At 42.9% G+C, this 72089-nt stretch overlaps 1 protein-coding gene and 1 long non-coding RNA gene across 2 annotated transcripts; one reads left to right on the top strand and one right to left on the bottom strand.

Annotated features, from left to right (window-relative positions):
* Window positions 1-16002: 16002 nt before the first annotated feature.
* Window positions 16003-63322, bottom strand: Gna13 (G protein subunit alpha 13). Its single transcript, XM_048365196.1, has 4 exons — window positions 62904-63322; window positions 59891-60117; window positions 26260-26310; window positions 16003-21355 (listed from the first exon to the last, which is right to left on the bottom strand). Exons 1-4 carry the CDS (start codon window positions 63184-63186, stop codon window positions 20783-20785), a joined length of 1134 nt encoding a protein of 377 aa, XP_048221153.1. The 5' UTR covers window positions 63187-63322; the 3' UTR covers window positions 16003-20782.
* Window positions 47508-59657, top strand: LOC125365238. Its single transcript, XR_007213676.1, has 3 exons — window positions 47508-47693; window positions 55114-55117; window positions 59607-59657. It is a non-coding gene; the product is annotated as an uncharacterized LOC125365238 (long non-coding RNA).
* Window positions 63323-72089: the final 8767 nt, after the last annotated feature.

The raw sequence follows: 72089 nt of genomic DNA, 5'->3' as shown, positions 1-72089 counted from the left end.
AGATAAGAGTCTCATCAGATCTCAGGCTTTCTGAGTTGCTAGGGTTATAGGATGAACTATTAGTGTGGGCACTCCTTTACTCCTTTTACAGTATTTACCCCTGGCCAGAGTTCCTATTTTACATACACACCTCTGTTGATTTAGGATCTGGTCTGCAGCCTAGGTAAAATATGTTAAATGGTATCACAAATAACTTCGACCCTCTCATAAAACTCATGCAGAAGCGCATTCTGCATAATGCATAATGCAAGTGGCTGTTAAGTGACTTTGGAAATGCTTAGGATGTTATGAAAGGCCTTGGGTGGGAGAAGGCTTGATGATGTCACTTGATCTCAAGGCTGAATATTTCTTTCTCCTCAATATTTGGATTTTCTTATCTGGAATCTCCTTGAGCTTGTTTTCTGAACTATCAAGCTATTTGTGAACATTGCAAGCTCTTCTAGTGTGTTTAGGAAGCCATGGGCTTGAGTCCCAGCTGTACTCCTTTCTGGCCATGTGAGCCAGGACAGAGGGTTCCAAAACCTTTCTAGGTCTGTTTCTTTACCTCTGAAACTGAACTACAGGGCTGTTATAAGGATTACATAAGATAGAGTAAGCACTCATGAAGTGCTATGTATTCTCATCGTGTACTTAGACTCTGAAGAAATGCATTCTGCATTGCTGTAGTAAAAATCCAGAAAAATCAAGTGCACTGGTTGGACTGAGAAACACAGTTTAAATTCATTTATTTATTTACTCATTCATTCATTTATTTGCCAATCCTGGGGCTTGAACTCAGGGCCTGAGCACTGTCCCTGGCTTCTTTTTGCTCAAGGCCAGCACTCTGCCACTTGAGCCACAGCGCCACTGAGAAACACACTTATTGCCATTGAGCATCACCTGGGATTGACCAACCAGGGAAAGAGTGGACCAGCCTGGCATTAATTACTCAAGATACCAGAGAGAATGATGTAGAGACTCCCCAGTGCTATTTGATGGAGTTGTCACATCACTCCTCTAAGGATACATGCATGCAAAGGCACAAGAAACCAAACCATAGCAAGTGTTGTTGGTAAATACGGGGAAATAGTTGAGAGATCTTCATGTTCCTACCACTCACAGCTTTGCTGGTTCCTCTTTCTCCAAATCACACACAGGTGTAGCAAGAAGTCAGCCATTTGGCATTCAGGAAGAGGGCCCTCAGCAGGACCTGACCACCCTGGTACCCTGATCTTGGACTTCACAGCCTCTTCCCACCAGTCTATGTGATGCTGTTATAGCCACTAGATCAGAATAAGAGCCCTGCTAAGTTCATAACCAGTCCTGGAAACTGGTATTCACTGGCCCATGTTTGTCTGTTTGCCCAATCCCCTTAACTGATGGGCACATTCTTAAGATACGTCACAAGAGAAGACAAGAAGTGTTTTGGTAAATATGCTTTTCTTAGACTCCTGTCACAATCAAGTCTTGCTGAACAGCCTTTCTGACTTAAGGTGACTTTGTATATTTCTTTCTTCTGATCCATGTCTGCTAAAATCTGTCTTTCCAGGTGGGGTTGGCAGACCCTACACAGGGTTCCCAGTTATATATATATTATAGATAAACAATAAGGAATTTGGTTAGCAAAAAAACATGTCCCAAATATTTCATGGGATATACCTATACTAAAACAATTTTTAGCTCATCTGAAATTTTAATAGAACAGACATCCTGAATTACTTTTTTTTATAAAAATTTTTTTGCTTATTTTGGGGGTGCTTGAGATTGGTCTCGGGGCCTTGTACATGCTAAGCAGGTAGTCTGGGCTGGGGATATGGCCTAGCGGCAAGAGTACTTGGCTTGTATACATGAAGCCCTGGGTTCAATTCCCCAGCACCACATATACAGAAAACAGCCAGAAGTGGCGCTGTGGCTCAAGTGGCAAAGTGCTAGCCTTGAGCAAAAAAAGAAGCCAGGGACAGTGCTCAGGCCCTGAGTCCAAGCCCCACGACTGGACAAAAAAAAAAAAAAAAAAAAAAAGCAGGTAGTCTACTACTGAGCTACATCACCAGCCCAGCATCCATAGTTTTCTTAGCATAATCTGGCAGCCTTATCTGTAAAGGAAAACTTACTTCTCTATTTCCAATTTTTTGTGGTGATAATTTCATTATTGCTCACACAACCTATACTCAATTCTGAGACTATAAGGCATATCATTCTATGTGCAAAAAGGCACACGCCACACAAATAACAAATATGTCCCCATGCAAGGCCTAGTGCTGGGTGACTGGGGAACAGTAAAATACAAGCCCTGACTTCATTATGCTTACAGTATAAAACATACAGAACACCAAGGGAAGCACATGCAGTACTCAAGGGCCAGGAGAAAGGTGCTCCATGTGCAAGTCCAAGGAAGTGTACTAGTCAGCTTCACACTGTTATGACAACAAACCTGAGATGATTAAAATGCTCACCTCACCAGCCAGGAAAAAGAAAAAGAGAAAGACTGGGCTGGAGGCATGGCTCAGATAGCGGAGAACCAGCCAGTGAGCAAAAGCAAGTGTCAGCAGGTTTGAGACCCAGTCTCAGACTTAAAAAAAAAAGTAAAAGATATCTGATAATCACAGTTCAAAGCCAGCCTAGGCAGAAAAGACCATGAGACTCTGATGTCCAGTTAATCAGCAAGATGATGGAAGTGGAGCTGTGGCTCAAATGGTAGGACAGTAGCCTTGAGGGAAAAAGCTAAGGGCGAATATTCTGGCAGTGAGTTCAAGCTCCAGTACTCTCTCTAGTGAGAGAGTGAGAAAAAAAAGAGAGGGAGAGAGAGAGATTGCTGAGAAAATCAAGTTCTGAAAAGTAAACTTATTCTCATACTTTTCAGTTAAAAAAAATTAACACCCTGAGCTCTCAAGTCACATCTGCTGATTATCATGTGTCTTGTAGAAGCTAAAAGCTCAGGGTTGGTGATGGAGCTCAGTAGTAGAGGAGGTGCTTACTAAGCACAATGTCTAGAGTTCCATCCCAGCACTATCAATAAAACCAGCAAACTCAAATGTGACTCTGTTTTCTCAAATATAAAATGTAGCCCAGGGCTGGGAATAAAATGTAGCCCAAATTGCTTCATTTCATTCCAACCACATCCCTTTTTGTCTTGAAGACTTAAGGAAGATAAGTACATGTGTACACCCCGTCTCCCTCCCCAGTGAGCTGTGTCTCCAGATATTGATGCCCCTGTAGAATCAGGCTGCTTAACATATGGAGCATGAGAGGAGGCACTGTGCTAGATCTGGATCAAGCCTCAAGAAAGCTTGGTGGGGGCTGGGGATATAGCCTAGTGGCAAGAGTGCCTGCCTCGGATTCACGAGGCCCTAGGTTCGATTCCCCAGCACCACATATACAGAAAACGGCCAGAAGCGGCGCTGTGGCTCAAGTGGCAGAGTGCTAGCCTTGAGGGGGAAGAAGCCAGGGACGTTGCTTGGGCCCTGAGTCCAAGGCCCAGGACTGGGTGGGCAAATAGTGACATGGTTGTTTCTAAGCCAGAGTGTTGGGGGTAACTCATGATGGAGCAAAAGGTAATGCAACCTTACACTCACAGGAAAAGCAAAATACCCATAAAAATGTTAGGAATCTGTGCTGCCCTGCCAGTCAGGTTTCTCAGCCCAAAGAAAGGACGGGCTCAATTTAAACACAGGTGGGAACACTTACTCTGGAGGACTGAGCAGAAGTTCTGTGAGGACCCATTTTCTAGATTCACATGGGAGTGGGTGACGGGCTGGAGCAGCCCTGGGGGAGGAACCTCCCTGGCTTGTTCAGCCTCAGCTGTGCTTCTTCTACCGTGGAGAGCTGTAGTAGAGGGGTTTCAGTGCCATGGAGTTGGGGTGATCTACTGAGTGAAGGCGGTGGCAAAAGGTGTTGGATGGAGGGAGGGAAAGGGTGCAACATTCAGGTGGCAGTGAAGATGACTGCTGAACTTTCTTCAGTCGATCTGGTTACCAAAACAGGGATTGTGACTAGCCATAGAAGACTGAAGGCCACCTACAAAAGTAGGGTCCTGCACAGGAGGCAGGTGAGTGTCACAGAGTGAAACAGACACTGGGCTGTGAAGCCCAAGCAGGCCCACACGGTCAGGAAGGACAGGGCATTCTGCACAACCGCAGAAGCAGGTAGGCAAGTATCTAGCTATGGACAGATGGAGGCAGCTTGAGGCTGGAGATGGCTTGTGGGAGGCACCAAAGAGTCATGTAAGAGTCTCCAGTGCTGGTCAAAGGCAGAATATGGACTGGGCTGTGATCAAAGGCTGGGACTTCATGAATTCCTTGTAGCTCACACACTATAGATGCTCAACTATTGTTTGTCACAGGGTGGACTTGCTTCTCTATCACTGGGAGATGTCGAAGCTGTTTATCAAGGGGAAGACCACATGACAGCCATGAAATGAGCACTGTGAGTTGAGCCAAGGGGAGACTAGAAGGAGAAGCCTGTGTGCCATCCAGTCTTCCATTAGGGGTGGGGGTGGGGGCTAGGGTAGGGCTGAGGAAGGGCAGCAGAGAGAGATGTAAGGCTGGAGAGGGCATCATCCTCAGGTAGAATGTTCCCACATAGACAGCCATAATGGAGTAGGCCTCAGGGACTTAGGCAGTCGTCCGGCCTTGCCTTTAAATTGCCAGTGTCCAGGGCAAATGGCTGCCCTCCCCCTCCCCTCGAGCTTAGCTTCATCCTTGAGAAGCAAGTGAGTGAAATGAGAAGTTTCCTGTCTGCTCAGGGACTGTGATGGCAAGATATGGTGACTCAGGGAAAGTGTGGGTAGAATGGTGTCAGACAAGGGAAGGATCACTCAGCTCTGAGGAGGGCAATGGAGAAAATGATGCAGCTGGCTGTCGGGCACAAATAGGAAGTCACCAGGAGAGCTCAGCTGGAAGGGGAAGGTAACGTGTTTGAAATTAGGGAAGTATGGAGACATGAGGACACATCTCCACAGCATACAGCCAGTAGAGACACAGGCACCGCTGGCTGGAACCTTCTCCCCCTAGCCAGATATGGTAGCCCAGAAATAACCACCCACCCACCAAACATAGCCATGTCACAATCCCAGAACCTGTGAATATTATTTTACATGGGGGAAAAAAAGAGTCTACAGATGTGATAAAGTGAAGGCTTAAGATGCGAAGAGGTGAATTTGACCTGTCTGGTGTACCCTAAGTGCAACAGAGCTATCCTGTATGAGGGAGACTTCACACATAGAGAAGGTGGCACGTGTGTTGAGCTGAGAGAAATGAAAGGTAGACCGAAGTATGTTGGCAGCCCTCAGAACTGGAAGAGAGGAGGAACAGATTCCCCCTGGAACTGTCAGAGAGAGTACCACAGTGCAACTCTTGACTTGGGACTTCTGGCCAGAAGAACTGGGAGAGGAAAGCGTTCTCTTGCAAGCTACCAAGCATTGGTGGTGACAGGATGTAAGTCACCAACCTGAGTCACGGCCAGGTCCTCTCAGCTAGGTACCAGGTGAAGCGCCAGACCTGCGTTCTTGCTTATGCCTGGCACGAGGCATAACCTGCCTCCCAGGCAGGACCTGCCAGTGTCCTCACTTCCCCAGGCATTCCCTCTATAAGCTTCCTGAAATGTCTGAAAAATATGAATGTGTAGACCTTCTCTGACCGAGGATGGTTAGCATCCATCCGAATACAAGGTTGCCTTTAAAGGAGCTCTATTTTCTGATTTCCTGTAGTGAAAACAGCAGAGCCTGAACCCTACAGGTGATAGATTTGATGTGGGCTTAACACTCAAGTGCGTAGCCACCACATGGAAGGAGTTTGCATTTTGCTTACAGAGCCTATCAATAGAAGGTAGAACTTCTCCTTTCACCTGATGAGGGAACCTCATCAGCCACCACCACTAACAACTCCTCTCAGGGACCTTCAGTTCAAGTGTCACCCCAAAATGCTAACCCAAACCCATAGATGATACTATATCCTGAGAATGTCATGTATTAGCTTTCTTTCCCTTCTGCCTTCCCTCCCTCCCTCTCTCCCTCCCTCCTTCCCTTCCTCCCTCCCTCCCTCCCTCCTTTCCTTCCCTCCCTCCATCCTTCCTTCCTTTTCTCTTTTGTTCTTTTTTCTCTTCCCTTCCCTTAAAAACATATGAGGAAAATGAAGCATAGCAATTCTTTAGAAAAGCCATTCCTTACAGGTGAAAAGTTGGGTTTTTAAAAAAATGCAGTGAAGTTGTGTACTGGTGGCTCACACCTATAATCCTCGCTACTCAGGAGGCTGATATCTGAGGATCATAGTTCAAAGCCAGCCCAAGCAGGAAAGTTTGTGAGACTCTTATCTCCAACTAACCACCAGCAAAGCAGAAGTGGTACTGTAACTCAAGTAGTAGAGCAGGAGCCTTGAGCAAAAGAGCTCAGGGACAGTGCTTAGGCCTGGAGTTCAAGTCCCATGATCAACCAAAAATGAGTGCTAAGCTAGATTTCTAAGGTGGAATCAACTGTCTAGATCTCTTGTTATTTTTATTTATTTATTTATTTATTTTGGCCAGTCCTGGGCCTTGGACTCAGGGCCTGAGCACTGTCCCTGGCTTCTTCCCGCTCAAGGCTAGCACTCTGCCACTTGAGCCACAGCGCCGCTTCTGGCCGTTTTCTGTATATGTGGTGCTGGGGAATCGAACCTAGGGCCTCATGTACCCGAGGCAGGCACTCTTGCCACTAGGCCATATCCCCAGCCCCTGATCTCTTGTTATTGAGCAGAGAGGCCATTAAAAAACCGAAGCGCACTCCAGCCTGTGGAGGTTACATCGTGCAGAGCCTATGGCTCCATTGAAAGCATTTCAGACAGGCCAACTGGATTCCTGTGCCTTCTGGGAGGGCCCCCACTCAGGGTGGGGCTTTGAAGCTGTTTTTATACTTATACCATTACCTGAACAACAAGGGCACAATCACATCACGTTTTTTCAACTTTTTTTTAAAATTTATTTTTATTATTAAATGTTTTTATTGTTATTATATAGACGATGTACAGAAGTGTTACTGTTTCATAAGTCAGGAAGTGAGTACATTTCTCCTTGGGCCATGTCACCTCTTCCTTTTCTCTCTCCCAATGTTTCCCTCCCATCTCTGCCCACAAGTTGTATAGTTCATTTTCAACATAGCATCTACTGAGTACCACTGCTACATTTGTTCACCCTTTGTCCCTCCATTTCTGTGCAGTGCTGGTGTTGAACCCAGGGCCTTAAGCATACTAGGCAAGTGCTCTACAACTAAGCAATACCCACAGATCTTCTCTTTGATTCTTTTTTTTTTTTAGACAGAGTCTTACCATGTTGCCTAGGCTTGCTTCAAACTTTCAGGCTGAAATAACCCCACCATCTGAAGTGCCAGAGTAGCTTGGATTGCAGGCATAGGCACCATGCTTTGCTGCTTCTTTAAAGTTTTGTTTATACTTGACATTTTTCACAGTAAAAAGTACAAATCTGGGCGTGGTGGTGCCTATATCTATAATCCTAGGTACTTGAGTAGTGGAGGCAGAAGAATGGAAAGTTTGAGACTGCCTAGGATACACAGTGAGACTATTTCAAAAATTTAAAAAGAGGAAGAAAATAAAAAAAAATAAATTGGGGTGTGGACTAGGTATGTAGCTCAGTAGTAGATTGCTAGCCTGGCATGCATGAGACCTGGGTTCAATCCCCAGTACAAAAAATACTTCTCAAAGAGAAGCATAATAAAAGGCTGGGAATGTGGCTTAGTGGTAGACTGCTTGGCATGCATGAAGCCCTGGGTTCAACTCCTCAGTATCATATAAACAGAAAAAGTCAGAAGTAGTACTGTGGCTCAAGTGGTAGAGTGCTAGCCTTGAGCAAAAAAGAAGCTGAGGGACAGTGCCCAGGCCCAGAGTTCAAGCCCCAGGACTGACAAAAAAAAAGTATAATAAACAACTGGTATTTTATTATGTGTTTTCTCTCTGTCTCTGTCTGCCTCTCCCTCTCCGCCTCCTCCTGTCTCTTTCTCTCTCCCTCCTCCCTCACCTCCTCTCTTGCTCCTATTGAAGTTGAGGATTCTGGCTGTCTGACTCCAGTGAGTCAAGTCCCCAGGCAGCCCCATAATGGCTTTAGCCACTGTGTACATGTGGCTGGAAACCTGTTTTCTCATGGCAGATGTTGCTGCTAAGCCTGAGACACAATACTCAGAGGGACCTCAGACCCAGCAGGGCTCTCTGAGCCCATCTTCCCCACCCGAAGCTCTTCCTCTTCCTGGATATCCTGTTTCACGGATGACCCCACCTAGTTCTTCACCTCCTTCCCACCATCTACTACACCCAACTGTTCAGGGTAGTTTTCCTTCCTAAATATCCTTCTAATCCATCTCCTTCAATTCCATTGTTAACACACGAACTCAGGTTCTTGTTTTTCCTGTCCTGCAATGCCCCACCTTTCATTCTTGCCTCTCTCCAGCCATCTCCCTCATTGGAATTACTAGAACACCACTCAGATCCTATTTCCCCACTTACAATGCCGAGTGGATTTTTATGTCTACAGATATTGCAGTAGGCATGCTCCTTGTTCATGCCTCCGGCTTCCCCCTTGTCCAACTCTCATAGCCTTCCTATCTTCTGATGTGCTGGAGTTCTTGCTGTCTCTCTGGTCAGTGCCCCATGCCTTTGCATGAGCTCTGCCCTCTCTGCCCAGGGCTGCCTTCCCCACCTGTGTCCCACTCATCTCTTATCAAGGCTGCTTACAGTTTTGGTTCCTCTACAAGGAGAACTTCTTGAGTAGGGGTTGAGAACAGCCTGGGTGCTGTCCCTGAGCTTTGCTCAAGACCAATGCTCTACCACTTGAGCCACAGCTCCACTTCTGGCTTGGTGGTTAATTGGAGATAAAAGCCTTGTGGATTTTTTTCTCTCCCCACTGGCTTCAAATCTCAATCCTCAGATATCAGCCTCCTGAGTAGCTATGATTACAGGTATGTCACTGGAACTCAGCATAGTTAGATATTTTCATTTTCAAGCTGTATGTGTGTGTGTGTGTGTGTGTGTGTGTGTGTGTGTGTGTGTGTGTGTCTGGGATTTGAACTCAGGGTATGGTGCTTGCTAGGCAAGTCTCTCCCATTTGAACCACACCTCTTGCCCCTATGTTCAAGCTGTGGAATAACTGAAGTCTCAAATTCTCCTTCATACTAGACAAATGCTCTACTACTAAATCTACATCCCCAACTTTCAAGTTCATTTTTTTTTTTTTTTGTTTTTGGCCAGTCCTGGGCCTTGGACTCAGGGCCTGAGCACTGTCCCTGGCTTCTTCCCGCTCAAGGCTAGCACTCTGCCACTTGAGCCACAGCGCCGCTTCTGGCCGTTTTCTGTATATGTGGTGCTGGGGAATCGAACCTAGGGCCTCGTGTATCCGAGGCAGGCACTCTTGCCACTAGGCTATATCCCCAGCCCTCAAGTTCATTTTTTAAGCAGCCTTATTGACATATAATTTACATTCTGTTCAACTCAGCCATTTTGAAGATGTAGTCGCTAGTTTTAGTATAGTCACAGACTTGTGTAACTATGACCACTGTCTAACTTGTCCACCCTACTCCAATAGAATTCCTTTACCTATTAGTATTCATCCCACTTCCAGCCCCCCAGCCCCAGACAACTACTAGTCAACTTTCTGTGCCTATAGCTTTGCATATTCTGGATACTTCATAGAAACAATCTTATATTATGATGGATTATAAGGTTTAGCACAATGCTTTCGTTCAGGTCGTGGCACACCAAGCAACCTGCATTCCTTTTTCATTACTGAATAATTCGTTGTCTGGATATACCACATTTGTCCATTCCCCAGCCACTGCATATTTAGGTCATTTCTAATTTTTGACTATTAGGAATAATGCTGCCATGAACGTTCACTTACAAGCCTTTATACGGTTATTTTCATTTCTCTTTGGTACACACCAAGGAGTAGAATTGCTAGGCCATAGGATAACTATATTGAACATTTTGAATATTTGCCAAAGAGGCACACCATTTTACAACCTCACCAGCAGTATTCAGGGTTCTAAATTCTCCATCTCCTCACCATCATTCCTTGTTTAAAGTCATCCTGGCAGGTATGATGTGGTATCTCATGGTTGAAATGTGCATTTCCCTGCTGGGTGAGTAATATTGCACTTCTGTGTGCTAATTCAAAGTGCAAGTTTTTATTTGGACCTTACTACAAAACCTTGTTACTTGATGGCTGCACTAAAGTGAGTGTCAATTTTCTAATGAATAAAAGCCCGAGTTTTGGTAGTGTAAGGGCTCTTCTGGGGCCCACATCACGGTTAGGGATTTTTGTGTGTGTGTCAGCCATGGGGATTGAACTCACAGTTAGTTTTGAGCTGGGTTTTGTCAAGAATCATGAGAATATTCTTGGCCATAGGCCCTACACTGCTAGAGAACGTCCCAGGACATGCAGCCCACCTCCCACCCTAATAGGAAGAGTGTTTTCTTGCCTCAAAACACTTCACTCCTCTGGCATGTGAGCCAGGGAATTTACTTACCTTTTAAGGCTCATGCTTCAGAGGCCCTATAGGGTTATGGAAATAGCACTGGGCTCCAATCAGGAGAGCTGGCCAGTGCTGGTCTTGTAACTCAACTGTGGCAGAATACAAAATGGATAGACTCATCGGTGGTAGAATGAAGAACTGGGCTCATTTAGAGCCAGAAATGAAGTTGGGTGTTATGGAATGCACCTGTCATACCAACTGTGGTGGAAGCATAAATAAGAGGTACAGTCAAGGCCAGTTCAGGCAAGAATTGAGAACTTATCCCCCAAATAACCAGAGCACAAAGGGGCTAGAAGCAATAGCTCAAGCAGCAGAGCATCTGCCCATCAAGCATGAACGCCAGAATTCAAACCCAACTACCCCCTGCCCCCCACCACAGTCTGTTGGCCAGCAGCTTGCCTTAGCCAACTGTGTAGGGTAAGACTTTCAAAGTGCTTGTGCACTAAAGCATTATCTCTGCTGTGCTTGGAATCCTGGACCTAACATAGGATTGAGTCAACCCAGCCTTCTGGAGATGAGAACCAAGTCTCCAGCACAGCCCTGTGCGTGAGGCCAACCTCGACCATTAGCTGCCAGCCGAGTCTTCAGTTGGCTAGAAATTCATGGGACTGCCTAGCTGAGATCAGCCCAACTCATCTGAAGCAACCAGTGACTCATAGACCTAGGGACAAACAAGACAAGTCACCAAGTTTGAGGGGATACTTACTACAAATAGAAGCAATCATTTTACTCTTCACTCTTGGCATCATTGTCATCATCTGGAAAAAGAAGGCTTGCAGTCATTCTACATTTATAACCTTTTAGGCTGGACTATCCATCAAATGGTTATTTTTTAAAGACATTAGATAGCCAGCAAACTTTTTAAAACAATATCAAACTAAGAAGACTCCCTATATTTATAGTTGTGTAGTAATATTTATTCAGTGATATTTATAAGATGTGATGTCTGAGGTTTGTCTTAAAATAATCCGGATGGAAGAAAGGACAGGTGGGGGCAAGGTCAGAACAAGAGTGGCCGTGGGTTACTGTTGAAGCCGAGTGGTGTATAGATGAACATACTCTTTCTGCTGTATGTTTGTGACTTCCTATAAGAAAGTTAAAAAAAAAATCCAAACTAAAGAGAAAGTATGAAAGTAATCTCACCCCAAACCAATAGTAAAAACAACAGCAAAAACAAAAAAAAAAAAAACCCCAAACCTCCATCTCTAGGAACACAAGAATAAAACTATTATAAAGTACAACCCCATAACTGCAGAAATAAGATCATTTCAGTTTTTATTACTGAATAGGTACAAATATTTCCTGTTAGATGTCAAACCGCTTTCCCTAAACTGGGAGTTATTCGTGGAACACCAGTGATTCGCGGAACACAGGATTGGTGTTGTATTTTCTGTCCCCCTCTAAGGCACTACGGAGGAAGTACGTTCCAGCTCTCACGAAGCGGGATTCTGAAGCTGGATTCAGTGACATCACTGGAGGACGGCAGAGCCAGAGTTCGTGGGTTATCTGGGGAAAGGTGTGAGGCTTAGGGCATTCCGGTTTCTCAGGATTTGAAAGCAAATCAGCTCATGGCACCACTGGACTGTAAGATAACAGCTCTCATTGTCAGTTTGGAGAAATTCGTGGAGAAAAGATATAAGGAGAGGAGGTGCCAGGAAACGGTGCAACTGTTTAACATAATTACCACTGCAATGAGGTGTGTAGTGACTCACTGAGAGGGAAAACGCAATGTAACTTACCTCGCTGGTGGGAGAACAGGAGTGGAGTGATGATTCTTCCTCCAGTTTTAGTAGTTGGTGGGGGAAAGAGCTATGTCAGAAAGTGTTAGTCAGCTTTCAACAAATACCTGAGCTAATTACTTTAGAAGGAGGAAAGGTTCATTTGGTTCAGCTTTCGAGATTGCAGTCTATGACCAGTTGGCCCCAAGCTGGGCCTTGAAGGATGTGTAGGAGTTGGCCTGTGGCAAAGAGGACGGAAGAGAAGAGCTCAAGGGGGAAGGAACCATCATTTCATTGAATCCTGCCCCTTCTCCATTTATTTGGTTAAATTGACACATAAAAACTGTATTTATATGGCACCCTGTCATAACTTTGTACATGGCTATAAGTCTATCCACCTATTCAAATACTTGTTTGTGACAAAGCATTTAAAAATATTTTCTTCAGATAAAAAATATATATCATAAGCTTTGTCTAACTATACTACTGTGAAATAACACTAGGTTATTTTTGTCGCCTAGGCTGGCCCTGAACTCAGTATCTTCCTGCCTCAGCTTCCCAAGGGCTAAGCTTACAGGATTACAGGCACATGTCTCTACCCATGACAAGAACTTCTAACCACAACTCGTGCTGTGGCTCCTCAGCCTCTAATAACCAATTCTGCTCTTGGTTGGAGAGTGACACGAGGTCTTGGTGCTTTGGATGCCAGGTGGGTAGGAAGTTGGGATGATATGCTCTTCTACCCAGGGTAGAGTTGTCTATTAGGCCCGAAACCGGCATCCAGTCTCCATCAGCAATTTATCTTCTTTTAGTGTCTATTTTTAGCATCTTGTCTCAAAGTATAATCTGCTATGAATGTAAGGATTGCTTTAACCTGTCTTTTTGTTTGTTTTGTGCTGGGAAACGAATCCCAAGGCCTTGGGTGTACTAGGCATGCCCTGGAACTGCTAGAACCTGTGCTGTTTCTTTAAGTTCTCCTCCCCTGCCCCCTCCCTTTTGGTTAACTCACTCTAACGTTAAAATATGTCAACTAGTTAAATCCCCAAAAGTTCTTAAGTACTGAGGTATTTTGTTGTTCTTGACCTCAGGACCCAAGCACTATCCCTTAGCTTTTTCACTCAAGGCTGGCACTCTAGCACTTGAGCCACAGCTCTACTTCAGGCTTTTTGATAGTTAATTGGAGATTTACTCACAGATTTTCCTGTCTAGGCTGGCTTTGAACTGTCATGATCAGATCTCAGCTTCCTGAGTAGCTAGGATTACAGGTGTGAGCCACTAACATCTAACTAAGAACTGAGTTTTTTGAGTTTAGACTAAGGTAAGCAGATGGACCCTGCCAGGCCTCTCTGGGTCTTGCTTCCTTTCCCATGTTATCTTGAGTGCTTGGCCTTGTTTTTCTTCACATGGTACAGACAGAAATCTGAGTCTGTCAAAGCCAGTGTGTTGCTAACTGAAAAAACAACTTTTTTTGTGCTCAGGTTCACATCTGGGGCCTCAGACATGCTAGAAAAGTGATCTACCATTGAGCTACACCCCAAACCCCAAGTCACCAGCTTTTTTTTCTTTATTTCCGTTAGTCCTGGGGCTTGAACTCAGGTCCTGAGCACTGTCCCTGAGCCATAGGGCCACTTCCAGCCTTTAGTTTATGTGGTGGTGAGGAATCAAACCCAGGGCCTCATGCATGCTAGGCAAGCCACATTCCCATTGCTTCTGTTTTCTTACCGCTTATCTTCATGAGGAAAAGAAACATGTGCTCCTCCACTTGGTCTGACTGCTAATTCTGGACAGAACTTGTGTCAGTGTTTTAGTGGGGAACACACAGCTTCACAGCCGCCTCCAATGGCTATTCTGTATTGGAAGCTCCATGGAGCCTGTTTCCTTGGCAGGTTTCAAAGAAAAAGGAACTCTTGCAACATGTAGGTGAATGGCATTTTCACAATTCTGGATTTCAGGTAGCCCGTGAATTTCCAAGGAAAAATTGTGACATGTATTTTAAAACACTGATTGCTTTAGGTCTAGGTTTTTCTTCATGATATACCAAATTTTCTAAGTCACCAACATAAGCTGCTGATGTAAGCTGTGGCCTTAGGACTTTTTCCATCCCACCTTTCTTCCCTTTCGGCAGCCCTCACTGTGGGCCACAGGGCAGGTCAGCAAGAGCATCCCGGGCCAACATGGTGTATCACCCTTTGGTGTCATTTGATCACATTTACCAAACACTTCACTAGATAATAGTTCTGTACTTTAGCATGTTCCTTTTTACAGTAATAAATATTCCCTTTTTCTAGCAGTAGTATAACAAAAGATTTTAAAAGAACCAACTTCTTGCCAGATGCTGGTGGCTTCTACCTGTAATCTTCCTTACTCGGGAGACTGAGATCTGCGGATCATGGTTCGAAGCCAGCCTGGGCAGGAAAATCTATGAGATTTTTATCTCCAGTTAACCACTAAAAAGCTGTGACTGGAGCCATGGCTTAAGGTAGAGCACCAGCACCAGCCTTGAGCAAAAAAAGCAGAGTGACAGTGCAGAGGCCCTGAGTTCAAGCCTCAGAAGGAGCAGCATTAAAAACAAAAACAAACAAAAAACCCCAATTTCATAGTTTTGGGTGAATCCAATGCTCATATTAATTTGGTTTCAATTTCTAAACATCTCAAATCTCTCGTAGAAAGATGTACCTAAAATCATCTATTTTTAGGTATTCAGATGTGAAATCCAAATATTCTGTGGGATCTATGCTTGAATTCCATATGAAAGGAGATCCTAAAACAAGGGTTTTACTTACCAGAGCCTGGGGATAACCATTGCCGCTGAACACTGATTTAGACCTGCTTTGAAATTCCAATCATGAAGGAGAGCCCATGTTTGTCCTTTCCTTCCCCAAGTGCAGTTTTAATGAATGTGGGCATGGTGATACATGCTTGTAATTCCAGCACTCAGGAAGGCGAAGGCTAGCCTGAGTCACACAGCAAGCAAGACCTTGCCCCAAAGAAAAGACACATATATGTACCAAGTTATTTGACAGCTTCTGATTTAGCTAAAGTTATAAAAGGGAAGGAGGCTGGCTCTATACAGTGCAACAACCACAAATGCTGTCTTAACATGAGAAAAATACCAGACAGATCCCAGGAGAGAAACTTTCTGCCATTCCACCCCCACCCCTTTCCAATCAATATTGCTCCAAAATGCTGAGGTTAGTTAGCAACATCAGCCCTAGCCTGCAGCAGCCAGAAGGACTTGAAGGAGACCGGGCTAAATAATGGGTTCTAGAATAGGAAAGGACACTAGGGAAAGACTAAACCCAAATAACAATGAGGCTTTAGTTCATCATCTTGTTAGTGTTGATCCACTGACATGACACAAGGGACCAAACCAACTATTAACTGGGGAGACAACGACCGGGCAGTGGAGTCCAGGGGATCCTTCCCTTGCCACGTTTGTGTAAATCTTATTTCAATAAGGTTGACTGGAACAAAGATGAGAAGTAGTATGCTAGGTAGTTATTTTAAAAACTACAGTTCAGTAACAATCAACACAAAAGCAGACTTGCCACCACTGGATGAGTTAGGAGCCCCCCCACACCTGTAGACAGCTGAGGTAAGGAGCCTGTGCCAGCTCCCCGGAAGAAGGACCCCTCCATGCTCACACGGACAAATTCAGGCTCACTCTATGAAAGCAAAGAAAGCCCTGCTGGGATCCACCGGTGGACTTGTGTGCCTGAGGCTGTAGAGGAAACTGACACTTTCAAGTGTGAACACGCATCAATGGTGCCAGACTTAAGTGTAAATAATCATAGTACTGAATCATTTATAAATGTTTATTAAATGTCAGTAATTTTTACAAAGCAAATATTAAGAGCAAGAGACTTTTTTTTGGCAAAATATGTACAAAAGTAAAAGCCTTAGTGAACAGCAACTCATTTCATAAATCAAACCATTCTTTCTACTCCTATACCTCCTTTAGAAATAATTTATTGCTAAACCTGAACTAAAGCACTGACCAAAAAAAAAAAAATTTACAACAATATCAGATAATGTGCTTAGTTCCTAGAGGTTATAAAAGAATATATGTAAAAAAATCCTAAGCCACAAATACTTTTACACGGAACTAATACAAATCATGTTTTGTTAGGTACAGTATCTAGGAGGTTGTTACAAAAGACTTTTGATAAGGCTTCTTGTGGCAGATGAACTCTCACCCAGGAGAGTGAGGAATAGAGAAAAGCCATTTAGAACATTTTGCGATTCTGCTTTCAAGTAAGAGGCAAAGAAAGGGGAAATGGCATAGTCTGTTGTGCGAGTACACCTGTAACAACCCCTTTTCCCTCCCTCCCCTTTATTCCTGGTACCATCAAACAGGCATGACTGAGGACAAAGTCATCACTTACCATAACAAACTTTGTACATACAAACAAATCACATTCCAAGTAGTTTATTACAACAACCTGGACACTCATTGATTCCAGCAGATTTCAAGCCATCTGTAAATTTGCATCACTATTAACAGTAGATCTGTATAGGACACAAAGACTTCTAACCAAACCAGAAAATGCTGCTATATTATTACTATTAAAAAAACAACAACACAACTTTCCAGCCAGATGTGGTGGGGTATGCCTATAATCCTGGCACTCTGGAGGCTGAGGCTGGAGGATTGTGAATTCAAGACGCTGTGTTAAACAAAACAATGACCCAACAATGTTCCGTATAAGCTCTGGCATTTGAAACCAGTTAGTCTGAAATGCCACAAGGTGGATGTAGTAATGTAAGTGCTGACTCTACATTCGTGTACAGGCATAAGAATGTTAGCAGTACAAACACTGTACTTCAAAGGTGCTAATAATCACCTGCTGCCTGAGGCTAATAACTACTTAACAGCATTTGAGAGAGCCAACAATAATTGGTTTAAAATGCTCAGGTTTAGACTTATACTGCACTCTAGTTTACATTTATTAAGCCCTAACCTCGTACCATAAAATGGGCATGGACTGCATCATTGGCTTGATTTGGAACACACCACTTTGTAATCTGCCCTCCTCCTGTCTACTCAACTGAAAGGTCAATCTGTGTCCAAGCCCTAAAAAACAGAAAATCAGTACTATTAGTCAAGCAGCACAACACAAAGACGCATTGTCTGTGACCCGTGCAGTTGAACAAGGTGCTGGAATAGTGGAAGAGACAGTGACCAGGGCTATCAGTCGATTTTCACTCAGTCAGTGAAAAATACAAGTGCAAAGTTTCTGTTCTTTATCCCTCAGATAAAACTAAAAGAAACAAAAAGGTAACAGAGTGGCTTTCTCTAGATTTATTAGGGAACTTGTTACAAAGGTTGGACTGGTTTTTACAGGCATGATTTCATGGATCCAAACAGAAATTAAGAGTTAACACTGATAGTTGGCCTTCTCATTACATTCTGTCCAATGGCTTGTGTGGGGTTTTGTCTAAATGTATCATTAGATAATGAAAGTACCAATTTGAGGGTTTCTCAAATAGTGATTTCAGTTTAAGGGCATAACAGCCTAACTTGGTAGCTTTATTCTTCATATAAATAAGGCATAACCAGATATTTATACTAATGCTGAAAAACACATTTTAACAAAAACTTAAGACATAAGCATCTGTGAATACACTGAATCTGAAGATGTAATTATAGAGCACATCATTTCTTGCTGAATCTAAACCAGTACTTGTGATCACTGTAGTATTAAGGTAGGCTTTCTTCTTCCTGCTTCAAACCAACCACAGTCACAAACAGAACAAGGATTTCCCTCAACAGTCCCAAGCAAGATGAACTGGAGGGTGTTCTCAGTGTAAAGTACCCATCAGTACTAGGTAAAAGACAGAAAACAGAAATTGTCTTCCTCATTCCACACTGTCTTTGGCTGTGGAGGCACTTGGGCTATAACAAGCACCCATTCCAGATAATAAAAGTGAAATGAAGACTTCAATTGAACATTTGGCAGAAAGCAAAAATTCAGGCTATTAAGGTAATATTTATGTGAAACAAAACAGGTCTTGAATTATTTAGATCTTTGGAGAACATTGACAAAACCTTTTTCCTATAAAAATTAAGGTCTAAATTTGTGTTGTTCTTTGATTTATAAGGCAACTCTGTATACTGTGAATTCCTGGAAGGTCAATGAAGACACTTTGTGTGATATTTCCTCATATAAATAAATGAGGAGGCATTCAGACTTAAGAACAGAAAGTGATACAGAATCAGGCACATTTTATTCCAAATCATAATCAAAGATTTGGAAAACTGAGCACAGCAAAGAATTTCAAATCTGACTTGACTTGGCTTTTAGAGGTTTGGGAGAAGTTAGTTTAGGACTGTTATGAGCACCTGTTCATTGTGTTCACGACATTTCACCTCCCTCTTCACATAGTGGTATTTCAATTCAAAAGGACCTAGTTTTTTATCACATAGGTATCAGGCTCCATTCGAATAGTTTAAATTACAGCCTAGAGAAACATGTGGCCTAAAGCCTCTGTTGAGCCTCACAGTTCTACAGATGTCCACACAAGTTTGCCTAAGTAACACAGAAGCAATTTACTGCCTCAAAATACATTCTGGGTCTTATTTTAAAAGCACACTGATTCTGAGGCATCACATATACATCAGAAGAAAACTGCAAATGCCAACACAATACCTTGTCTTTTTGGTGTTTTAACTAACATTATTTGGTGACAGTAAAACAGGGAAATCTGGTAATTTCTGCTTTGTGGGGTAATGTTTATGGTTCTTATCAAACAGCCTCCATAATACCAAGAATCCCCTCTTCAGCCTTCACTGGTATTCAAGTTTTGGTCATCCAATAAAACTGTTGGCTAAATTACACGGGACAAACCAAATGTTACTGTGCACATATCCTGAAATTCATTAGTTCTAGAGCTAAGTTAACCTGCAATGCAAACAATGTACTCTTTTGGCAAGAAACACAGATGTAGAATTACTGAGACATGCAGGAGTTATACTAGGAAGACCTGCATATGTTGAGAGGCTCAATGTGTGAAGCAGTGACAGTAAAACCTTGATGCAAGAAGAGTCAGCACGTCAAGAACGAGTCCCTGCTCACGCACCGACAGGCTCACCTCCTTAATCTCACAGCTAGACGCAACAAGAGCCACTGATTTGGAAAGCTGGGTGGTCCACAATGTTGACCAATCTTTGAAGGGCCAATAGATACCTGAGAACACAGTCAGCTGTACAGTAAAGTGACAGATATCACAGTCTTTATCAGAATTTTTAAGAAAAGCAAAAGAGTGGCACACTTTGCAAATGGTTCCTAACTTTTTACACATATATCTCCAATGCTAACACTACACTGAACCTACAAGACAGCAGTTTTAGTACTGCAAACTGTATCTGAAATCATAAAGTTATAGGCACAGTTTAATGTGGTAAGTACTGGGTGGGGGAGTGGGGATGTCAAATGTGTGAACAAACCAACAAAAAATGACTATTTATCCTTAGAAGCATTCTCCAAACAGTTACAGTGTACCTCAATAAAGCTGGCATCTCACACACAGTAATTGCACAAACATGTACATACTGTATATCTTTAGAGACACACCAAGAATGAATAAGGATCTCAAACAATGCCTTCTTGAGTCATCTGCCAGGAAAATACTGCCCTTGGCCAGCTCCACATAAACAAAGAATCTGTTCAGTGCCACATTGTGGAGGTCCTGGGAGGGGACGGGAGCACGGAGGAAGGAGGGGCTGCAGCAGGGAGCTCCTCCAGTCAGCTGGAAGAGCTGCGTGGCATTCGGGACAGGGACGTCTACTTCTGCTACCAAGGTGCTTGCGTGTTTTAGGTCGTGCAATGGCCCAAATGTTTTGCTTATGGCACATTAAATTACATGATAAATAAACATGAAGAAAGCAAGTTGCATTTTGCCCATTACTTTTGATCAAGATATTATATATAACATTTGCTCGTCTTTTTTGCTCCTTGGTACCATTTGTGAACTCACTTGCATCAGACCAGAAATCCTTATGTAAACTTTAAAACACTAAGAACATTACCTTCCGGAAGCAAAGAAACTTACAAAAGAGCTGTTGTGTGTATAAGCAATTATAAACACACCAGAGCTAAACCTGTATTATCTAGGCTAGCATTTCTTAGGTCAAACCTTTTCCAATAGCCCTTCCATACACGGTCATTCCAAAGCTAGGCAGCGTGTGTTCCTCTCTGTGTAAGGCAGGTAGAGAACTTTTACTGAACATTCCTAGCCTCATTCCTACACTGTCTACACTTGGCACTACAGGATTCAATTTGAAAAACAGAAGAAACACACCTAGTCTGAGGTTGGCCAGGAAATTAAAACCGGACTTGAGTGGACGCCTGACGAAAACTGGCCAAAACTTGAACTCTGGCAGACACAACAATGCGTTCATTACTCAGCAGCTTTCAGCTACAAACCAAAGGCAGCAGAAGGATGAGGATTTCCAAGAAGTTATTAAACAGAGAATCAAGATTGTTTTCTAATTCCTGTTGTAAACTGCTATTTAGAAAAACGACACAAATGGAAAACCATCGAACACAAAAAGGTACTAGCACAGCAAGTCTTGTGTATGTCACTGTAGCATAAGCTGCTTGAGGTTGTCATGAAGGATGGTATCCTTCACGTCGCGGAAAACCAGGCGGATGTTTTCCGTGTTGATAGCAGTGGTGAAGTGGTGGTACAAGGGCTTCTGCTGCTGGTCCCGGCGTTTGCTTCGGAAACATTCCACCAGGAATTTTTGGACGTCTCTTAAGCAGTGTGGATCCCCTTCAAATTCTAAGAAATAGTCTTTGATGCTCACAATTTGCACTTTCTCCTCAAGCAAGTCTGTCTTGTTTAAGAAGAGGATTATAGAGACATTGCTGAAGACCCGATTATTGACGATTGTTTCAAAAATGTTCAGAGATTCGGTAAGGCGATTGGTCAGTCGATCCTCCATGAGCACCTGATCAAATTCACTTGAGGAAACAAGGAACAGTATGGATGTCACACTGTCGAAGCATTCAAACCAACGTTTCCGTTCTGACCGCTGGCCACCCACATCGACCATTTTGAAAGGGACGTTTTTAATTTCAAAGTCATATTCATGGATGCCTTTGGTGGGCCTTCTGGCAAGCAAAATGTCTTGCTGTGATGGAATGTAATCCTGGAAAAGAAGAGTTTCAAACATAAGTCATCCAGAAGGAATGACTAGAATTCTCAATGGGCTACTAACCAGTTTAATACATGGATATGCAAACCACGTTTCTTTTTTCTTTTCTTTTTTGACTCAGGGTCTCAGTCTGTACCCCAGGTTGGCCTGGAACTCTTGATCCTCCAGTCTCTACCTCCTGAGTGCTAGATGTGCCTTGCAAATCTGCTAGTTTTCAGCTGGGGGCAATCCATAGGTATTCATTCGCTGAGTAACTTTAAGACTAGTGATTTTCCATGTTTTCTTCTAGATTTTGTTCCCAGACCCACCTGTTTTTAGTAGTCGCACTCCGTTTTTAGCCTGCTTTTCCATATTTTGACTGCTCCACATGCTAGTCTGTCACATCTCATGCACATTAACCAGCTATGATTGTGTTACCATTCCCCTACTGGCATTCACTTAGGTTGTTTCTAAATTGGCAATTAAAACTCTTACATATATAATTCTTTTTTTTTCCATTTGGGCTATTTTCTGAGATGAAAATGACCAGAAATAATACTGTAAGTCAACAGTAGAAATGTTTAATGATGCTGGACACCGAAACCCCTTGCTTTCCAGTGTGGTACCAGTTTATAATGTATGTTTATGCAACCTACTTCAACTTTGAGCTTTCTGAAAGTCTCCAAATTCTGTAACTGTAAGAAGTTCTGTATGAACAAACAATCCAGTTAGGAGGCTAGCATGAGCGCAGAACACAGGAGAATGGAGTCAGGTGCTAGGTGCCTGGCAGAACAGAGTATGTGGATTAGGAGTGTGAGCCTGAAGACAGGTGGCCATATACTAGCAGTATGATCAAGAGCCATCATTTAATCTGGGTCTTAATCCTCTCCTGCAGAACAGAGCTAATATTTAGGTTTGGTCTGTGATAGTTGTTATGACCACTATAGCCCCTGCTGAACAGGGATCAAAGGAGGCTGGAACCCCCAGGTATGCCTCCAGACACACCTCCCACTGTAGTCTCTTCAGTTTGAGATGCTCACCAGTCATTTTTACTTCAAATTATATTCACAAACACACGTAAGAGACTCCTTGTATTTTCCTAAGCAAGTCCTCTAAGTTGTACTCGAATATTCTCCTTTCTATTTCTTGCCCCCTTAAGTCTGTCCATCGTTTTGTTCTCTTCCCTACCATCTACTTGGTAAATCCTATCTTTCCTTCCTTTTATCTGTTCTGCTCCCCTGCTCTCTTTCCATGTCCCTTTTCTTTTAACACATTAGCTCAGCTATGGACTGTCATCTCTTCAAGTTTCTTTGCCTGGAAAGTCTCCCATTTCTTGGATCCACCTCTGGACCACGGCAAGCCTCTCTCAGACTGTCCTTCCTGTAGCATGACTTCAGTGCTCAGGAACGGGGTCTCCTGTTCTGCACAGCTCAAGCTCCTCACAGTGCCTAGCATCAAGTCCCACATAAAGCCTCACCTCAGCACCATTGTATGTGCATCTGTTTGCACAACGTGGCAAGTGCAATGCAGTGGATGAGAAGTCAAGCCACTGCCTTTTAGAAATCTGTTTTAATAAGCTAGAGCTGAGTTCACTTATCCTTCAGCAGACAGGTGTGCCTCCTAAAACGAGACACCATTTCTCTCCCACCTGGGTGGGCCCTATCTCCTTACGTAAATAAATCCAACCAACCCTTCAGGCAGTTCAGGCTTATTTACTCTTACACACTAGCTCTAACTATTCTGCCTGCAAATTTTGCTTCATGATTGATATCATTTAATTGTCTACGTTAGTTCTGTCTCTCTGGCTAGACTGAGCTTCTTAAATACAGGGATCAAAGAACAGAACAGCTAACACAGTACTTGCTCCACTACTGCCTCTTTGGGGTTGTTTCATGCACTGCCCTACAATGTTATGAGCGCGTCCTCCTATTATGCCCACATTCTGGATGGAGCAACGGAGATTTAGAGATGCCTGAGGCCACACAGCCTCTCTGATGGACCTGGGATGCAGGCAGTTTGCACAGAGGTCAAGGACATGTCCTTGACCTCTGCATGCTGTTCCAACTCCCAGAATGCTCTAGGCTTAGCACACAGCAGTGTTCTGACAAGTCTGGGACTTCTGTAAGATAGGACATCAAATGCAATCCTACGACTTGTCTAATATGCACAGAATTGGTGACAAAATGCAGCACACTCAGATTCATCCTCTTCTCCTTTACACTGATCACATATCTCTTTTTATTCTAGATGTGGCTTTATGATTGTCCTCAACATAAGGCTGCACCAGAAACTCAACTCCTTCACCATGAGGTCCTAGCCTTTATGGAAAGAGATACATGAAAGTCGAATGTAAGGTAATTATCAATGGAAATGCATGCAGTGAAGGAAAGAAATGAGGGCTCAGCCTGAGAAGCAAGATGTGCTCAACCAAGACTTATCTGAAAAGGGAAACTGAGAAGTGCAGGTCAAGGCAGCATTGTTTAGAAAACAAGAAGGAAATCTTAAAAATATTAGGGGGACATGGTGGCTTATGCCTCTTGGGAAGACTATGGCTCTAGGCTACCCTGGGCAAAAAAAAAAAAAAAAAAAAAATCAATGAGACCTCATCTCAACAATAAAAAATTGGCTGTGCGGGCTGGGAATATGGCCTAGTGGTAGAGCGCTCGCCTTGTATACATGAAGCCCTGGGTTCAATTCCCCAGCACCACATATATAGAAAACGGCCAGAAGTGGCACTGTGGCTCAAGTGGCAGAGGGCTAGCCTTGAGCAAAAAGAAGCCAGGGACAGTGCTCAGGCCCTGAGCCCAAGGCCTAGGACTGGCAAAAAAAAAAAAAAAAAAAAAAAAAAAGGCTGTGGTGGTGTGTAAATGTTATGCAGGAAACATAAATAGAAGGACCACAGTCAAGGAAAAAGTATGGGACTCTATTCGAAAAGTAACTGAGGGAGGAGCTAACAAGTTTGACAAGCAATGTACTCACTACCTTACATATATATGTAACTATAACCCCTCTGTACAGCACCTTGACAATAAAATTAAATTAAAAAAAGAAAAGTAACCAAAGGCTGGGAAGGTGGCTCAGTGGTAAGCATGAAGCCCTGGGTTCGGTTCCTCACCACATAAACAGAAAAAGCCGGAAGTGGTGCTGTGGCTCAAGTGGTAGAGTATTAGGCTTAAGCAAAAGAAGTTCAGGGATAGTCCCCAGGCCCTGAGTTCAAGCCCCAGGAGTGACACCAAAAAAGAATTTTAAAAAAAGAAAAGAAGGAAAAGTAAAGAAAAAGAGACTTAGGAGCATGGCTCAAGTGGTAGAATACCTAACTAGCAAAAACAAGGCCTCGGGCTGGGAATGTGACTTAGTGGTAGAGTGATTGCCTAGCATGCATGAAGCCCTGGGTTCAATTCCTCAACACCATATAAGCAGAAAAGGCTAGAAGTGGTGCTGTGGCTCAAGTGGTAGAGTGCTAGCCTTGACATAAGAAGCTTAGGAACATGGAAGTGGCGCTGTGACTCAAGTGGTAGAGCGCTAGCCTTGAGCAAAAAAGCTCAGGGACCACACTCAGGCACTGAGTTCAAGTCCCAGTATTGGCACAAAGGCGGGGGGAAAAAAAAGATGGCATAAAAAGAAGCTTAGGAACAAGGCCCAGGCCCGGAGTCCAAGCCCCGGGACCGGCAAAAAACAAGGCCCCGAGTTCATAGTCCAGTACCACCAGAAGGAGGGGGAAAAAAAAATTGGTTTACTTAGAAAGGTTTTTCGCCAATTAGCCTATACTTAACTTTTAACCCTAAGACTTATTAACTGACTAGACAAAATCATGGTAATAAAATAGACCTTAATACAAAGTTAACTAATGTGGACTGAATGAGTTAAAACAGAAACTACAGAGAGCTCAAGTTCTGGAGGATGACTGTCTAGAAAATAGCAGGAAAAAAAAAATGCACTGGCTTGAAGGCAAACAGATGCAATTTAGAAAAATACTGGGAAAATGTGCAAGTGAACCTGTTGGGGAAGAAAGAAGGTCCTAAATACATCAGTACAGGACTTTCCAACTCCATTTTGTGCCTTCTTCAATTATGTTTTTAAAGTTAAAAACCTCAAAGAACCCATATGACTATATTAACATTTGTAAGAGAAATTTGTTTAAAGAGGTAACAAATGAAGCCACACCAATTCACTGGGTGAACAGAGCTCTAGGGCAACAGTTTCAAAGCATTTTCTAAGCTGCAGACACCTTGAAATGAACTCTGTCAAATACACACACACACACACACACAGAGCAAGTCAAGCAGTGCTCTCAGCCTGTGTGGGTATGGGAAGCCTGAGCCAGGCCAGCACCAGCTGAGTCACTGGCTCTGAGAAAAACACACAGACCGATAATAGGCTTTCTTCCCAAGGCTGGCTCCTTCTCCTGTCTCACAGAGGCTCTTTTGCAGGAACCCAGAATCAAGGCTCCACTGTAACTCAACAGAGTCCTAAGCTAGAAAATAGCATTTGCTGCAAGGTTTAGAAATAAATCAATCACTCACTGTGTTCTTTCAAATTCTGCTTTTTGAAAGATAACAGAAAATGTACAGCCTTATTTTCACACATAAAGCTTCTTCACAGTATTAATTTCCACAAAACAGTGGGTAAGGAAATTCCTCAATGAAACAGGCAGAAGCTTACAGAAAAAAAAAAGACACCCAGAAATGTCTCAACTGAAAAACATTTTTTTTTTCATTAAAAATCCTTAGCTGTTAATTAACTCTAAGATAAGATAGGATGAGCCAGACTACTATCACTAGGAAAAGAAAGAAGAAATAAATAGCTTAATACATACTTTTTCTAAACTTCTTAACAGGGTACCCCAAAATAAAAAAATCAATGTCCTGACAAGTGCTTTCAAATATCAGTAAGCACAAGCATTTAGTTTTAATACTTACTGATTCTCCAAGTTTATCCAAGTTGTCCAGGAAATATTTTACAGATTCACCCTAAAAATAAGAAAATAAATAAGTATGAGGAGTTAGAAATGGAAGATCCTGTTGGTGTTATACTGTCTTGTGTATACTTAATCTAAGCATATTTGATTTGGCCACCAATTCAAACTCAACAATGAAGCCTTTAAAAAGTGTATTAAAAAAATCTTCCTTGCCAAATCTTCCTTGCCAAGGCTGTTAATAAGACAAATGGTTTGCAACAGCCATACCCCAAGCACGTGATCCATCTATCTTGATGGGATTAAATGAGTTCTTTCTAACAGAGCTATCTATCCAAAGAAAAGATGTGACTGAGAGGTGAAAGTTGCTTGTGTGGACAAACACAACCTACAACTAAAATCTGAGTGAGATCCTTTTTGTGTACAGCCAGGGTGATTATGATCAGGGACAAGAGCACACCAAAGATGAGGTACAAACAACATGTAACATCTCTAGAAAGAAGGATGGGCCTGGGCAAACTGACACCAGAAGATCCCAGGTGGTTTCACAGGCTTATACAGCTCCAGGAGTCTTTTCCTGAGTGACCTCCTTTCCTGAGCCCAGAGTTCTATTCTATATTATATTTCTATTATATTATAAACTATTTCATTCAGCCCTAGTGTCTATGCATACAGTCCTAAAGCCAGAGGACACCAAAGGGGACCTATTCGGAGTCTTCCAGCCTTCACTTTCCAAAGGATCCTGCAGCCCGAAGGACCTGCCTGCCCGACGCTGCTCTGTGGTTCAGGAAGGCCATGCCTGTGAGGCTCACGGAGACCCACTGGAGACCACCAGAGACTGCGGGTTCTCATTGATTTGGCAGATCTGAGCACCAGGTTCTGGACTTGAGGGGATGTCTGGAATTGTGCTACAAATCCCTTAATGAAGCAGTTCTTGACTTTTCAGTCTCACTCTCCCTTTCATGTTTTAAGATGCTTAAGTTACAGCAACTTTAACAAAATTATCAATTCATTAAAAAGCACCAGTAAGCCCCTTCCTTATAGGCTGACCTACTTTTTTGTAAGTTTCACTAAGAGTTTGAAAGCATTTTAAGGACACTTGCTATTTGCTGCCCCAAGAACTCTACTAGCGCTTCCTACCCCACAGGTGAAACACTGATTTTTTTCAACTGTAAATCTAGATGAAGGCAATATAAGCCAAAACCATGTCCAAGTGTTCTGCAGATGCTCCTACAATGAACTAAGGCACAAACTTGAAGGTACTCTACACTACAGTGACTGATGCTTAGCACTTCAGGGATCTTAGAACAAGGGAACTCTGATTAAAAAGAAATGAGCACCACATCTCAAATCCCAACGAATGTTCAACTATACAAAAATGTACTCTGATATGTACAACTCATCTATTTGATGGTCAGAAGAATGAAAGTTAGTATTATCTGAAGCTGCAACCTTTCCCCCTGTTTTAATGTAAATGCATTATTTGTGAGGGTGCAGAAGAACTGGTACATTCATCCTAAGGACCTTCTGGATTCACATAAACCTTTTAGAAAATTAGGATAAGCATGCTCCATAAAACTTTGAATCTTTGGTACCTTCTGGGAAATGTACTTAGCACAAACAAAATGGTACACACAAGCCAGGTGTGGTGGTCCCTGCCTGTGACGCCAGCACTTGGGAGATAGAGGTAGGAGGATCTCAAGTTTGAGGCCAGCCTGGGCTACACAGTGAGACCCTGTGGAGAAATCTAAGGGCTGGGGATGTGGCTCAGTAGTACAGAGCTTCTTAGCATGTACCAGACCTGAGCTTGCTATCCAGGACCACAAAAAAGGTGCACACACAAGCGTATTGTCTCAGTACTTCTGCAAACGTGCACTGTATCACACAGCATAGGGAAATAATTTAATGAACTCAGGTATACTAACATAAAAGTCATTAAGAGTTATATTTGAGGGGCTGGGGATATGGCCTAGTGGCAAGAGTGCCTGCCTCATATACATGAGGCCCTGGGTTCGATTCCCCAGCACCACATATACAGAAAACGGCCAGAAGTGGCGCTGTGGCTCAAGCGGCAGAGTGCTAGCCTTGAGCAAAAAGAAGCCAGGGACAGTGCTCAGGCCCTGAGTCCAAGCCCCAGGACTGGCCAAAAAAAAAAAAAAAAAAAAAAAAGAGTTATATTTGAAATACATGTAAAATACACCATTAAAACCAAAGAAGATTACAAAGTGAAGGATTAGAACCCTCATCCCTCCCTTTGTTTTTCTAAGCTTGGAACAACATTCAAATGGCAGCAAAACCTGACCTGAATTGATCTTAGGTTTCTTAAGTCTTCACTTATCCAACATAGTGATAGTACTCAAATATTTGACTGTACAAGAACTGTGGAATTAGACAGTAAACTATCATATACATCAGTACATGGAAGGAGCTGGGAATGGAACTCGGAACCTTGTAACATGCTAGGTAAGAGTGCTACAGGCCAGGATCTTTCTAATATAACAAAAAACATTAATTCTGTAATATATTTGGGCTCAATGATTTATTAATGTGGGCTGAACTATATACTATATGATTTTGGCTATTTGAAATATGGCTAAGGGTAACTTCATGGCATATTCTCTATGAGACAAGAAAAAAAGAAGAAAATCTTTCTTTTTCTGACATTAAAACTACTTAAGAAATGTATTCAAACAGTTCTTTTCTTTGAAGCCTCCTCATTTATTTGCTTTTCCTAAGAGAGAATCTTCTCTTTGGGGTCCAAATTACAACATAATTTGTATTAGTAATCTCACCCAAATCAAGTGGTAATAATGATAGAAAAATGTATGCGCTCCCATTGCTAAATCTTAACTTCTAGTGAAGTTATATCCATATAATTTAGTCTTTTGTGTACTCCAAGACCACAAAGTTGAAGTTAAAATATTTATAACAGTTCACACTTGAACACAGAGGACTACTTCTAATACCTCAAAGTCCTACAAAAGGTTCCCTCTGCCAGCTGAGTATTTTGCTTTCTCTCCATCACCCAGCCACTGTCTATTCAAGGAGTAACACAGTTTAAATGTTATTCCCATGGAAAGTAGATTTTCATTTAAAATAACTCCAACCAAAAAAGTATGTCAGGGGGCTGGGGATATGGCCTAGTGGCAAGAGTGCCTGCCTCGGATACACGAGGCCCTAGGTTCGATTCCCCAGCACCACATATACAGAAAACCGCCAGAAGCGGTGCTGTGGCTCAAGCGGCAGAGTGCTAGCCTTGAGCGAGAAGAAGCCAGGGACAGTGCTCAGGCCCTGAGTCCAAGGCCCAGGACTGGCAAAAAAAAAAAAGTATGTCAGGCCATGGGTTCTAACCCCTGTACCACCACTCCCCTAAAAGCAAATGTTAATTTGTGGTTTCATTTCATAGGTTCTGCTACAGATCCTTCCAGTAGTAAAAACAGAGTAGGAAATATACAAATGGTTAACAGTGTCAGAGTACACAAGAAGAAATTTCCTGACCTTTTTGAGATAGTTGCTTTATGTCAATGGCAAAGGGGCAACTCTACTTACAGAAGAGAAACAAAAAGTAGAGGTGAACCTTCAGAATTAGATGTAATTGTTAAGTCTATAAAGATGATAATCAAATACAGATGCTTTTCATGCAAAGCCCCCCATATAGATACATGTGTATGTATGCATATCATATACATCTGAGAAAGCAATTTGGCAGGATGTACCAAGATATTTAAAAATGATCTTCACCATAGTACTACTCAGAAAGAATATATAACCTCAACCAGAATAGTGAATTGGTGTTGCTATAGAGCCCTTGGATTCTTTGTTCTGTTTATCTGGATTGTAGACTAGGGATCCATCCATAAACTATAGCCTATAGGCCAAATCCACCCCACTGCCAGGTTTAGTACCATTTTTAAACAGCTGGATTTAAAAAAAGCAAAACTAAACATGTCATTTGATGAGACATGAAATTCATATTCCGGTGGTGTCCCTACCTAAAACTGTACTGGTACCCAGCCACCCTCATTCGCTCGTGGATCACTGAGGGCTGTTTTCTTGCCCCAAAGCCTAGGGCAGCAGCGGTGGCCGAGGCCGTGAATGTGATAGCTCTGCAGCATGGCTTGGGACACTAAGAGCGTAAATGACCAAGTTATAATATGAAGATGTTTCTATTGTCACTGGACAGCCATACATTTAAAAAAACTGCCAGAAGTTCATATCTACCAAAAAAGAACAGCACAAAAGGATTTTGAATGCTCATGCTTTTAAGTTCACTGAACTGGTTAATTCTGAATCAAGCTACATGGTAAAGCATTGTCTATTATACAGTAACACTAGAGTTGTCTTAAAAAAAAAAAAGCACAGAGTAAGCACTCTTTACCGTATTTCTGACCCGTGAGAAAGCAACAGGAGGAAAGTCTTGAAATTTAAAATGCAACAACTCACCACAATGGAATATCTTCACAAAGAATGAAAAGAAGTTTGCTCCTGAAGTTTCCAGCAGCTTACTTGTTAACCAAACAAGGAATGCCATTTGCCATTTGCCATTTGCCATCATGTGAGTTAACTCATGCTTAATTGCAGCCGCCCAAGAACTATGTCCAGGGAAAGAAATAGCACTATGAGCCTACCAGTGAGAACAGTTACTCCGAGATCAGGACATAGAGATCACATCAACTAAACAGCAGAGAAAGCTGGGTGCCAGTGGCTCACGACTGTAATCCTAGCCACTAAGGAGGCTAAGATCTGAGGATTACAGTTTGAAGCCAGTCTGGATAGGCTGATGAGTCTGTGAGACTCTCATCTCCAATTAACAACCAGAAAACCAGAAGTGGAGCTGTGACTCAAAGTGGTAGACCGCTAGCTTTGAGCCAAAAAGCTCAGGGACAGCACCCAGGCTCTGAGTTCAAGTCCCATGACCAACAAAAAACAAAACAAAACAGAAGCACAGCAATAATTCCAGTGGCTGTCTTCCCCTGTTGATGAGTTTATTACCAGTGGCACTCAGTTTCATTCAAGGAACCAATGCCAAGTGTGTAGTTCTTGACACATTTTCTGAACACAGGGATAAAACTATTTTTCAGAAGTAGAACTACCCTTACTATTATTGAACATGGGTTTTAGAAACTAGCTTTGGGGGAGAGGTGATGCTATTTCTGAGGAAATTCAGGCCCAAAGAGTAAGACAAAATCGCCTTTTTGGTGAATCATATAGTCTAAGTGTCACTTCGACAACTTTACCACAGTTCTGCCTACCTACTACAGCTTATACTGTGAGATTTATGATTTAAGTTGGAATTCTAGACATAAAGTCAAGCCCCTAAAAGGCACAAGAGAGGAAGTTATTAAGATAGGACCCCAAGGAACTGCATACTTCCCAAGAGATCACACCACCATTGTCTCTTGCCTTCCTCTTAGAAACAACTCCAATCAAAAGGAATCTCGCAGTGCTCTGGAAAACAATGGCACATTCCGACCACACCTCCCTCTCCAACTTGCCTGAGGAACTCACTGTCACACTGGGAGGGACAAAGACTGACTTGAAGTTGGAAGAGGTACAAGAACCACCAAGGCTTGAAGGCCACAGAAGTTAGGAGACTTAGCCAACAAAAGTATTTTAGTAGCAGACATTGGAACTAATTCTTATTGAAGAAATAAGACTTTAAGTTATGTTGATTCTTGGTCTAGTCTGATTTTCCACCTCCACACTCAGTTGTCATATTTCTTTTTTCTTTTTTTTTTGGCCAGTCCTGGGCCTTGGACTCAGGGCCTGAGCACCGTCTCTGGCTTCTTCTTGCCCAAGGCTAGCATTCTGCCACCTGAGCCACTGCGCCCCTTCTGGCCATTTTCCATATATGTGGTGCTGGGGAATCGAACCGAGAGCTTCATGTGTAGAAGGCAAGCACTCTTGCCACTAGGCCATACTCCCAGCCCAGTTGTCATATTTCTAACTCTCCATCTTTTGCAGTGATGACAGAAGATACCTCTCCTAATACTATTTTTAGACGCAGTACTATATGTAAAAACCCACACTCAAGGTCCCTTTGCTACATCTCTCTATCCCATGGCAATAGGTACACACACGTGGCAATAGGTACACACACATCTGTTGAATTCTTTCTTGTATGGTAACTTCTCCTTTGACATCCCATTTTAATCTTATTTCTGTAAACTTCACAGTTACTACTGTAAGGTCTGCCACCGAGGGCTCCACGCAGATGTCCCTACCTAGTTAAGTCTCCACCCAGTTGCCTGGGTAACCAGCAGACCAGCAGGCAGTTACCTCCCCTTCCCTGAGGTCACAGCCTAATCCACCTGGCCACATCCCCTGCCCCTGCCATAGGTAAGGCAGGGCTGGGTGGGGGTCACCCCTTTTTCTCCCTTCTGGCCATGCATCACTTCGGCCACAGGCCAGCAGTTCTGTAATAAACTTTCTCTCCTGCCTGAATACCACAGTGCTGTTCCCCTTTACTGGCTACCTACTTTAAAAGCCTAGCAATTACAAACATATATATTGAGTCAGTAAGTTTCTAAAATAACTGTCTATTACAAATTTTATTTTTATAAATATGTAAGTACAGTAGGAAATCAAAAGATGAATTTAAGTTCATAATGAATTATTGAATAAGAATTCATTTATTCTTTGGCATGAGCACACTACTATTCCAGTATGTCTATCCATGAAAAGCACCATGGACAGTGGTTATGGGAAGACATTAAGACAAAATGCATTGCTACAAGTCATCATTAAATGTTCTCATCAATCAAAAAGACAAACCAACAGGTCATGGTGACTCACACTTGTAATCCTAGTTATTGAGGCTAAGACATGGAAGGATTATACTTTGAAGTCAGCCCAGGCAGAAAAGTCTGTAAGACTCCATCTCCAATTAACCAGTAAAATGCCAGAATGGAGGTATGGCTCAAGTGGTAAAGAGCCAACCAGGATTAAGCAAGCCCAGAAAGAGTTTCAAGCCTTTGAGTCTGGGCCCCCATACCAGTGCATACCACCCACCTCCAAACCTACATCCACACGAAACACCATAAAAGTGATACAATATGGTGGTCACCCCAAATGGATAATATTTGAACAGAATTTGGGAGGGGCAAAGATGATGGTGAACCTTGAGACTTCAGGATTGCTTTTTCTCTGAGTAGATTCAAAAGATTTACAAATACTTCTAAGGGTTAAGCAGATTCAGATTCCAAGCAATGGGTCAGGCCTGGACTACATCTCCCAAGGTAGTGAAGAGCCACAAACCATGCAGAACTTGACATGCTTTTTCTAATAGGTGGCCTACCCTGATTATTAATACTAGAACTGGACAAATATGAAAAATATTGGTAATGAGAATTTTGAGTGATGTGTGTCATGGATATTTACTAGACTATTTTATAAACTGATAAAAATAAGTGTATGCAAGAATATGGCCTAGTGGTAGGGTGCTTGCTTTGCATACATGAATCACTGGGTTCGATTACTCAGCACCACATATATAGAAAAAGCCACACTTAAGTGCCAGTGTAAGTGGTAGAGTGCTAGCCTTGAGCAAAAAGAGGTCAGGGACAGTGCTCAGGCCCTGAGTTCAAGCTCCAAGACTGACAGAAAAACTCAGTCCTTAAAGCACTGAGTTCACTTACCAGCACAGCCCCCCACCCCAAAAAAGGTTTATTTGCTACTAAAATGAACCACCATTAAAATTTGTGAAGTGGGGGCTGGGGATATGGCCTAGTGGCAAGAGTGCTTGCCTCGTATACATGAGGCCCTGGGTTCAATTCCCCAGCACAACATACACAGAAAATGGCCAGAAGTGGCACTGTGGCTCAAGTGGCAGAGTGCTAGCCTTGAGCAAAAAGAAGCCAGGGACAGTGCTCAGGCCCTGAGTCCAAGCCCAGGACTGGCAAAAAAAAAAAAAAAAAAAATTTTGTGAAGTGTAGTAAGTATGTCTGTATATAGCAGAAAGTTATTGAAAAAAATTAGTGAAATAAGGTATTTTTTTTATGAAACGAGGTCCTTTAGTTATATAACTGGCATCACTTAACACATTTTGCCTAAAACATAATAAAAATTAAAATTCAAAGAATATGGATTTCCAAGATAATTTAAGTAAGAAAGTTTTTCAAGCCTTAAGTGCATATGAATCTGAAAATGGCAGTATAACTTAAAACTAGTAGACATTTGTGCTCTAAAACAATGGAGTTCAATACCTAAAGTAGTTTCCACAGGTTCATGCATTTAAGCCCTTCTACTGCAATCTAGAAGAGTAGGGAAAATAATCAAGACATAGGAGAGAAAACTCAAATTCTATATTCAATCTTAAGCTGATCATAACTGTGATTCCTCTGTTAGCATACATGAAGTTTTTGCGTGCCTATAATACGCCTTTAACTTCCATCAGTTTTGAAGCCACCACACAAATCTAGGTCCAAATGTTTTCTGAATATTAACTAGGCAGGGTTCATTAAGCTCATGCTTGGGGAAAGCTTTTCAACAGAAAACTTGTTAACTTGCTTTAAGAGATCTAGAAGTAGGCTTTTATCAATGACTCACATTTGCATCACTAAGCTACTCATTTTTCCGTAAAATTTTATTTTAAAATAAAATACAAGGAAGGGGTACTTGAGCAGACCTGGCAGGCTGCAGCTAGCTGTAGGACGGGGGAAAGCACAGGCACGCTGCTGGGCGCTCAGGGCAAGCCAGGGACCGGACGGCTTCACTCTGCTCACTCAGGCCCTAACATTCTCATCTTGCCTGGTTTCCACAAAAGCTTTTTTTTTTTTTTTAAATCTTTGAGATAGCTTTTAAAAAGAGGTTTTTTTTAAACTTCATTTTTCTATGGTAAAAAAATCAAAGTATTTGATATGATGCACAGCCCATGAAATAGACTGTTTTCCTTTGCTTTTCAAATGTATCAAAAATTAAGTGGAGGGCTGGGGATATGGCCTAGTGGTAGAGTACTTGCCTCGTATACAGGAAGCCCTAGGTTTGATTCCTCAGCACCACATATATGGAAAAAGCCAGAAGTGGCACTGTGGCTCACGTGGCAGAGTGCTAGCCTTGAGCAAAAAGAAGCCAGGGACAGTGCTCAGGCCCAAGTTTAAGCTCCAAGACTGGCGAAAACAAAACAAAACAAAACAAAAAATTAAGTGGAATGCAAACAAATGTATTTTGATTGTATATTTCAAGGTCAATCTATGTCAGTTTATAAAACCTAAGCAAAATGCTCCCCAAGAGTATTATACGTCTTAGTTTGCCAACCATTTATTTCAGCTTTTACTAGTACTTAACTTGTACAAAATATTAAAAATAAGATTTATTTTTTTATGCCAGTCCTGGGGCTTGAACTCAGGTCCTGGGTGCTTGTTCCCGAGCTTTGTTTTCTTTTTGGGGTTTTGGATTTTTCCTCAGGGCTAGTGTTCTACCACTTGAGCCACAGTTCCACTTTTGGAAATTTTTTTTGATGATTTATTGGAAATAAAGAGTTTCACAGACTTTTCCTGTCTGGTTTGGCTTTGAACCCAAATTCTCAGCTCTCACCCAATCCTAGCAATCTACCTATTTTAGCATCGCTAGGAGCTGGAATGATAGGTTTGAACTGCCATGACTTGGCATACCTCGTCTGTCTATCTCTGTCTTTCTCTCATAAAATAAGGTCTTGATACATATACAGTCCACATATAGTCTAGGGTGATCTCAAGCTCTAAATTCTCTTGCCTCCACCTCTCAAGTGCTAAGGGATTATATATAGGAGTGCACCACCATATGCAGCTTAAGGGACCTTATCTCCATTTTCATCCTGGAGAAACAGAGAAAAAAGTTTTGGTAATATATCTAATAAGCAATTATAAATGAATACATGTTTTATAGGACATATTGTTACTTTATGAAAGTAAAACCCAAACTTGAAATGTGGGAAAGATGGTAAAGTACCTATCTACCAAGTGTAAGGCTAAGCTCAAAGCCAAGTAATAAGAAAAAAACTGTGAAACCTAAACAAGTGAAGGAAAAAAAATAAAAAAAGAAAAAGAAGAAGGAAAGCATACAAAGAAAAAGAAAAACTGTGGGAAACAGTTTCATACTGCAGTGATGGGCTAGTTCTGACATAAAATCTGATTCTGACCAATAGGGTAACAATATGGTATTATTTATTCCTCGGTCAGTACTATGCCTTCTGTTCCTAAGAATTTCCTACTTAAATAAAAATTTCACATCCATTTCTAAAGAATGTCTTGCTGGTCTGTAAGAAAAAAAATCCCAGGAAATGCTAATGCTGAAACATTAAATGAGCAAAGTACTTTGCACACAAAGTACAGAAAAGTTTATCTCTGCACCCAATATTATATTCAAATGCTGGAAAGAAATACACCAAATGTCAGCAAAAGATGTCTTGGTGGTGAGACCCTAGCTAACTTTATTTCAGGGAATACGTATGTTTGAAATTTTAGACTAAAAAAAAAAAAGCTAATGTGGAGCTGGGGGTGATGGTACATACCTACAATCAATTCCAATACTCAAAAGGTCGAGACAGGAGGATTAAGAATTCAAGGCTAGTCTGGGAAATATAAGGAGAACCTGTCTCAAAAATAAACAAACACACAAGCTACTTACTTTGGACTCTGGAGCCAGGAAGCCCCCTACAAACACTGTGTGTTCACATAATGACAATACCATAAAGGTTAAGAGTCTCCAGCTTTGAAAATGTCTTCAAATTTAAGATATATTTTTCAAAAGAGCCAAATCATATATTAATCCCAACAATATAAATAATTTATCTTTTATGGAACTAAAATTCTTCAATAGTAAATTATTTTTTTATTCCCAGAAATAAACTACCACAATTGTTATTTTGGGGGGGGAAAAGGAATGAATAATTTTCCAACACAAGACATACTTCCCAAATACAGTTTCAAGTCTCTTGCTCTGTAAACAGCTCTGCAAGAGTTCTTTATAATATCCCACATCCTCATGGAAACACAGTAAGCACACCAGTGGCTCATGCCTAGAATCCTGACTACTCAGAAGGCTGAGATCTTAAAATAATAGTTGAAAGTCAGCCATATAGAGCTATCTGAGAGACTCTTGTCTCCAATTAACCAGCAAAAAGCCAGAACTGGAGGCGTAGTCAGTGTAGTCAAATGGTGGTTAGCCTAGAAGCAAGAAAGCTGAGCAAGAGCCAAGGCCTGAGTTCAAGTTGCAGAACCAGCAGACAGAAAAAAAATTCAAATATAATATTCATAGCCCAAACTCAATCAAGGCACAATTAACATTAATTAATTAAATTAGAAGAAAACACAGGTAACTCCACTCCTCATTTAGTATTTCATCTATTACGCCAAACTCATTCACCAGCAGAAAAATTCTACACAGCCCACAAGTAGCATTAACTGTCTTCCTCACCATATCTCCCAATCTTGTCAGACAACAAAACAATGCAACTTGAAAAGATTTCTAAATACTGCTGAATGTGGAAATAGCTCAAAATTTACACTGGCACGTAGGTTCCTGTTTCCAAGGCACCCTTTAGTTAATTTTGCTACTATAAGCTGCAGTATGGCAGTGTCAGACAGGGGCTCAGTCTTACAGCTCTGATTTGGAATCCAGGCTCCAGCAGGAAAACAATCCTGACTTTAAGTCCTGTGGCTCATGCTTTCTGCAGCAGAGGAAGTCATCTACACTGCTTGCTCCCTTAGCTAACCAACACTAGTGATTCTATCTCTTCACAGTGGAAGAGCTGCAAATGCAGTAGATAGTAGCATTTTCCATATGATTTGCCCCTCCTTGAGCTATCTGCTTCCCTCTACACTGGAAGCCCTCATTAGGCATCCACGCAGGCAGTTTACTTGAGTTCCAGGGCCCAGGACGCAGGTGTGCAACAGAATCACATGTGGAGCCAATCAGGTTTTTGCCTTCCCTAAGTGGGAAGTGATCACATGTGAAACAATCAAGTAGACATTTGATTGTTACATGCTGGTGAATTCAACTAACCATAGATGAAAACTATTTGAAAAAAAAAAAAAAGCCTATAATCTACTTGGGAGACTGAGGCAGGAGGATCACCAGTCTGAGACCAGCTTGAGCTATATAATGTGACCCTAACTAAAAAAAAAAAACAAGACAATTGTGTCTGTACAAAACACACAAACTTCTCATTGTTTCTTTGAGAATATAGTATAAAAGCTATTTGCACATCATTTCCATTGTACAGCTTATATGTAAATATTATATTGACCTGAGCATCCAGATTTGGGTACCAATCCCAGGACACTAAGGAGTAGCTGTACAAAGTAAGAACTTCTTTGGTATTTACGTGGCCTAACACATCTGCAATACCAGTACCTGACAGTGAACTCTTCTGAGACTGAGATTCAAAGAAACTTTAATATAGATGCAATGTCCTCCACTTTAAAAAGGTCTGAAAACCCCACACCCTGCTAAGCAGGTGGCTGAAAGTACGGCAAAGGGAAATGAGAGTAGCAGAGGGACTTCAAGTGAATTGTCTTCACTTCCTCACCCCTCCCAGGGTGGTCTCTCCCTGCAGGTCGCCTGCCAGTGAGCTCATGTAAACCTTCTTGTTGCCCAAATCAACTAAGACATCATACTCACCTCACCAGACTCCTCACTGAGCCATTCTTTTTTCTTCAGCACTTCCTTGATTCCCTACCTTGACAGATGCCTGTGTCCTCCCTCCTCTTTGTGGCCATTCCTATCATTTCTGTCTCTGAAAGTTCTCAAAAGCTGCAATGGTTCATTAAGAGTATCGCAAGCCATGTTTTGCTTTGTACACTTTTTCCTGAGAAATCACAAATACTACATAGACTTTAAATCTTGCCTAGATACATACTATTCTAACTTTCTATTTCTTCCAAAACTCTGTTCTGAATTCCAGACTCAGGTATCAAACTGTCTACCCGGTATCTATCTGACTCAGAAAGATCTCAACTTCCTATAACCAGGCCATACCTACTTACTCTTCCCCCTCAACGTTCATTCCCCAACAATCTTTCAGTTCAGTGATAAGTACCAAGATCCACTTAGTTGGGTTAAAGCCAGAAACCCAAGCTACTCATAACACTTAACTTTCCCACCCAGAGCTGGAAATGTCTGGTGCACTGGCCATATCATTTGGTACATGAGGGGATAGACAGGTAATGCCAATGGACAACTGACTGCCTATACTGGTAATTGTGTATGGTCAGTTAATGAGGTGAAAAAATCCAAATGGCCCTTTGAAGAGATAGGTTAGCCACCCCTATATCAAAACCAAATGACTTTCCCTACAAAGCACACCCTGAATCTACTTTCTTCTCTTCATCTCTTTGGCTCCTATGTATTGAGAGATAATGGCTAATTCTGCAAGTTTCCTAACTTGGGGAGCAGGTTAACACCCAAGCCCATCACCAAGGCTCTTGACCAGCTTGCAGCAATCTACATGGCAGCCTGAATGATCTTGCCTTTGGTGGCTTCCCAATACATTCAGAGAACTCCAACCACCATGTGGCTGCCTGTCTCCTCCATGTTCGCATTCACAGGCATGTAGGCTTTGCTGACTCAGGCACCTGAGCTCCTCCTGCCTATGGAGTGCTTCCCCAAACTTATGTCTGGATGCACCACTGATGGGGTCTTAGCCAAAATGTCACCTTCTTGGCCCAGCCTCTTGGTTTCTCATTGCTCATCATTTCAGAGCACTGAGCACATGTATAGTTATGTATTTGTTTGCCTATTTCATGTGGGCCCTTCCAACTAACAAGATCAACAGAGAAATTACTCTGCTGGTTCAATAAAACAACTAGCTCACACAAAGGCACCAGCTACATGCCCAGCCATGTGACAGCTCTGGAGAAGCTTCCTACTGTCATGCTTCCCAGGGGTTCCCTGCCCGCAGCAATCTTTACTTCTGTATTTACCTTTCCCATTTGAGGGGAAAAGTCTCAAATCAAAATAAAATCAGTCTTAAAGTAATGTTCTATACCTCAATAGTTGCACACACACAAAAATATAATCATATAAGACATCAGACACATATATCCCTTTAAAATATATTTCTATTGAACTTTTAAATACAATATTCCATTTTTGAAAGAGAGATTTACATTAAGGCCAACTGTGAAAATATCACACAATGGGGGAAGACTTTGCTTCGCTTATTAAACTGAAATAGCAACCTTAAAACTGATTACATTTATCCCAACATGATATAATTTTAAAAGTCCAGAAACAATTAAGCAAACATATCTCTCCTTGAAATAGTTTAGGTTGAAACATAGACCACAGAGTTACTAACAGTTCAATATCCTATCACTGTTGAAGCTATAGCAACTAAAGACAGTTTTGCTGAAAATGTGGCAAGTTAGTAACAGTTAAAAATAATCTGTTTGGGGGGGAGGGAAAGGGGAAGAGGGAGGGGGGTATGAGGGACAAGGTAACAAACAGTACAAGAAATGTATCCAATGCCTAACGTATGAAACTGTAACCTCTCTGTACATCAGTTTGATAATAAAAATTTGAAAAAAAAATAATCTGTTTGTACTGATATATTTCCAAATGAATTGGCTCAGGCATGCTATTCCTATTAATTTTTTGGGTTAAGAAAAATAGTATATGCAACTTTGTAAGTGCATAGTACTCAATTATTTAGGTTTATAAACATCAATAAAGTCAGTTTAGGGATCATGATACTTTTTTTTTTTTTTTTTTTTTTTTTTTTTTAGTTTTCCATCTCTGGATTCCTGTATTTATTCTTTTTTTTTTTTTTTTTATTTTTTATTTTTTATTTTTTTATTTTTTTTTTATTATCAATTGAACATAAATTTTTTTTTTTTTTACAAGGTGCTGTGCAAAGAGGGTGCAGTTACATAGTAGGGCATTGTGTACATTTCTTGTGATATCTTACAACCTGTTTTCCCATCCCTTGTCTAGGTCAGGTAGACCCATATGCAGTATACAATGTATCAAGCACATATACAGTGTTCACAGACTTGGTCTCTACTGTCTCTCCATCTCCCTTTGTTAACAGTCATATATCAGGGAGATCATGCCCCTTTGTTTTCTGTGTTCTAGGCTTGTCTCACTCAACATTATTTGTTCGAGTTCTGACCATTTCCCTGCAAATAACAATATTTCACCATTCCTAATCGCTATGTAGTATTCCATTGTGTATAAGTACCATATTTTTTGGATCCATTCATCTGTGGAGGGGTATCTGGGTTGTTTCCAAATTTTGGCTATTGTGAATTGTGCTGCGATAAACATGGAAGTACAAATGTCCTTTTGATATCTTGGGTTTTGCTGTTTAGGATAGATGCCTAGGAGTGGTATGGCTGGGTCATAGGGTAGGTCTATATTGAGCTTTTTGAGAAACCTCCATACTGTTCTCCAAAGTGGCTGTACTAATTTGCACTCCCACCAACAATGGAGAAGGGTTCCTCTTTCCCCACAGCCCCTCCAGCATTTGTTGTTTCCTGAGTTCAGAGTATAGGCCATTCTAACTGGGGTGAGGTGGTATCTCAGGGTTGTTTTTATTTGCATTTCCTTTACTAGCAGGGATGTTGAGCATTTCCTCATGTGTTTCTTTGCCATTTTTATATCTTCTCTTGTGAAGTCTCTCTTTAGCTCTTTTGCCCATTTCCTAATAGGTTTATTGGGCTTGGAGGGGCTTAGTTTTTTGAGTTCTCTGTAGATGACAGATATCAGGCCTTTGTCTGTTGCTGTGCTGGTAAATATCCTTTCCCATATCGTTGGCTGTCTTTCTATTTTGGTGGCTATGACCTTAGCTGTGCAGAAACTTTTTAATTTGTAGTAGTCCCATTTGTTGAGTCTTTCCCCTATTTGTTGTGCGCCTGGGACTCTATTCAGGAAGTTCCTTCCTGTGCCTATAAGTTCTAGTGTCTTTCCTACTCTGTCCTTCAGTAGTTTCAAGGATTCAGGTCTGATGTTGAGGTCCTTGATCCATTTTGAGTTGATCTTGGTGCATGGTGATAGGCTTGGGTCTACTTTGAGTTTTCTGCATATGGCTGCCCAGTTCTCCCAGCACCAGTAGTTGAAGAGGCTATGTTTATTCCATTGTATGTCTTTAGCTCCTTTGTCGAATATCAGTTGGCTGTAAGAGTGCGGTTTTATTTCTGGGTCTTCAATTCTAATCCACTGGTCTTCCGATCTGTTTTTATACCAATACCATGCTGTTTTTGTTATGATGGCCTTGTAGTAGAGCTTGAAGTCTGGTATGGTGATACCTCCTGCACTATGTTTTTTGCCTAGAATTGCTTTGGCTATTCTAGGTTTTTTGCTGTTCCATATGAACTTATGGATTGGTTTCTCTATTTCAGTGAAGAATGTGGCTGGGATTTTGATAGGTATTGCATTGAATTTGTATAACAATTTGGGCAGTATGGCCATTTTCACTATATTGATTCTGCCTACCCATGAGCATGGGAGGTCTTTCCATCTCCTTGTGTCTTCTTTGATTTCCCTTATTAGATTTTTGTAGTTTTCATTGAATAGGTCCGTCACGTCCTTGGTTAAGTTGATCCCTAGGTACTTTATTCTTTTTTTGGCTACTGTAAATGGAATCGTTTCCATAATTTCCTTTTCTGTTTGTCTATTGCTGGTGTACAGAAAAGCTGCTGACTTTTGTGGATTGATTTTGTATCCTGCTACTTTGCCAAATTGGTTTATTAGATGTAGGAGTTTGGGTACTGAGTTTTTTGGGTCCTTGAGATATAAGATCATGTCGTCTGCGAATAGGGATAACTTGATTTCTTCCTTGCCGATGTGGATCCCTTTGATGTCCTCCTCTTGCCTTATTGCTATGGCTAGGGATTCCAGTACTATGTTGAACAGAAGTGGGGAGAGTGGGCATCCTTGTCTTGTTCCTGTGTTTAGGGGGAATGATTTAAGTTTCTCTCCATTTAATATGATATTAGCAGTTGGTCTGTTGTATATGGCTTTTATTGTTTTGAGGAATGTTCCATCTATTCCTGTTCTCTCCAAAGCTTTTAATAGGTATGGATGTTGTATTTTGTCAAAGGCTTTTTGGGCATCGACTGAGATAACAATGTGATTCTTGATTTTAGTTCTGTTTATGTGGTGAATTACATTGATTGATTTACGGATGTTGAACCATCCTTGTGACTGAGGGATGAAGCCTACTTGGTCATGATGTATGATATTCTTGATCACTTTCTGGATCCTGTTAGCTAATATTTTATTGAGGAGCTTTGCATCTGTGTTCATTAGTGATATTGGTCTGTAGTTCTCTTTTTTTGTTGGATCTTTGCCTGGTTTGGGGATGAGTATGATATTAGCTTCGTAGAATGAGTTCGGGATTTTTCCCTCCGTTTCTATTTCGCGGAAGAGTTTGAGGAGTATTGGAATTAGCTCCTCACTAAAGGTTTTGTAGAATTCATTGGTGAATCCATCTGGGCCTGGGCTTTTCTTAGTAGGGAGGTTCTTGATTACCTCCTGTATCTCACCGTAAGTTATTGGTTTATTTAGTTGATTTATTTCTTCTTGGTTCAGTTTGGGCAGTTTGTACTTCTCTAAGAATTGATCCATTTCTGTAAAATTATTGTTTTTTGTTGAGTAGAGGTTTTGGAAATAGCTCCTTATGATTGTTTGAATATCGTGTGTATTTGTTGTAATTTTTCCTGTGGAGTCCCTGATTTTACGTATATGAGTCTCTTCTCTTTTTTTTTTTGTGAGTCTTGCAAGGGGTCTGTCAATTTTGTTTATTTTCTCAAAGAACCAGCTTTTAGTCTTATTTATTTGTTGGATGGTCTTTCTATTTTCAATCAGATTTATCTCTTCTTTAATCTTTGTAATCTCTCCCCTCCTAGTCGTTTTAGATTCTGTCATTTCTTGTTTCTCCAGTTGTTTTAGTTTCATCGTGAGGGTATTCACCTGCTCTGCTTCCATTCTTTTAATGTGGGTACTGAGTGCAATGATCTTGCCCCTCAGTACTGCCTTAGCTGTGTCCCATAGGTTTCTTTGTGATGTGTTTTCTTTGTCATTGTGGCTTATGAATTCGTTGATTTCATCTTTAATTTGATCTGTGGCCCAAGTGTTGGATAGCAGCGTGGGGTTTAGCCTCCAAGAGTGTGTATAGGCTCTGTGGTATCCTTTGTTGTTGAGGGTTACCTTTAATCCACTGTGATCAGATATAATACATGGGATGATGTCAATTCTTTTGTATTTGCTGAGGTTCTTTGTGTGGGCTATGACGTGGTCTATTTTGGAATATGATCCATGGGCTGCTGAAAAGAAGGTGTATTGGGTCTCTGTAGGGTGGAAGGTTCTATATAGGTCTGTTAGATCCATTTGGGCAATGGTGTTATTTAGGTCCTCAGCTCCCTTACTAATCCTCTGGGTGTTGGATCTGTCTCTTGGAGAGAGAGGAGTATTAAAGTCACCCACTATGATTGTGTTTGCATCTATCTTGCTCTGTAATTCTGTGAGAATTTGCTTGACATATGTCGGGCCTCTTTTGTTCGGTGAGTATACATTTATCACCGTGATGTCTTGATTCTGGATTTTTCCTTGTATCAATATGTAGTGTCCTTCTTTGTCTTTTTGAGTGGACTTTAAAGAGAAATCCAGCTTGTCTGAGATCAGGATGGCTACACCTGCCGTTTTGGTGGGTGCATTTGCTTGGTAGATCTTGCTCCATCCTTTCATTCGAAGCCTGTTTTTGTCCCTTGCTGTAAGGTGGGTCTCTTGTAGACAACAGATGTCAACTTTTTGCTTGCGGATCCATTCTGCCAGTCTGCTCCTCTTGATCGGGGAGTTTAAGCCATTTATATTTAAAGAGATCAAGGATAAGGGTGTTTTTTCTCCTTCCATTTTCTTGTTGGGCTGTTTTTTCCTGTTGTTTTTTTTTTTTCTTCTTGTCTTTAGTGAGCTTGTGTTTCTGCTGGACTTTGGCTATTGAAGTTTCTTTCTGAATCTGTCTGTGTGTCTTTTACGATCTCTGTTGGGTGGGCTTCCCCTCTTAATATTCGCTGTAGGGCTGGTTTTTTATTCACATACTCCTTTAGCTCCTCTTTGGTGTGGAAAGATCTGGTTCTCCCTTCGAATGTGAACTCCAGTTTCGCTGGATATTTGATCCGAGGTTGTAAATTGTTATTCTGAAGTACTTGGATGGTGTTCTTCCACTCACTTCGAGCTTGGTAAGTTTGTGTGGATAAGTCGGATGTTATTCGAATCCTCTTCCCATTGAAAAAAGTTTCCTTCTTCGCTTTGGCTGAATTCAGAATTTGCTCTTTAATCTTGAGGTCTGTAGTCTTGAATATTATGTGCCTTGGGGTGGTTTTCCTGGGGTCTGGCCTGCCAGGTGTCCTATAGGCTTCGGTTACCTGGATGGGGTCCCCTGTGAGATTGGGGAAGTTTTCTGCAATAACTTTATTGAGAACATGATTAAGCCCTCTGCTCTGATATTCGGCTCCTTCTTCTATTCCAATTATACGCAGATTATATCTCTTGTCTTTGTCCATTAGTTCCTGGAGTAATCTTCCCTGAAGCTTCACCTTTTCTTGGAGTGTGGTCATTTTCTGGTTGTTGTCAGCTGCTTCATCGTCCAGGCGAGAGATTCTGGATTCCATATGGTCCACTCTTTGTGTTATGGTTTCAATTGCGGAGTTTATGGATGTCAGAGAGCTATTCATGGTTGTCATATCAGCTCTGATCGTGGAAATTTCTTCCTTTAAAGAGTTGTATTTTAAATCTATTTTTTCATGCATTTCAATTCTCAGGGTGTGGAGATTTTCTTTAAAGGCGGCTTGCATTGTATCCATTTTTGCTTCCATTTCTTTAAACGAGGCTTGCATTGTATCCAGTTTTGCTTCCATTTCTTTCTTGGCTTCCTGGGTGTCCTTCCAGATTTCCGCTCTAAACTCCTGGAATTGTTTTCTGATTTCATTTCTGACGGTTTCGATCATTCCTGTTAACATGTCCTCATTTGCTTTTTTATTCTCCATCTCCTCTCCAGTCGTGCTGCTTTTTGGAGCTGGCGAGTTGGCTTGTCCTTTGATGAACTGAGTTATGTTTCTTTGTGATTTGCGCATCTGGAAGTCTGTGTAGTTCTTCCCTCCCTTCTGTGTAGGCGTGTCTGCGTCAGCAGGTGCTGTCGCTGTGGCCCCGCCCACCAGTGCAGGGCACGCCTATCAGAGCGGGCGCTTTCGCCGGGGCCCCGCCCTCCTGTGCACTGTGAGTCCCCTACAACAGGCACTTAAGTGGGGTCTGCCTCCCAGAGCGAGCCCTGGGTTGTTGGGTTGTGCTTGCGCCCTCCCGCGAGTCCGTTGGGGGGGGGAAGCAGTATGTGTGGGGCCCAGTGGGATCGACTGTCCGGGTGTGGCTTGGCACCCTCAGACCTCGCCTCCGCTTCGAGGAGGGGGAACGAGATCAGGCTCAGGTGACCCTGCTGGGCTGGTATTGCCCTCCAGCGCCTGTGATTTTAGTTGTAAGAGTCCGCAAGGTCTAGGCGCCTCGGGTGGGGCTTGCCCTGCCGGCCGTCCCTGGCCCCTGTTGGGAAGGGGACGGGGCCGGTTCTGCCAGTTCAGGAACCTTTGGGGGCTTGGGGCTGTTCCGCCCTTCCCCTGCTAGACTGGCTTCCCAGTGCCTGCTGGGAGCTTCCCGCCTGATTTGGGGAATCTTTGTTCCCACGGGAGTGGGGAGGGGGAGGGAGGGAGATATATCGTCTTTGTCGGGCTTGGGTCTCCCGTTGGGGGAAGGGATTATGGGGGACTCACTTTTGCTGCTTTGTGTGCGTGTCCCGCACCGCCGTTGGCCCTTCAGGGGTTGGCGAAGTGTCGTGGTGGCTCCCCCGTTCCCTCTTTCTGCCGCGCTGGGTTCCCTTGTCCGAATCCGGTGTGGACCCGAACTTCTCGTCGCTGCTGGGTGTGTCTTGGTCCGCACCCTGCTTTGTGTCCGTGGGGTCTCCCGCTATATGGATTCTGCGCTCCTGGCAACCTGTCTGCCGATCGCCGGGTTTCCCTTTCCCAGCCTGACCCTGTTTGGGCCAGGGCCGGCTGGTGGGGGGAGGGTGCCCCGATTAATCTCCGGCTCCGTGTAGGTTTTCGGTTCTTCTTTTTTGCTCCTTTTTGTTTTCCTGCGTTTCTCCACTGCTTCTGGATGCTGGTTTTGCTGGGTTCTTGGTGGAGTGTTGGGTGTTGGAGTTCCCAGCTCGCTATTCAGTTGGTGCGAGTCGGGGTGCCTCCCTATTGTCTCGGCGCCATCTTTCTCCCTCCTAATCATGATACTTTTGAATTGCAATTTTATTTGCTTAAAGTATATTCATGGCCATTTTCTCATTTGTTAGGCCTTCTGTAGCAGTTAACGAGGCAATAAACTGTGGGATCTCAAGCAGCTGCTCATTGCTAGTAACTTCCATGAGTTGTTCTTTTAGTATAAAATGAACGAGTACAACCAGACACAGGATGACAGAATCTCTGTGTAACTGTTACTGAGCCAGTCCACTCAAAATAGAAAAATAATTTTAAGATGGACAGAAAGATGCCAAATTTAAAGCCATTCTGGGCCATTTAGTGAGACTATCTCAAAATAAAATTAAAAAGCACTGGGAACTGGGTGTGGTAATGCATGCCTATAATCTCAGCATCTGGGTGCCAAGGCAAGAGGATTTTGAGTTTCATGATATAGCAAGAGTGTTTCAAGAAAAGCACTAGGAATGTAAATCAGTGGTACAATACACTGGAGCTTCCATCTCTAGCACTGTTAAAAAGAACTAAATGAAAGCTACCCAGAGGCTACCAAAATAGTACCAGGATATTGAAAGGCCAAAGAGTCTCATTCCAATTATTCATCATTCCAGCTTTTTATCTTTAACCTTTCTAGAAGAGTTACAAAAAAAGAGAAAATATCTTATTTATAGACTGAATTTAGCTGCTGTGGCTTAAAGAACCAAAGGCACAGCTAACACTCTGAAGGGTATGGGCAGTATAGAAGAGTTTTGTATGCTGGACAGCACTGTCAAATGCTATACCAACACTTTCTTTCTTTCTTTTTTTTTTTTTTTTCTAGTCCTGGGGATTGAACTCAGGGCCTGAGTACTGTCCCTGAGCTTCGTTTACTCAAGGCTAGCACTCTACCACCTAAGCCACAGCACCACTTCCAGCTTTTTCTTTTTATGTGGTACTGAAGAATAAGCCACTAGGCCATATTCTCAGCCCCCCAGCACTCTTTTTGAGAAAGAACAAACATGCAATTTGTTCATTTTGCTCCCTGAGGAAATAGCAGGGGTTGTTAGATTAGGTATTTATTTTTTTTTTGCACAGCACGAGGGTCTTGAACTTACAATGCAAGCCCTCTACCACTTGAGCCAAGTTCTAACCCTTATTTCTTTATTCTGCTGGGAGACTCTCCTTAAGATCTCACACAAAAGCAACATGATTTAAAAACAAAAACAAAAACAGCCAGGTACTGATGGCTAGCCACTCGGTTGGCTAAGATCTGAGAATTGAGATTCAAAGCCAGCCCTGGCAGAAAAGTCTATGAGACTCTTACCTTCAATTAACTAGCAAAAAGCTGAAGTGGAGCTGTGGCTCAAGTGGTAGAGCACAGCTAAGGACCAGCACTCAGGCCCTGAATTCAAGCCCCAATACCAGCACACACATATACAGAAAGCATTTTATAAGAATAGGGAAGTTTGTTTGCCTTGGAAATGAAGGCTACTCACCAAGGAGTCTCTGGCAAGTTATAGGCCAAAGGCCAGCTCCCCACTTCTCCAGTAGGAAGATAAGGATTGGGTTAATATTGCCTGCTACATAGTTAAAGCATTTAGGAAAACATTACTGGAAGAATTTCATAATTTTGCCCAGAAATCTCAGAGTGAAAATAACAAAGATCAATACTGGTTAGTTTCACCATACAACTATTTACTATTTTTTTAAATTATTTTTTACTTTCATCACAGGTGTAATCTGAAGATAAAAAAACACACACTCCAAGTGGATAATTTCACACTTGATTATGTGACGGGTCACAAAAGCACACCAAACGTATTGTATAAAATTGCCCTCAGGCCAGATGCTGATGGCTCATGCCTGTAATCCTAGATACACAGGAAGCTGAAATCTGAGGATGGTGGTTCAAAGCCTGCCCAGGCAGAAAACTCCATGAGATTTTAATTTCCAATTAACCACCAGAAAACTGGAAGTGGTGCTGTGGCTGAAAGTCTAGAGCACTAGCCTTGAGCTGAAGACCTCAGGGACAGCGCCCAGGTCCTGAGTTCAAGCTCCACAACTGACAGGGAAAAAAAAAATCCACCTTCAGGTTATGCATATAAAGTATATACGAACTATAAATAGATTGTGCTTAGACTTGTTTCCCATTCCCTAACATACCTAATTAAAATATGCAAATACTTGAAAAGCTGAAAAATCTAAAACTCAAAACACTTGTGGTACTAAGTATTTCAAGTAAAGAATAACAACAGTAGGATTGGGGGCATGGCTTAGGTGGTAGAGTACCAGCTACCAAGTTCAAGACCTGGTCTCAGACCCCTCCTCAAAAAAAACCCCACAAACAAACCCCAACCCCAATCCATATTCTTTAGGATTGTAGAACTTGCTTCTAAAATCATTTACACATGTGCATAATATGTATACTAGCCATAAAGATACAGACCCAACACTTACAAAATGTTTTACTTGTTTGAAGGTACTGTGAAGAAATGAAGAACCACTTCATACATATGCAATTAAAAATCAAGCAAAATGATTAGCAGACAATAAGAGCCAATGTAACAATGACCACCTCAAATCGCTCTTTTGATGTGTGGTCTTTTTAGAGAAAACATATGGTCTAACAGAATGTAAGTTGTACATCCGGCATTACTCAGAATTCATGCTTTTTATAGTGGCAATCAAGTTTAGACAGTGAAACCAATCAAAGCTCACAGTGCCTTCTTTTTAGAAAGCTAAACACATATGGCATGTTGGGAGTATTAACAGCTAATGCTAGTCACATGGCTAATATATGTCAGGCACCATGCCAATGGTTTTACGTGGATTATCTCCTGTAATCCTCACAACTAATAATCGATCCTGTAATCATGCTGAGTTCACAGTCATGCAAATACAAGTTCAGAGAGGCTTAGGTGCATACTCAAGTGGTGCCTGGCAGCCAGGACTCAAACTCTGGTTGGCCAAGTGCCCTGTGCTGTGTTTTACGTTTATCCCACCACAGAGCAAAAACCCACATCAATTCTAACACGATCACCTCAAAACTGTATGCAAAATAAAGTCTGGGCTGAGCACCAGTGGCTCACACCTGTAACCCTAGCTAATCAGGAGGCTGAGATCTGAGAATCATGGCTTGAACCAGATGGAGCAGGAAAGTCCGTGAGGATCTTCTTATCTCCAATAAACTACAGAGAAAAAAAGCGCCAGAAGTGGAGTTGTGGCTAAAGTGATAGAGTGCTAGCCTTGAGTTAAAGAATCAGGGACAGCATCCAGTTCAAACCCAAGTACCAGCGCGCGCACACACACACACACACACACACACACACACACACACACAAAACAAAAAAAACCCCACCACCCAGTAAGTCTGACAATGGTTACTTTTTTAACTACTATGGAAAACAAAGTAAAGGGGAAAAAAGCATAGGCAGCACAACTAAGTACACGGGTTTTAGGACTTAGCTCAAAAAACAATGAAATCAGGCTGGGAATATGGTATAGTGGTAAAGTACTCGCCTCATATATATGAACCGTGGGTTCGATTCCTCAGCACCACATACATAGAAAAAGCTGGAAGTGGCGTTGTGGCTCAAGTGGTAGAGTACTAGCCTTGAGCAAAAAGAAGCTCAGGGACAGTGCTCAGGCCCTGAGTTCAAGCCCTAGACTGGCAAAAAACCAAGACAAAACAAAGCAAAAAAAAAAAATCCAACTAAAACAAATCAGCAAAATCTTTTTAATTCATTTTTTTCTGAGAGAGAAACAATTTAGAAGATTAGCTACCATCACTGTAACAGATCAGTAATTTTGGCCAACTCCACTGAAGTCTAGTTTTCAGAACAAAAGTATTTCCTTGATCCTTATCAGCCCATTTGAATATGTTTTGCTATGTGGGCCATGCAGTTCTAGCAAACTCTTTTTTTTTTTTTTTGGCCAGTTCTGGGCCTTGGACTCAGGGCCTGAGCACTGTCCCTGGCTTCTTCCCGCTCAAGGCTAGCACTCTGCCACTTGAGCCACAGCGCCGCTTCTGGCCGTTTTCTGTATATGTGGTGCTGGGGAATCGAACCTAGGGCCTCGTGTATCCGAGGCAGGCACTCTTGCCACTAGGCTATATCCCCAGCCTCTAGCAAACTCTTGAAAAAACATCTTGTAAAATGAATGAATGGATAAAAAGTTTCACCATATAATTACGGGTAAATATAGCCATATGACTAGGGGAAAACAAAATACTTTCAATAAAAAAACAAAAAAACAATATACACACAAACTGCTAATAAGCAGAATTATACTTTTTAAAAAATCAAGTAGGCCGGGCCCTGGTGGCTCACGCCTGTAATCCTAGCTAGTCAGGAGGCTGAGATCTGAGGATCGAGGTTCAAAGCCAGCCCCCGTAGGCAAGTCCATGAGATTCTTACCTCCAATTAACCACCAGAAAACCAGAAGTGGTGCTATGGCTCAAGTGGTAGAGCACTAGCCTTGAGCTGAAGACAGCTCAGGGACAGCACCCAGGCCCAGAGTTTCAAGCCCCACAATAAATAAAAATCAGGTAGTTTCTAAATGAAACAAAATAACAATATTCTGACATCCCCTTCTCCAAAACAGAAGCAAACCTGGGTGGTTCTCTAAGGACAAGTACAAATAACATATGACGTGCCCTAAGACAAGGTATAGCTGTAGCGCCTAGCTGATTGCCAACTGAACTTGTTTTCCAGAAAACTATGTACGTTCTCTGGTGAACATCAGCTGAGGAGGATTCCTATCACAGCGAGCTTTCAAGGAAGACAAAATTCCAATGTCAGTCCTCACTAGGGATGAAGGAGGCAAATTTACCATTTAATGTTAAGATTTGTAACCTGACTGTGTTAGTTAATAAAATAGAAAAGGAATAAATACGACCTGACATTATCAATGTTTCAAATATAAAAAGTTAGGTAACTAGCATCACAATGCTAAAATACTGGGGGGGGGGGGGGAAGATAGTTTTTACCAATACTGGGGTTTGAACCTAGGGCCTCATGCATGCTAGGCAGAGGCTCTATCGCTGGCCATATCTTCACACCTTTTTTGTACTGGTTATTATTTATTTATTTATTTATTTATTTATTTAGCTGGTCCTGGGGCTTGAATTCTGGGCCTGGGCTCTTTCCCTGGGCCTCTCTGTGCTCAAGGCTAACACTCTACCTCTTGAGCCACAAGTGCCACTTCTGGCTTTTTTTGTGTATGTGGTGCTGGGGAATTGAACCCAGAGCTTCATGCATGCTAAGCAAGTACTCTGCTACTAAGCCACACTCCCAGCCCTGTGTATACTTTTTATTATTGTTATTATAAAGGTTATGTATAGAAGGGTTACCATTTCATAAGTCAGGTAATGCATACATTTGGGGGGAGCAATGTCATACCTTCCTTTGCACTCCCAAGTTTTTTCCCTCTGGATTCTCCTGTGTTTTTATACTTCCCATGTGTACTTGGTTGAGACGAGGTCTGAGAATGTTTTGTGCTGGACTGGCCTTGAACCACAATCCTCACAATCTCAGAGGCTTTAATTATAGACATGAACCTAGCTCCAAATATTCTTTTAAAAAAATCTTACAGATAATTAAAATAATAGGATAAAACTTAATGGGGAGAAGGCTATTTGTATGCAACGGGCTACTCAGAAGAACAGAAAATGAAAGGAGGGATGATGTCCAGGGATGTAATAGTTGAGAAAGCAGGCAAAAGGGTTTAGTGGTCAGTGCTGTGACTGGGACGTCAGCAGACAGGATTTCTGGTGTCTACTCTGTTATCATGTACAGTCTGAGGAGTAAAGTGTCTCAAGGAGCCTGTATAGGTTCAAAACACCTGTACAGCTATCTCAAGCTTTCCATCAGTATGGAAGAGCATGTAAGTAAGGATTAGGTGATAATGTATGTGGTAGGGCTTTGAAAAGCACAAAGCAGTTGTCATAAACCATTCAGGTAAGCCAGGTGCTGGTGGCTTACCCCTGTAATCCTAGCTACTCAGGAGGCTGAGATCCAAGGCTGAGGGTTTAATAGCAGTTTGGGCAGACAAACCTGAGACTCCTAACTCCAATTAACCACCAAATAGTTGGACATGGAGTTGTGGTTCAAGTGGTAGAGGGCTAGCCTTAAGCACAAAAGCTAAGGGACTGAGTTCAAACCTCAGGATCAGCACCAAAAAATAAAATATTAACAGTGATTATTGGCACTATCAATTTTGTTTTGCTAGAGAAATAATCACGTGCTTGGGGATAGTATGTAGAGCTACCCATTTATCTAGTTATGCTATCTATTTGCAAAAGATGAACAGGGACTATTTCACCCAGAAAGTATTAGCTCTTCTTTCAAGCAAGTTCACAAACCTTATCCTGCTTAGGTCCATATGCCAGGTAAAGGGTTCTCAAACTAAAGACTATTTTCTTGCTCTAGCCACCTCTTTGCTATTTAATAAACATTTTCTGAGTAGCATAAATTACCACAATATAGAAGATCATACAGAAAAAATTACAATAGTTTATAATTCCCCATCAGCAGCAAATACCCAGACATCCTACTGTCAAGTTTCCATTAAAGAGAGAGAGAGAGAGAGAGAGACTCTACTTGGCACACCAAGTGACAGGCCTATTTACATAGTTACCCCCCCCACACACACACAACACACCCTTACAAAGATTAAAACTATAAGCAAAGGACAAAACTTCCTCTTTGTTTTAAAAGTAAACAATATGACAGCCCTGGGTTTCTAAGTCTGGATAAAATGTAAGCATATGACATCTGATCAAGCTCACCAGAAAGGACTTCTACCTCTAGAGACGTATACTTTTAAGTTTCTAGTGCTATATTTAATCCTTATGTAATACAGGCTGAAAGATTCTGCACTAACCCTAGACTCAGGGAATAGTCAACAGGCTTTAAGTAACTAACTGGCAGTCATAAGTCTGCTTGATTTTACTCATACGGAATATGGACCAAATTCTCTAAAAGAAACATGGTATTTGCTCGATGTGATTTGCACACCTGTAATCTCAGCACTTGGGAGACTGAGGCACAAAGAACCTAAGTTTGAGGCCAGTCTATATACTGGAACCTTATCTCAAAACACAAATAACCCCCCCCCAAAAGAATACTCACCCTAAAACATGGTATTTTATAAATGAAAGAAGTAACTAAATCACAGTCAAAGCAAATAAAAAAATAATGTTAGGGATTAAACAGATGACTGATTCTATTCTATTTCTTTTTTTAATTGATTTATTTATTGTCAAAGTGATGTACAGAGGGGTTACATTTCAGACATAAGGCAGTGAGTTTATTTCTTATCAAACTTGTTACCTCCTCCCTCAATTTTCTTCCACCTTCTTCCCTCCCCAAATCCTTCCCCCCATTCTAATTCTTGAAATAGCCAAAACAGAAGTTTCTAGTTTTACTTAGTTGGCATTGGGCTCCTTTTTACAAACAAATCATGAAGCTAAATAGTTACTGCATCACCCAGACTGAGCAGAGTAGTTGTCTTCATGAATAGAGCACCTTATCAGCGTAAAGAAATGTAACTCATCAAGCACAAACTGCACCACTTGAGTAAAACCCAGTCCAGGCTAAGGCCCAGTGAATGATTAACAAAGAAACTGCTTTTGGCTTCAGGAATTGTAAAGGCAGACTGGCCGTTAGAGGAAGCTGTGTTAGTGCTGACAATGTTAAACTGTTTACAGAAACTAGGAAGCTGGTAGAGTTCATCTCCATCACACATGCTACCCTGTCCTGTGTGGCCAGAGACTCTTATACTTCTCAACAAATAACTTCAAATTAACAATAATAATAAACCTAGAAGTGACTCCCAGCTATTTCATTAGTTTGATCTACATCTTCGAATCTATCACATCCCAGTCATTCCTTCACCCAACTTACCAAATTCCCTAGCTGCTGTCGACCAAGGTTTAAAGACGAGGCCTGGCCTGAGTGCGGTGACAGGTGACACTCACTGGACAGCCATGGTTCATACTGGGGTATTTAACCCGGTGCTAAGACACCATTTATGGCATATTATCCTCACTGTGCTAGTTTGTAATTAGAAAGGTAGCTTATGTTTTACCAAGAATGTGAATTTTAGGTTTTTCTTTTCCACAGTTAAACTATTTAGTTTACTCATAATGGAAACTAACCAGAAAAGGAAATGTTTGCTTTGGGGAACTCAGGAAAGAAAACATTCATGTTTGCACCCAAAGTTATTACTAACAAATGAAGAGCCTGCTGTCCAATCACTATTCTATCCCTTGCCCCCACCCAAAAAAAAAACACAAAAACCACCTGACTAACAGGCATCCATCTCCAGCAAAATTTAAGTTATAGACCATGTTAAGAACTGGATTTTGTTTTCTTTTATTTCATTTTTCATTAGAAGCTTAGTAATTATTAGTTGGAAAAAAAACCCTACTAATCTAATTTTAGTTACTTTGTCTGCTATCTCCTCCCATTTCTCCATGTGTTTTTTTCTATCCAAATGTGGCAAAAATAGCTGAGCATGGTGGTCCATGCTATAATCACAGAATTTGTGAGGCTAGGCAGAAAGGATAAAGAGTTTGTAGCCGGGCTACAAACCGAAACTGTCTCAAAAAAAAAAAAAATCAAACAAAAATACTAAACAAATTTCAGAAACACATTCTTTTTTTTCTTCTTTTTTTTTCTGGCCAGTCCTGGCACTGTCCCTGGCTTCTTTTTGCTCAAGGCTAACACTCTGGCACTTGAGCCACAGCACCACTTCTAGCCATTTTCTGTATATGTGGTGCTGGGGAATCGAACCCAGGGCCTCATGTATATGAGGCAAGCACTCTTGCCACTAGGCCACATCCCCAGCCCCCAGAAACACATTCTTAAACATAAATAGGCAAAAAATTATGACATATAATTCCAAAGATTTTTTTCATTTCCTGAAAAATTCATAAACTGGCATATAGAAGTAATTTCTATTGTCCAGAAGTAATTTAATGTAATGTGGAACATTTCATTTTTTTTCTTGTAGACTCTTCACACTTCAGAATGTCTAACAGAAAGCGAAGTGTCGGGCCCCCTTCGAGGGGATGCAAAGACAATGAACGAGGCCATACCACAGAGCTTGTATGCTAGTGAGGAGCCACACGCAATGTGGTGAATCTGAAGCACACAGAGGCTGTGAGTTAGGACCCAATACTCAGGAGACCACAGGCCAGAGAGGTACTCTAGCCAAGAGGAGTGGGAAAGCATCTAACCAGACATGGGCCTAAGGCATGGGGGAGAGGTCAATGTACCAGGAGCAAATTCATTCAAATCACATATTGTTTGCCAAAAATACACATTATCAGACTCAAGCAATTCCTGAACCAGATCCTTCCATGATGGCACATGAGCATCTGCTTGTTTTGTTTAGTAAGCATTCCAGTTAATCTGATGCCAGGTGTTAGTGGACCACCATTAGTTACATTAAAATGTAATTACTGCAGGGTGTGGTAACACATATCTAAATCTCTATAAATCTCAGGAGGCTGAGGCAGGAGGATCACCAGTTTGAAGCCAGCCAGGATTACACAGTGAGACCCCCACCCCGAAAAATAAAAAGTAAAAATAAGCAAGCATGATCATTCTGTGAGGGGTAGTAAGGAGAGCTACAGCAACTGTAATGAGGGCATGTGGGGATGAACAGGTGCCTAACGAAATGTACCCTGGGCATCAGAAGTAAGATAGCCACTGCCTTGACTCACACCAAGAGGCACACTCTGGGGGCAGTGGAGAACCAATGAAAGCTTCCTGAGCAACCCCACGCTATGTTTGAACAAGGGGATAAGGACAATATGCAGAGCAAAGAAGAGATTTGAGAAAGAACAGGACTGAACTGACAGTGACAGGAACATTTAAATAAGAAAAGTGCCCAACACTATACCAACTACCACAGAGTAGCATTAATTCCACGGAATAATCAAGCACCCGACAAGTGTCAGGTTAACAATTCTGAGGACACTAGAGTTTAAAATTAGATCTCAAGCTGTTCCTCTTTTCTTGTATTTCTCTATTTTTGATCAGAAAAAAAAAAGAAAAATCTTTCTGGAACCTGTCTTTGAGGGAACTTTTTTGCTCTTGAAGCATTAACTGGCTCAAGTCAAATACACACAGGTCCTCATGCTGAGTGGCTTTGCCTCTTTGCTTTTAATGAAAAAGAAACATCTAGGCATCTTTTCTAAGGATGACAGATATGAGCCTCAACATGAGACAAAGACCTGAAAGTCCAAATTCAAAACACATCAGTGAAACCCAACATCAATTTGAGGGTGCTTAGGGTAAATACACAACTTTCCCAGAGAACTTTCAGGTATACAGTTGTTCATTTATTCACTCAATATGTACTGGATATTTATTTCAGAAGGCTGTTTCTTACCTGACCTTGGAAAGATTAGGAACAGTCTGAGAAAACAGAGTGGAAAGGGTAGTCTGTTGAGAAAAGGAACTAAGGAGGAGAGTAAGAAGCACCTACAAGAAGGGAGATGAAGAAGGATACGTGAAGGAACCCATGCAAGCAGGTCTACAAAAATAACCAGAGGGGGCTGGGGATATGGCCTAGTGGTAGAGTGCTCACCTCGTATACATGAAGCCCTGGGTTTGATTCCTCAGCACCACATATACAGATAAAAGCCAGAAGTGGCGCTGTGGCTCAAGTGGTAGAGTGCTAGCCTTGAGCAAAAAGAAGCCAGGGACAGTGCTCAGGCCCTGAGTTCAAGCCCAGGACTGGCAAAAAAACCAAAACAAATAAACAAAAATAACCAGAGTAACCCAAGGTCAAAAACTAACCAGAGGCTGGGGTGTATGTAGCTCAGTGGCAAAGTGCTTGCCTAGCAAGTGCAACGTCCTGGGTTCAATCCCCAGTACCAAAAAAGACCCCCCCCACCCCCGCCAAAAAAACCCACCAAAAGCCAAAAACAACAACAACAACAAAAAACTAACCAGAGACCTGGGAACTGGATGAAGGTTCTTTATTCAGTTAAATTTGTAATTTCAGTATACAAACTACTCAGCAGTCAGATAGTCCTTGTTTTTCAGAAACCAAATTATTTGAAAAGACACATAAACAAAAGAACTGAACAAGATAGTGTCAGTTTTGTAAAAAGATATTGTAAACACTGTTCTAGAAACACTCTTCTAAAACAGCTAAGACTGCTTCTAACAGCTGGCTATACCTCCTTGTGGAGCCACCCCCAGAAATGTGGATCATTTTAAGGTTGGGGTCATTATTAAACAACTTCCTAAGCAACTTTACTTGAACTGTCACTTTAATCATGTTATGTAAAACACTTCTGACCCGAACTGCCTCACAACTGCATAGATGGATCAGACTGCTCTCACTGCTAGAATCTTGTCTTCAGCAAGTAAAACCCAACAAAGCACCATAACTAAATTATAAAACACTTGGTTAAAATAAAAATCTGCTCAACTGTTATTTTTGTATCTTTTCTGTTTCCCTTTTATGAGTCAAGGTCTTTCTTACTGTGTAGACCAGGTTAGCATGGAAAAAAGGATCCTCTGGCCTCAGCCTCCCAAGTAGCTGGGATTACAAGGCACGAGCTACCAGGTCTGATTCATTTCCGTATCTTTAACCTTGTATTGGATTACTTTCTTTTCTACCCTTTCTTCAGTGGCTACTAAATATTTTATAGGTAATGTTATTTAGGAGGAAAAAGAAATATAAAACAAATTCTGTTCCCATCTGAAATAAAACTACAAAAAATAATTTTAAGGGAACATTTTGTTTTGCCAGTCCTGGGCATTAGACTCAGGGCCTGAGCACTGTCCCTGGCTTCTTTTTGCTCAAGGCTAGCACTCTGCCACTTGAGCCACAGTGCCAGTTCTGGCCTTTTCTATATATGTGGTGCTGAGGAATTGAACCCAGGGCTTCATGTACACAAGAGAAGCACTCTTGCCACTAGGCCATATTCCCAGCCCCAAGGGAACATTTTATAAAATGTGCTAAAGTGACTTTAAACACACAAAATACAAAAAGAGTGCAAAAAGCACATTTATTGTTAAAGATTTTAACCTCTTTATATCAGATTAATTACCTCTATAATATAATTCATAACATACTTCAATAAATAGGTTCACTTGCTAAACTCTTATTCCAAGAATAAAAGGTAACGTTTTTTAGAAAGATAATTATTGCTATGATTGGGAGAAGCTTAATTTCAAAAGCAGAACAAAATTAAAAGAAAGTATCATGATCTTACTTTCAAAAAAGGAAAAAAAAAAAAAAAAGACCAATACAGTAGCTTCACTAAATCCATAGTTTACCTTGGCTCATAAAGTAGTCCAAGTAGCTGGGGCTACAGTTTTGGAGAGATACATTTTACATTACGGAAGCCAGTGAAAAAAAGTGCGCTAAGTCAGATATTATTAAAATGTCATTAGAATCAAACCACAAGTGCAAATGTCTTACCAGCTGGAATTCACGACGCCGGTCGTAGGCATTCTGTATGCCACTGTCTGCCCACAAGGCTCTTATAGCAGGAAGATACTGCAAAAACACTCGCGTTTCCACCAGTCCCTGGGCAGCCATGGGGGCCCGAGTGTCAAACGCCATCAGCTTGTCTCCATGGAGCTGGTTTTCAGTATCTCCCCAAGGAATATGAAGTTTCTCTCGGGCATCTACCAGCACCCTCATACCTTTGTTTAAAAAGAAGAAAGTGTAATTGTTAGATACATTCTAGAATGTTAGAATGAGTGTGTGTGTGTGTCTGTCTGTCTGTCTGTCCCGGGGCTTGAACTCAGGGCCTGAGCTTTTAAAAAAAGTTCAAGGCTAGTACTCTACCACTTGAACCACAGCTCCACTTCTGACTTTTTGGAAGTTTATTGGACATAAAAGTCTCATGGACTTTCCCACACAGTCTGGCTTTGAATGGCAGTCCTCAGTTCTCAGCCACCTTAGTAGCTAGGATTATAGGCAAGAGCCACCAATGCCTAGCTTAGAATAAGCTTTTATTCCAGTAATATTTTTATTAAAATTTTAAGTAGTCCAGCCCACCTCTTCAAAACAACCCATATCTTCTAAGGGTAAAAAAAAAAAAGGTTATCATACTTACAGGTGACATAGTGAATTGAAACTCCTTTGTACAACTACATAAAGATAATTTTTAAAAAGCTGTTTACCAGGGCTGGGAATGTGGTTTAGTGGTAGAGTGCTTGCCTAGCATACATGAAGCCCTGGGTTTGATTCCTCAGCACCACATAAAGAGAAAAAGCCGTAAATGGTGCTGTGGCTCAAGTGGTTGTGTTAGCCTTGGGCAAAAGGAAGCCAGGGACAGTGCTCAGGCCCTGAGTTCAAGCCCCAGGAATGGCAAAAAAAAAAAAAAAATGTCTACCATCTTAAAATTAGAGCCTTAAAAAGCAAACACTATTAATTCAATGCTCTTCTGAAGGACTTTAACATGCTGCAATTTATAAAATAGTTTCTGGGGTAAAAGTGGTCAAACCAAACTCAAGAAGGAAGAGATTATGCTGCAGAGCCCAAAGTCCAGAACTGTCACTGAATACAAGAGCTTCAACACAGGCCACACTTGTCTGAAAGACATTTACTTGTGGAACACTCAGCAGCACATGTTATAGCCATGTTCAATTTGGCCCCTCAGAATCTTGATCCCAACAAGTCTTTCTAGCAACACATCAAAACTCAAAGGGTTCTCCCAGCCCAACCTTCTAAAGCTGTAGGCCAGCTTTAGATTTCCCTAAAAGGGAGGGAAGACCCAACTAGAAAAAAATATATAAAAACAAAGCTTTCAGTGTAACAGAGGTTAGTTCAAACTCAGTATTTCTATCACTCAACTGCTACCTTTGATCCATCTTAGCACTCTACTAGGAAGTGACTTGTTTAGATAAAACTGGCCTGCTGTCAATTTTCTGATCATGCCAACTGAGAAAAATGAATGCCCAATAACTGAGCACACCTCACTTCGATGCTCCAAGGTCACACTTAGGACACAGAGCACATTAAGAACCAGGTGCTTACTGGCTCACAGTTAGGTTGACTATTCATTAACATAATTCCTTCAGTTCAACTGCACGGGGATAACAAAGGTACCTTCAATTAAGGCCCGGCAAGGTACAATCTGAGGCCATCAAAGAGACCTTAATTAGTTTTGTGCTAAACATGAAGGCAGGCTAAATAGAACTTTTACAGTTTAACTGCAGGGGTACAAGGGCTAAGAGCTAGGAGTGATGCGTGTGCGCTCCCGGACTGGCTCATCGTCACAGTGCCTCCCTCTTTAGGCAGTTTCCTTTCCCCAAACCCTGGGAGGAAAAAAGTGACAAGCCAGAGTGGCCTATGCACTTCCTGGATGTAAACTCCTATAGACAAAACAACTTGAGAAGACCTGCACACTACTGCACGCTACCGCACTTTCCTAGACAAAACAAGGTGACAGGGTCGCACCTGAAGTGCTGGATTCTGTGCCTGCATTTGGCCAAAGTGCTTTTCACCTACAGAGTAGCTGCTTCTTTAAAATGCTACAATCGAAAAACACCAATTCTCTGGAAGGCACAGAAATGAAGACCTGGGAATACTTTTCAACTTAAAACCACTTGTATGTCACATAGGAGCTGAGCCCATTCTCCAGCCCAACACACCGATTCCACCTGTGCCTGCTCTGTGTCACTTCAAGGCCAAAGGTTCTATCAGGGCACCACTTCACTTTATAAAACATGTAGTGGCGCCCCGTTTTCCCCTGCCCTGGGTTATTTAGCAAATAATCAGGGTGAAATGTATTGCACCGTGACTACAGTCAAACATCCTGTTACACTGGGGCGAAAAATCAGTGGGGCTAATTTTCTTTTTCCTTTTTTTTTAGATTAACTGCGGGGCAACTCTTTCCCCGATGTTATTTCGTGAATGTGACACCCTCAAGTTCGTATCCTGGCCCCCCCCTTCCCCGCAAAGGACACGAGGGGCTGTCACCCCACGCCCTAGACACGAGTCTCAGGCGAGGTTCCTCTACTGAGACGGTTCCAGAACCCCCTTGCCTAGCAAGCGGCCCAAGGAAGCCCGGAGTTGGGAACGCAGGCGACCTGACAATTCGGGGGACCCGCTGGTGGGGGTGGGGGGTGGGAAGGACCAGAGTCGGGGAAGAGACTAGGGGTGCAAGGGGGCGAGGCTGCCGTCCGCTGCCCCGTCGCCCGGCCCGGTCAGCAGGGAGGAGGACAGGAAAGGTCACCCGCACCCCGGCTCGCCTCACTTCCCCGTGGGATGGGGAGGGCGAGGCCCGCGGCGGCGGGGTGACCGCCACACCAAGGGGCGTCCTCCCTCCAGCCCGGGCGCGCCCCCTTCCCGCCGGCCCACCTCCAGGCCGGGCGAGGTCCGCGCGCGTCGGCCGGGGACCCGGCGGAGGAGGGCGGTGCCCGGCCCCGCGCCCGGGGGTCGGTGCCGGCGCCCGGGTCCCCCCGCGCCCGCCCGCCCGCACCTTTGATCACGTTGCTGTAGATGGTGGGGCGGAACTCCTCTCGCGCGCGCTGGTCGAAGTCCTGGCCGTGGATGATCCGCATCTGCTTCAGGAAGGTGGACTTGCCGCTCTCGCCCGCGCCCAGCAGCAGGATCTTCACGAGCCGCTTCACGTAGGTCTTCTCCCGGGACAGGCATTTGTCGATCTCCTTGGACTTGCGCTGCTGCTCGGCCTCGCCGCTCGTCAGCACGCAGCCCGGGAAGCACACGGACAGCACGGACCGCGACGGCAGGAAGTCCGCCATCTTGCCGCCGCCGCCTCGGCGGGCCCCTGCGGCTCCTCCACCGCCTCCGCCTCCTCCCGCGCCGGGCGGCTCCGGCTCCGCGGCTCGAGGGCGGGGAGCGCAGCCGGCGGCCCGAGCGCGCCCGGGGAGGGAGGGAGGGAACCAACGAACTGACTCGCAGGGCGGGCCGGGCAGGGCGGGCCGGGCCAGCCGGGGAGGGAGGGAGGGCGGGCCCGGGAGGGGCGGTGGCCCCGGAGGCGGGGGCGCGCACGCTGCCTCGCGGGGGCGCGCGCGCGCACCGCGAGCGCCGCGCTCACCTCTCCCCCGCCCCCTCACTGGGCCGGAGCCGGCGAATCACGCGCTCGCTCCCTGGCTCGCGTGCCTGCGGCCGGGCGCGCGCCCGAGCGGAGCAGCAGCACTGCGGTCACGTGAACCGGGCCCGACGCGCCCCCGCGAAGCCAGGCTTTCTGTTTCCTTTGAACCGCTGCGCCGTCACGCGCAGGGGCGCGCCCCCGCCAGAGCCGGAACGCGGCGCGGCGCGGCGGGAGCGGGTCCTAGACTCTGGCCCGGTGGGGCCCTTCCTCTCAGGTTATCCTCCCGCCGCCGCCGGCTGTCACCTCCACGTGCCCTGGGTCGGTGTCATTCGTTGGAGAAATGGCTTCACCCGCAGGCCGGGGGCGCCTTTTCTTAAGGTGACACCCTTGACATCCAGGTTCCGTAGGGTGGATGGCGGGGATTCCCCCCTCCCCAGACCCTCCTCCCCTCCACTCCCCCACCCTGTCGTCGCCTGTGACCCGCGTCGGGGCCCCCAGGGCTGGCGTTCAACTGGGGGGGCGAGGCGGCCCGCGTCCCTCCGGCCAGGCCACCGCCGCGGACGGAGCTGCTTGTGACCTGGGCGGTGCTCCCCGAGATCACACGAGGGGGCCAGGCAGTGAGGTCACGGCGAAAATCCCCGAAACCGGACGCTGTGAGGTAGATTCTTCCAGCGGGGAAACAGATAAGCAAATAGACCTAGATTTGCAAAAGGCAAGTTACAGACGATATGACCAGCAAGAGATTTAAGAAAAGGAAAAAAACAAAAAACACAGTAGAACTGGGCCAGGGCACCTGGAAGGGCTGCCGGGAGAAGAGAAAAGGGACGACTGGGTTGGCAAAGTGACTATGTAGCAAAGTCCTCAGAAAGCAATGTTGTCATGGGAGGCGGCGGGGTGGTTCCAGTATTGGGACTTGAACTCACGGCCTCACACTCTCCCTTACTTAGCTTTTATCCTCAAGACTAGCACTCTACCACTTGAGCCATGTGGAGTATTCCCTGTCTGCCTTGGAAGTGACTTGAGATCCTGAGACCTCAGCCTCTTGGATAATATTACAGGCATGTGGCCACCAGCCATCCAACTAATGTTCTTTTTATTTTTGGCTGGCTCTGGGGCTTGAACTCTGGGCCTAGGTGCTGTCCCTGAGCCTGTTTGTGCTCAAGGTTAGTGCTCTAGCACTTGAGCCACAGTGCCACTTCTGGCTTTTTCTGAGTAGTAATTTATTGGCAGTAAGAGTCTCACAGGCTGGCTTCAAATGACCAACCTCAGATCTCAGCCTCCTAAGTAGTTAGGAATGCAGGCATGAGCTACCGTTGCCCACTCTTTTGTCCTTAGTATTTACTTTCATATGTCTGAGTTTGTCAGTATAACATCACGCTCCTTGGTTTGGGCTTCTACAGAAGCTCAATGACTTCCTCATGTTAACAGAGTTTGGGTAAGAGGCCTGCAGGGTGAGAAACTTATGGACAAGTTTAACTTAAAAATTCAGAGCTAACTCAGTACTGTAAATCAGTTACTGTCTGGGGTTGGGTTCCTGACTGTGAGGCCTCATGACTCAACACAATGGTTGCAGTAAACAATCGCTGAAGTTGGATTATCTCCTGCTGTACTGGCCTGGCCCATGCAGTAGACAATCTGGAAAGTGGGGTGGGCCATAGTCCTGCATCTGTGAGTTGCTAGGGTCAGGATCACTGGGCCATGTTGTCAGGTCAAATGTGTGGTAAAGGTCTACCCTGGATGGAAGAGCTCTCTTGTTTATCAGAGTTAGGCAGGCCTTGTTCTTGAGCTGTGAAAGGACTAGCTTCTGCCCAGGACAAAGCCCTGTTCCACATTGACTCCAGGTGCTCATCTGAACTTTCCAGCAAAGGCAGAGGAGGGCAGCCTCCTAAATTAGGCTAGTAAGCATCTTTTTCCTGAAGTCTGTGCAGCATAAAGGAAAAGCAAGGAAGCCCGGGAGGCAGGAAGTTATTCCTGCCCAGCCAGTTCATGTTGTGACATGTAAAGCAGCAGAGAAACTGTTCAAAGGCCTGTGTGGAGTCTTGCCTTGGAACAGCTTGGCTCAGAGAGAGCCTGATTGTTCTAATCAGTTGATGCTGAAAAAGAGACCACCTGGAGCCCAGCCTGGGTGTTTGGCTACCCTATGTCTTCTAACTAATGACCTTGTAAATTATAAGCATAAAAATGAGTCAGCCAGGTATGGTATTATCCCAGTGCTCTGGAAGCTGAGAAAAGAGGATGGGGAGTTTAAGGCCAGCCTAGCGGGGTGGGGGTGGGGGTATATAAGTATGAAAGTGTGTCAAGATTCAGTGGTTCCTCAAGAAGTTAACATAGAGCATAGCATAAAAGCAGTATAAAGAGCTTCAATGAAAGCTGTTGAAATGATTTTAAGAAGGGGAGAACAGAAGGGAGAGTGATAGAAAGGGTAAGATTGATTGAAATATAGTATAAACATGGGGAAATCTTACAATAGAACTCCTCCCTCATATAACTAAGGGTTGGTTTTGTTTGTTTGTTTTCTGGTCCTGGGGCTTGGACTCAGGGTCTGAGCACTGTCCCTGGCTTCTTTTTGCTCAAGGCTAGCACTCTTGAGCCACACCACTTCTTCTGGCTTTTTCTATATACCTGGTGCTGAGGAATCAAACCCAGGGCTTCATGTATATTAGAAGAGCACTTTACCACTAGACCATATTCCCAGCCCCTGCTGTTATGTTTTTTTAAGGAGAGGGTGAGGATTTCTTTTTAAACAGTAAACTGTAGGATTGCTACATGACCCAGCAGTCCCCCAGTAAATACCCCCAAGTCATTGAAAACAGGTGTCCAAACAAAAATGTGTGCACTTTTGTTCATGGCAACACTAGTTAGAGTAGCCAAAGGTAAAATTAGCTCAGAGGCCTCTAAGTCAATGAATGGTTAAAGGAAATGTGATATATCTATGTGATGGAATTATTCAGTCATAGAAAGAAATGAAGTCCTGATAGACATTGCCAACCCACTTTGGGAATACACTAAATGAGAAAAACCCATGTAGTGGGCTCAAGAGCACTAGCCTTGAGCCAAAGAGCCTGAGTTCAAGCCCCACAGCTGACCAAAAAAAGAATTAAGGAAAAAGATCTGTTCCATTTAACCTTGAAGGTATAAAGGCATACCACAGAATGTAATGCTTAGTGAATAAAATTGGCCCAGTGATAGAGCACCTGCCTAGCAAGCATGAGATCCTGAGTTCAAACCCAGTAACTGGTGGCTTAAGCCTGTAATCCTAGTGACTCAGGAAGCTAAGATTTGAGGATCACAGTTCAAAGTCAGTCAGGGCAGGAATATCTGTGAGACTATTATCTCTAACCACCAAAATGCTGGAAGTAGAGCTTTAGCCAAAGGGTTAGAACACCAACCTTGTGCAAAAAGCTAAGAGGACAGCCCCCAAGCCCTGAGTTCAAGCCCCAGGACCAACACATGTAATCCCCCCACCAAAAAAAAAGTACTGAAAAAAGCACCATTGTGTTTATTTTTTAATAATAGGGACAATTTTAATTATTCATATGAGAAGCTAATTACTCTAGACTGCTTTAGTTTACAATGTAATGTTGGTGATATTTTAATCTTTAGATACATTGTGTCATCAGTGAAGAAAATATTATGAAACTTTTAAAGATTGTATTGAGACCACTAATTTGAATCAAATCTTCTGGATACTAAGTTGCCAACAGATCCAGATGTTGATTCATTGGAAACATCTGCATGGTTGAGCCATATGCAAATGAAGAATTTAGAAACCCCACCCCACCCCTAGCTGTGTTAAAAAGACAGGAAACCCAGATCAGTTTTAGCATCCTTTCTGGAAGCTGAAAGTTTAGGGGCAGTCTTGAAAGATAAATAATGAAAGATGTGACTAAAAAAAATAAAATGCATTTCCAAATGATTTTTCTCCTCTTTACACCTCAGGAGGGAATAAACCCTTTCCAATAATACTGCCATTCTTGGAATTAACTTGTAATTCATCTCTTGGAAGCAGAAAGAAAGATGGGCTCCTATTTTATAGTCACCGTTTATTTTTAATTTTAAAAAATAGTATTATTTCAATTGTTGGCCAATCTTCGAGCTAAATAACTTCAGGCTGTTTACAGAAAATCAGGATTACCCACTAAAGACAAAAATGTGTCACCCTCAGACTTAGTCAAAAGAATGTGCCAGAGGCTTCATGAGCAGTTCCAAAGAGGACTTTAAAGAATTTTTTTTTAATGATTGAAAATATAATTTAAGTAAATGATTTGGTTGCCAAGGTAACTACTCACTACACCCATTTAGATGCTGTTTGTTTACAATGCAGTCACATTACAGGAGAGTTAAACCTTGGGTTCATTTTCTAATAAAGGCTGATGACGCATCCAGGAGTTCCATTACACAACTCCCTGTGTCTAACCATCAATATAGAATAGATGGATTCTAACCTTCTCACAGATCCAGCAGGCATGATTTCTTCCACTTCCCTTTTCCCTAGCCGGAAAGGAAGGGAATTCCCAGGTTCTCCAGAACACAACCCTCTTACTTAAGGGTGGTACTTTAAATGCCTCAAAGCACTCCGACCTACTTTATCTCATTCACTACACTGCTAACAATAGCCTACTAGAAACACCCAGCATTAACCTCAATCCTATTGGTCAGACAAGAAGTTGACTGGGAAGAGATGCTTAAATCTCTCTCCCATCTCTTCCCTTTCTCTCCTTTCTTTCTTCCTTCTCTTTCTTTCTTCTCTCTCTCTTCTCTCTTCCTTCTCTCTCTCCCTTCTCTGTCTCCTCTCTCTTTTTTTTGTCACAATGGCCAATTGCAGAGCCAACTGGACTCAAAGCTCTGGATTTTGGCTCTTCCTGATATGCCTAAACTGGCCCTAGTGCCCAGAATGCCTGGGTGTGTGAGCTCCAGCTGAAGATCAAAACCGAAGTGTACTTGGCCTCACAGTACCAGGGAGTCCAGTAGTTTTGTTTGTTGCTTGGCTGGTCTGTTTTTCCAGATCCTTCCAGGCTGCCTGCCATTTTGAAGCTGCCCAGCTGCTAGGCTGAATAGAGTAAGATGTTCCATGCTTTGGAGCTCAGCGCTGCTTGTAAGATGTTCCAGGTGGCCAATGGGGGGAAAAAAACAACAAAAAACACAGTCTGGCTTATGGTTGTGTTTACCTGCTATGTCAATCCCACACATTTATTTCATGTGAGTTCGAACTAAAAAGGCAACTTCTTTTGTAATGAAATCTGATGTTTCCCTGACCAGAATAAACTCCTCTTGTGGAAAGTTTCATATGAAACTAGACATGTGGAATTGGATTGTGGGTGGTTTTGTTTGTTGTTGTTAATAATGGAAAACATGACTTTAATTACTGGTTGTATTTTTCTCAGCCTCTGTAAAAGATCTGTGAACTACTGATGACCAGCTGGGACCTTGGCTCATCACAGATCAGAAACCTGAATTGTTTCAAAGACTCACACTGAAGCACCTGGAAATGCTCGTGCCTAGATTTGTGCTCCATCAGGCTTCTCCCCAGGCAGTCTGTCCATGTAACATTGCACACAAAAGCTTTGCCTGCTTATCTGTGTGTGTGTGTGTGTGTGTGTGTGTGTGTGTGTGTGTGTGTGTGTGTGCGCCAGTCCTGGGGCTTGAACTCAGAGGTCTGGGCAGTGGCCCTGAACTTTTTTTTTTTTTTTTTAACCAATTGAGTGGAAGCTCTACTTCCAGCTTTTTTGGTGGTTGATTAGAAATAGGAGTCTTATGGATGTTTCTGCCCAGGCTGGCTTCAAATCTTGATCCTCAGCTCTCAGCCTCCTGAGTAGTTAGGATTATAGGTGTTGTTAGGAAAATGGAGGAGAATGGAAAAGGAATAGAGTAGACTCGATTTTCAACAGACCAGGACTGTTAATTGCCGGTGAGGGGCACAGGCCTTCTCATGGGTTTGGAGGTTGATTGAGGGACTGGATTTTAAGGTGGACTTATGTAGGTCTTAACAAGGAAACAGAAAATTAAAAACTGGGCTATGGTCTCTTGGAGGCCATGGGCTGTGTCGTTGGCCAGGTCCAGAGTGGAATGCTCCACCGGGGTGAGGGGCTATTGTCTCCCCGGGGGCCAAGGTGGGAATGACCTTCCTGGGGACAAGCACTTGAGCAAGCATCTGGTGCTTTGCTGGAGTCAGTCCTTCAGGTATGAGCCACTGGCACTAGGCCTTACCTGGTAATCTTGAGATTCTTTCTAAAAACCTCAGAAATCCTTTTCACTCCCTTTTTGGTTATTTTCTCTTACATTTATTCATTTGCTTATTTTTTTTATTTTTTGCAGATATGGCCTTGCTATGTACCCCAGATGTTTTTTATGCTTTCTTTCCTATCAATGACACTTGACAGACACAAAGCAAGGATCCTTTACCAGAAGTTCTATTTCTTCAAGGAAGTTCAAGTCTGCAATCTCCAGGCATTTCTGCACACCAGAATCCTCTGTTTCCAACCCAGTGGTCATTAATATCTTTTTCCTAGGGACACTGGATATGCAGGCTTAGACCCCCACACTTCCTGGTACCCTACACCAGGCTGGCGGCAAGCTCCAGCACATGTCATGGCCTACAGAGCTGGCCTTTGCCACTGCAAAACCCCAGAAAGCATCAGCTTACTGCTGGCCAGTGTATCAGTGAGCAGTTAGGGCTCCTTCAGGGGGCTGGTCCCTGAGACTTTGGTCAGAGGCTGGCAGACTGTTTCCCAGAACAAATAATATCACCCACTCATCTTCCTCCAAACTCTTGTGTCAGCTGCTGAGGAAAAGAGAGGTGAGCTCAGGGTAGGACTCAGAGAAAGACAGCAATTGCTGAGTCAGAATGGTAGCACAAGGGACTTGGGGCACAGGCCTTATAGCCAGGCTTCCTTGCCTGCTTCATTGCTAGCTTTCTCCTCCACAGGAGTTTGAGAGGAGGAAATAAAAGCCAAAGGAAGTGGCTGGATGTCAGTCTGGCAGCCTTGCACATGGGGCTTTCTAAGCTGCGATAGGAAAAGTTCTCTTAGGCTGAGAGGTAATCCACTATTCTTTCTAAACCAAAGTGATTCAGATTATATTATCTGTTCTGCATTTTGTCTTCCAGAGAAGAAATATAGAACAGTGGCAAGAACTTGGGTAGAAACTCAACTAACAGATCTAAGTCTTCCCTTTCTTACGTGGAAAATGGGAAGACATCTATGTAAAGAGTTGTCATGAGGACCAGATTATAGGAAATGTGTTCTTGGTCCATGAACGGGAGGGTTCATTTTAGACTATTAGAGGAAGGAGCAACTCGATGTCTTTACAATCCCTAAGGAAGCTCAAGAGTTATTGTCCTTGTCAGAATGTTCTCCCTGGATCTTCCCTAAGCCCTACAATTGGTTGTTTATTCTTCACTTCCTCATGTTCAAGTTCATTCACAGTCCACAGTAGACTCTGTTTCTGGTGGTAAGGAACTCATATAAAAAAGGAGAAAAAGATAGGCATGTGAATGACTGTCCCTAAAGTCTCAGCTCTGAAGAGAGCCTTACGAATCCCCTCCCCCACCGGAGATCAGGCATTCAGGTGGAGACATTGGCTTGGCATGTTAAGGGTGTAGACTTCATTTTCTCATGTGGAAAGTGGGCATGGAGTGTTTCCAAGATGGTAGAGTAGGCTTTCAGTCAGCGTTGCCATATTTCCTTCTGCCAGAGTGCTGATTTGTCCAACTGATGAACTGGCATTTGTCACCAAGATCATGATAAGGGGGTAGGAGTGTGGGCATGTCCGCTCTCACCCCTGAGAGCTACCACTGGACAGATCCCGGGTATATCTGTCTTGAGAGCCCCTCTCAGGAAGACCCATCCTCAAGGAAGTGGGCTTGGCCTGCTTGAGCAAGAAACTCTGGGGCTCTGATACAGGATCTGGGTGGAAGCAAGGTACTATTGGGCCTCTTGGCCTTACTCTATTGGTAGGGTCATCAGCAGAGGGATGAGAGAACCCTCTATAGCATAGCCAGTGCTATAGGTGTCTCCTTACGTGGCTAGAAAAATGTAATAGCATATAATTGGCCCCTTTTCAAAGAGGTCTAACTAGACCGCAAAAACATCTGCCACTCGTAGCTAAGGATATCCTGTCATCAACCACAAAGTTCTCCAGCTTGCTTCTTCTTGCCTGAAAAATGGAGCCAATGATGCCCATACCTCATTGGATTGAAGAGAAAATTGGGTACAATAACATAGTGATCAAAGTACAAGTCCAGAAACAGTAGTCTTTGCATCTGGGTACTGGAGACTGAAAAATGGCTAAAATATCCAGGCATGGTAATATATGTCTGAAGTCTCAGCTACTTACAAGGAGTGCGAGTGTGAGGCCAACCAGGTCAAATGGAACAAGACTCTATCTCACTAGCTTGTGATCTTAGCTACTCAGGAGGCTGAGATCTGAGGATCATAGTTGGAATCCAGTTTGGGCAGGAGAGTCCAAGAGATTCTTACCTCGAGTTAACCAGCATGAAAGTTGGATTGAAGACTTGGCTCAAGTGGTAGAAGACCAGCTATGAGTGAAAAATGCCAAGGTCCTGAGTTGAATCCCTAGCGCATATAACAACTACAAAAAGGAAAGGGGAAA

The sequence above is a fragment of the Perognathus longimembris genome, chromosome 17 (genome assembly GCF_023159225.1).
Source record: "Perognathus longimembris pacificus isolate PPM17 chromosome 17, ASM2315922v1, whole genome shotgun sequence".
Taxonomy (NCBI): domain Eukaryota; kingdom Metazoa; phylum Chordata; class Mammalia; order Rodentia; family Heteromyidae; genus Perognathus; species Perognathus longimembris.
Note: the sequence above shows the minus strand (reverse complement) of the source record. Positions and strands in the feature narration are given on the sequence as shown.

Excerpts from the sequence above, each read along its gene's own strand:
- Gna13 (XM_048365196.1), bottom strand. The coding sequence starts at position 63,186 with ATGGCGGACTTCCTGCCGTCGCGGTCCGTGCTGTCCGTGTGCTTCCCG. Across the intron at positions 60,118-62,903 it reads CTACAGCAACGTGATCAAAG|GTATGAGGGTGCTGGTAGAT; the intron begins GTGCGGGCGGGC and ends TTTTAAACAAAG. Across the intron at positions 26,311-59,890 it reads GGCGTCGTGAATTCCAGCTG|GGTGAATCTGTAAAATATTT; the intron begins GTAAGACATTTG and ends TCTTATTTTTAG.